Source organism: Osmerus mordax, chromosome 1 (assembly GCF_038355195.1).
Source record: "Osmerus mordax isolate fOsmMor3 chromosome 1, fOsmMor3.pri, whole genome shotgun sequence".
NCBI classification, from domain to species: Eukaryota; Metazoa; Chordata; class Actinopteri; order Osmeriformes; family Osmeridae; genus Osmerus; species Osmerus mordax.
In genome coordinates this window covers 21,103,782-21,174,522 of record NC_090050.1, presented here as the reverse complement: position 1 = coordinate 21,174,522, position 70,741 = coordinate 21,103,782, and the positions used below count along the sequence as shown (strand labels likewise).

At 46.1% G+C, this 70,741-nt stretch overlaps 4 protein-coding genes across 7 annotated transcripts in view; 3 read left to right on the top strand and 1 right to left on the bottom strand.

Annotated features, from left to right (window-relative positions):
* Positions 1 to 3,059, top strand: part of oser1 (oxidative stress responsive serine-rich 1) — a 3,156-nt gene extending 97 nt beyond the window's left edge. The window contains exons 1-4 of the mRNA XM_067237843.1: positions 1 to 256; positions 880 to 989; positions 1,334 to 1,450; positions 1,836 to 3,059. The exon at positions 1 to 256 is cut by the window's left edge and continues 97 nt beyond it. Of these exons, the coding sequence (XP_067093944.1) occupies positions 913 to 989; positions 1,334 to 1,450; positions 1,836 to 2,658 (1,017 nt within the window). The 5' untranslated portion in view covers positions 1 to 256; positions 880 to 912 and the 3' untranslated portion in view covers positions 2,659 to 3,059. The remainder of the gene's footprint in view (positions 257 to 879; positions 990 to 1,333; positions 1,451 to 1,835) is intronic.
* Positions 3,060 to 15,777: 12,718 nt separating this feature from the next.
* sdc4 (syndecan 4) lies at positions 15,778 to 27,710 on the bottom strand. Of its 3 annotated transcripts, none has more exons than XM_067243642.1 (5): positions 27,485 to 27,710; positions 18,550 to 18,790; positions 18,357 to 18,403; positions 18,055 to 18,256; positions 15,778 to 17,887 (listed from the first exon to the last, which is right to left on the bottom strand). In XM_067243642.1, the coding sequence occupies exons 1-5, from the start codon at positions 27,536 to 27,538 to the stop codon at positions 17,736 to 17,738; spliced, it is 696 nt and encodes a 231-aa protein (XP_067099743.1). In that variant the 5' UTR covers positions 27,539 to 27,710; the 3' UTR covers positions 15,778 to 17,735. The 3 variants fall into 3 exon arrangements, with proteins under 3 accessions (XP_067099743.1, XP_067099757.1, XP_067099752.1); XM_067243656.1 differs by having other exon boundaries at positions 15,778 to 17,884; XM_067243651.1 differs by having other exon boundaries at positions 18,550 to 18,787.
* A 1,215-nt stretch (positions 27,711 to 28,925) lies between these two features.
* Positions 28,926 to 40,179, top strand: gdf5 (growth differentiation factor 5). Of its 2 annotated transcripts, none has more exons than XR_010876593.1 (2): positions 28,926 to 29,172; positions 38,117 to 38,252. XR_010876593.1 is itself a non-coding variant. In XM_067235227.1 (2 exons), the coding sequence occupies exons 1-2, from the start codon at positions 35,786 to 35,788 to the stop codon at positions 39,004 to 39,006; spliced, it is 1,581 nt and encodes a 526-aa protein (XP_067091328.1). In that variant the 3' UTR covers positions 39,007 to 40,179. The 2 variants fall into 2 exon arrangements, 1 of the variants encoding a protein (XP_067091328.1); XM_067235227.1 differs by lacking the exon at positions 28,926 to 29,172 and adding an exon at positions 35,786 to 36,476 and having other exon boundaries at positions 38,117 to 40,179.
* A 21,670-nt stretch (positions 40,180 to 61,849) lies between these two features.
* Positions 61,850 to 70,236, top strand: uqcc1 (ubiquinol-cytochrome c reductase complex assembly factor 1). The gene is made up of 9 exons (XM_067237868.1): positions 61,850 to 62,026; positions 63,219 to 63,326; positions 64,014 to 64,121; positions 64,341 to 64,413; positions 65,120 to 65,177; positions 65,809 to 65,917; positions 68,879 to 68,956; positions 69,055 to 69,168; positions 69,584 to 70,236. The coding sequence occupies exons 1-9, from the start codon at positions 61,952 to 61,954 to the stop codon at positions 69,716 to 69,718; spliced, it is 858 nt and encodes a 285-aa protein (XP_067093969.1). The 5' UTR covers positions 61,850 to 61,951; the 3' UTR covers positions 69,719 to 70,236.
* The last annotated feature ends 505 nt before the right edge of the window (positions 70,237 to 70,741 follow it).

Here is a 70,741-nt window from a genome sequence, read left to right as displayed (position 1 = left end):
TAACCTTAATGTAAGTTTGTGGAAATACAGTTTTATTCTAAAAAGGCCATACATCTTGTTAGTCGTGTGGGTGGTCGTTGAGGAACGAGCGAGGCTAGGCAGATAGCTAAATTTAGCCATTTAGTCTGTCCGTTCTGTTAGCTTAGCCCAGCGGGCTAGCTGTATTAGAGGGCCCGTTCAACGCATCGCCCTGGTTGGAAGTCCTTGCATGTCAAGGCAGTCTTCACTCTGGACTGTGGGAAGGATCTCCTGAGCCGTGAGTAGTGGCCGCTATTTCTTCGAAATACACAACACGCGACCAATTTATAATCCCCAACCAGCCTGCTAGTGGGTTTTAAACCTGGTGTTCCAAACAGTGTGAGTTAGCTGCCACTGCTAACCAGCTACGGTAACACATTAGCATTTGGCTATGCTAGCTTTTTCAGACTGTTTTCGTAATCAATGTATAGTCTACAGGTCTATGCAAATTGATAGTTGCTGCCTAAACAACGTATGTTGGTGTCAGACATGCGTGCCTAATGCCAGAATCATCAGATTCAGATGTGGCAGGCTCACATTCAACCTGTCCAAACTAAAGCACCAGCTAAAGAAGTCAGCATCACGAGCTAGCTAGGTAGTAGCTCAAGTACTGTACCACTTGCCAGCTAGCTCTATTTAGCTTCTAATAGCAGAAGAAGTAAAGTATCAAGCTTCCGGTGAGTAGCAGCTCACCAGACATTTTTTTTTGTCATGATCCTGATAGTAGTTTATCAATGTTGCTAAATAGGTATTGTGTGATCGATTAGTGGCCAACAATACAAGTCGCAGCCCAGTACAAAAAAGCTGCATGCTACTGTGTTTGTGTTTTGAAGTGCGTGTGTGTGTGTGTGTGTGTTTTAGCTGGGTGGCTGGTCAGAACTACCTCCTCCCACCATGGAGAGAGGGGGGAAAGACTGCGAGGAGGACACCCTCCAGACGGCCTTCAAGAAGCTACGGGTGGATGCTGAAAGGTACGCGTTATTACCGTTCACATATGTAGTAACAAGTGAGATTCAAACAATCAACCTTCCTCATTAAAAGTTATTGTATATGTTTAAAGAGAGGGTAACAATGCTGTGGTTTTTCATGTCACTTATAATATAAACACCCTATGAATATCTTTCCTGACCGGTTGATCTTGTTGTCGACTTTGTCTACAGTGAACCCTGTTGATGGCATTGTCAGAATTGTATGCACATAGTCATTAAATGAGACTCTTAAAGCATGATCAAATTCCATGTGAACTAATGATCTCTGGTATTTAGCAACGTTGTGTGAGGTCTAATTGTGTGTGTTTGTGTGTGTGTGTGTCCAGCCTGCCTGCTGCTGTGTGTGTCTCAGAGGCCTTGAGTCCCAGAGCCGGGTCTCAGGTGTGTACAGAGATGGGCGGGGCCAGACCCAAGCTCAGCTGCCCTAAAGAGAACTGGCATGGGTAAGACTGTAGATAATAATGTCAATGATTGAAACATAACCACAAGTTAAAGCTCTGAAGTCTAAGATGGGCACTGCTCAATATTTAATGGCGACGGATTGCATGGCTTTCACAATCCTTAGCACACACTATAGTGTGATTGGTTGACTTTTTCAAATGCCATGTGTTGATTAAGAATATACACACATTCAGATAATCAAACATGTCTATGTAGTGTTGACACAGTCCACTGGCTTTACATTAGTTATATGTGTTGTTTACATAGATTGATTTAACACCCATAGCATTCCCTGATTATGTATTTTAGCATCCCATCCACTTCAGTAGGGAGGTAGTCTAACATTCCTACCCTGTGTGTGTGTGTGTGTGTGTGTGTGCGCCTCAGCTGTATGAGGAAGTCCTCCAGAGGAGTGGTGAGGAGCCAGAGGAGGAGAAGGTCCAAGTCTCCCATCCTCCACCCTCCAAAGTTCACCTACTGCAGCTCCAAGATGTCGCCCCCTTCTGGTCAACTCAAGCACCAGCGCCTGGCTGTGGACCTGGACACATGTAGCCCCTCCCCTCTCTGTGCTCCGCCCAGAAGGGAACAGCTGCTGTCATCCAGCCACACACCCTCTCCAGTGTTTGGAGCACCTGGGTATGAGCCCCTCCCCCATGCTTCTGCTGCCTCTCCGGAAGGTTCCACCTCCAACCATCTGGACGGCAGCCCCAGAAGGGCCCTGTCTGACGAGGAGAGCAACCCAGAGACAGGTGCTTGTGCTGGGGCAGACCCTGGCGTTGAGGCTGGGTCCGGGACAGGAGCCTCTGACTTCCAGGCCCTGTCTAAGCTCCACGACGGTGATGGCGGGGCTCCATGCCCCTGCCCTCATGACGAAGGAGAGGGATCATGCCGGTGTCACTGTCCTGGGTGGCAGGGTGTGGAGGTGTACTCCTTCACTGGCCTCCGCAATGTCATCTCCGAGTGCGAGAGGAACCTGACCAGTCCCGAGGACGCCTCCACCGCCCCTCCGCACCGCAGAACTCAGGCCGCAGGCTCCCCCTCTCCCAGCACCACAGCTGTGACGTCATCATCAGGCTCCCCACGCTCCTGCTCCGAACAGGCCCGGGCCTACGTTGATGACATCACTATAGAGGACCTTTCTGGATACATGGAGTATTATCTTTATATTCCCAAGAAGATGTCGCATATGGCAGAGATGATGTATACTTAAAATTAGATAAGGAAATTGATCAATATGGGGATGGAGTAAGAGAGGGTCAGGCATGGAGATGTAATTTAAATACTAAGGTCTAATAACAGCAGCTGAGTGCACCACTGCAGAATCTGTTATGTTCTCTTCTGTTTCAATCTACCCATACTAGCTTGTTATCGTCTCATTACTTCTCGACTTGATTCACTGTTTATCCTTTTTCTTTATGGATGATTGTTTTTATTTTTGGTTTACAAATGAAGTTGCCAAAGCTTTGACCCTTGTAGACCCCTGCAGCTGGGATATGTTGGTATGTGCAGGCTTGTAATACCATGCGTGATTGTCATTGAGACCACAAGAACATGGCCACACCCTCTGGAGATTCCAATTCACTCAATAAAATATTTTTTGTTGAAAACGGACCATTGTGTCCTCGTGTCTATGTTGAAAATGGATTGGAATGGTTCTCATCGATCATCTCAAAGAGAACCGTCGAGATGAGTGTTGGGTCAGGAGAGATGAGTGTTGGGTCAGGAGAGGAGAGTTTGGAGAGCCCTACAGAAAATGAATCTGCTAAGTGAAAATATCTAATTTTTCTCAGAGAATGCTGCTACACATCAAATACATAACAGCCAGGCAACTCAACAAAACAATTCCATAGTACTGAGCTTAAATTTCTTCAAAGAAATGTGTTCATTGGAAGATGAAAATAAATGAAAAGTAATTGCTTGTACGGTGTACTTGAAAGGCTGGCAGGTTTCATTGTGGGTTTCTGGTTCTTGCAGCATAGAAAGTCCCTCTTGGTTCAACAGGCCACTGAGAAAAGCTCAAGGTGCTGACTGTAGATGACACAGTGAATCTCCCCTGTGTTTCTCAGTACAGAGGAAGTCCCTGGCCACAGATACCGCTGACAGCAGTGGCTTGGAGGTCCCCACCTGCTGTGACAGACCAAAGTCAAGTAAAACTTTTTTTCTCAGTGTGGAGCTTTTGACCTTCTAGGAAGCCTTCAGATGACTTGACTACAGTTTTTTATCAGAAAATAATGCGGTGTCAACCACAATCTGCTGAAGTGGTAGGCAGGGCAGACCACAAACACTGTAGAATCTACATTGTTAGCTAGAAATTCACACAGCATACAAACACACATGTACATTGAACAGGGGATTTCCCTTTGAGGCAAGTCAGGGGATGTACACGAGGCAAGGTGAGAAAGAAAGACAAAACGAGCAGACTTTGCATCAAGTAGATATCTAAAGTTAACATGGATGATTCTATTTCATAAGAGTATATCCAAACAACTAGTATAGCGTATTTACAATCTCTGGGCTACATTTACATTTAGTCATTTAGCAGACGCTCTTATCCAGAGCAACTTACAGTAAATACAGGTACATTCCCCCCAAGGCAAGTAGGGTGAAGTGCCTTGCCCAAAGACACAACGTCATTTAGCACAGCCGGGAATCGAACTGGCAACCTTCAGCTTACTAGCCCGCTTCCCTAACCGCTCAGCCACCAGACTCCCTGGCTGCCACTAGAGAGCACCACAGATCTTTTCCGACTGTTGAAGAGGACGTGTTGTTTGATTCAAGAGAGAAGAAAAGGTTCGAAAGTTGACAAAAGCATGACCTAGAATGATTCACACGGGTGTGTCTCTCCCAGTGCACAGTGAGCTAGAGAACGAGAGTGATCATACTGTTTGTCCAGCAGCAGCCAGTGAAAGCACTAAGCAATCTGACAAATCTAACCAGTTCTGAGCCAGCCAGCCAAGCTGCACTGTACAAACACAACAGAAGCAAAAAGAAAAACGTACGTATGCTATTGAAAGCGTATTTGTTTACCCATATTTGCTCTTTCCTAATCCCTTACCACATGCTGAACTCTGAATCTTATACAAATCTGCCAGCCTGTTCCTACACGCTAAGGCCTTTGTAGTTATGTGTAGTGTTTGTTTGTTCTATACATAAAAAGGCCTCCATCTTGGTGGTGGTTTGTTAAACTATAAAGGATCACCTGGTTACCATGGTTGAATCAAAACACATTTACCTTCACATCGGTGAGCCAACATTGTCCTTGTAACTGTGTCATCTTGCTGTACGTGTCTTTCTATCTGACATTTACATTTATGCATTTAGCAGACGCTTTTATACAAAGCGACTTCCACGAGAGAGCTTTACAAAAGTGCATAGGTCACTGATCATAACAAAAAGGTAGCCCCAACATTGCAAGCAGCCAAAACATGAAGCATACATTGTGAAGAACCAAATAAGTGCCAAAGGGAAGAACAATAAGAGCATGTAGTTAGACAAGTTACAATTAAACAGCAAGAACCTCAAAAAGTGCAAGTGTACCTGTAGAAAAAATGATCTGAGAGGGAGCACTGCGAGATGAACCAACCATAGTTTTATATCTGACATCATTAGAAGTGCTCCTGTATCCTGTAGTCATCTATGGCCCTGTGGCCATCAGCTGATGGATTTCCGAACACCCTTTACCAAACCAGGACAGGCCAGTATTTACCCTGTAAATCAGCCAGCCTCATACTTGCACAGCCTCAGGGCTGGGGAGGAGGATGGCTAGTGATTGGGACATGGCTGCATTCCACAGGCTGTATACTCTTTGCAGGTACACACATGTATGTATGTACACACAGATACACACTGCATGTACATTACATGCTGACAAACACACACACAAACACACACACACACACACTCTCACACATACACATCACTGGAAAGCCATTACAGTGTCTCTAAATCACCTTCCGTTCAACTTGTATCACCAGTTCCACCACGTCACACTGCCCTGTAAATCAAATACAACATGCATGATAAGTGAATGTAAGCTAGTTCATTTTAATGATTCTCACTAGAACAAAAATTCCACCAGCAATGTGAACTGACTGTAGCGCATATCTGTGAGTGTATGGAGGATTTTCCACAGTGCTGCTTATGTCTTGTGTAAATGTTAGTGAGATACAGAGCCGATACAATGGCATCATTGGGCTTTCTGGATCTGTAGAAATTATCCATGAATTCTGTTGATGCCACTGATTCATTCAAAGTACAACAGAAAGGTCATTATTTGTTTTCAGTTATTTGAATTATTGTAACTTTTTTGGGGCTAAACTTCAGTTACCATGGGTTGCCGCCAACCCTCTCCCACCTGTCAAAACAGTGGACATCTGTCCGTCACACTTGAGGGAATAATGTCAGACTCTTATCATAAAACTTTCCATTCTCATGGCACTGTACAACATATTTCCTGTCTGTTTGCCGAGAAAGGGTTTTTTCCCCATGAGATCAAACCCCACACAAACCCACTGATAAGCAGACTGTAAACTTGGTCTAAGCTAGGTCTTCTAGTGGCTGTTTGTGTGGGTGAGCCCTCCCTGCCTCCACCCAGCAGTCCTCTAGTTCCTGTAACATGAGAGCTCAGGTCATGTCAAAGCTAGTTGGCTCACCTGCATCGCCTCCCTTTCTCCCCCTCTCCCCCTCTCCCCCTCTCCCCCTCTCCCTCTCTCCCCCTCTCCCCCTCTCCCTCTCTCCCTCTCTCCCTCTCTCCCTCTCTCCCTCTCTCCCTCTCCCCCTCCTCTCTTTGTGAGTAGGAATGCTGGCCCTTAGATCATGTTCCTGGTGGACCAGTGAGGTCCAGGAGGAGCCAGGAGAACGAGTCTTATTGTTCCCCCCAGCTTGCTCAGATAGATCTGGGGCTGGGAGGGGCTCACAGCTAACTAGGAGGGAGGTGTTGGCAGTGAGGGTGTGGGATATATACTTACATATACATTTAGATGATTTGGAATGTAAATTATTATCACTGTAACAGCATAGCTGGGTGTGGTAGGACTATTTTAGATGTGTTGTGTACATGTGTGAGAAAAAGAAAAAGAGGGACAGAAAGGGAGAAAGGAAGAAAGAATCAGAAAAAACTTAGAGAAAGGGAGACAAAGGGAAAAGAATGGCAGGTAGAGATTCTATGTAAGAGAGACAATCCCAGAGTACAGAGGAAAAGTGTCGTGTTTCACTACCTATGTGGGTACAGGGAAGTACAGAAACATGTGTTTCCTGTGTGTTTCCCAGGGTGTCCAGGTTCCTGGCATCCACAGTTCCTCCTCGACGGTCTTCTGTTTGGCAGGAGGTCTGGACTCTCTCTGGACACACCCTCTCATCCGTGACCCCTGACCCCTGGACCGGCCCGCTGGGATCACAGCTCTTACAGGGTGGCGTGGGGTTGACAGGGGACAGGGGTGGTTGGGGCCAATGGGGCTTAAATGCTTCCATATGATGGTGTGTGTGTGTGGCGGTGTGTGGGAACCAACGCTGGCACAGAGAGAAAAAGAAAAAGATAGAGAGAAAGACGAAGAGAGAGAAAGAGATAAAGAGATTGTACCTCTAACCATGGTATAATGTTCTGTGTGACATTTTTTTTTGTTTTCATTTATATGAAGCAAAGATTTCGAAAGATTTCTTTGAAAGACGTTACTTTGGGCCATGATAATGATTGTTTTATATCTTTAATAACGGGGGTGACAAGAAACCAGGTAAATGTCACATTTAAGAGGTCCATCATCAATCTTGTGTGCGAGTGTTCAGTGACAAGGTAAAGTGACTTGCTAGGCCATGTGATGTCTAGCCAAAGAGGAAGTCACTCATTATACAGAGGTTCTGGCCAATCAGGGGTCACTTCAAATCGTGTTTACAGAAACACGGCAAGAGTTTGTTTGCCTTTAAGAGGGACACACAGGATGCAGCTGAAACAGTTCACTTATGTTTTTCTTCTATGCATGGTACGGGCCGTTTAGGTTTTAATAACTCTAACATTGCAAAATGTTTAAGAAAAGGCTCCTACGATGCTATTAATATGACCTGTTGTTAGACATGTGTCTCCAATTTCACTTTCTTCATGTAATAACATTATGTGCTAGTGAATGACAGAATTTGATAACTTTGAAGACAGAGGGACCACAGAACTTAGCCCCCTGGGTGATGCGGGCGAGCTAGCAGCAGTTCTCAGGCTTATAAACCAGGCAGCTTTTCCCCATCTTCAAGAATTCGTCAAATTAAACGTTGATTCTACGCGTTGATTCTACACAGCTTCCTTTCAGTCTGGGTGGATTTTCCAGGCCGAGGAAAATATTTATGCGGACTAGAGGAGTGTGTTTGAAGAGGTGGGTTTGCGTGCTGCATCCATGTGGACATAAGAGTTCGGGCTTATCCAGCTCCTCTCATGGCCCCCTCCCTCTCTGCTCTCAGACCTCAGGCAGCAGAAGACACCTGGGTCTAAAAATGTCGACTCATACTAATAAAGACTTGAGGTGCTATCTTGTTTGGCACACCACAAGGATCCTGTTTACTTTGGTTGTGTCAGTTGGCACTAAATAGAACTAAATGAAGCGCATGTGAAGTAGTTCCATCTTGTTTTGTGCCCGTTCTGTGGAACGACAAACACAGGCTGTTCAGCTGACATCTGGTCAATACAGTAGGTATCCATGCTGGTCACATGTCTGTCCAGGTGTGGACACACATCACCCCATGCCAGCATGTGATGTGGTGGGAGGGCCAGTTTACGAGAAACATTTCAACATTTCTTCTGCATCTTATTAATTATTTTTTATTTCTTGTAGTTTATTCTAGCTATTTGTCTACATCCTGGTCACAGCATCACCAGTCAAAGCTTCTCGCTGTTCATGAAAGCATAATCTTTTGTTGCTATGGAAAGGTCAACCCCCTCCCCCATTAGCCCACAGTAACCCGACCCTTCCCTTATCACAGGCTGGTGTGTTATGGGTGCAAGAGGTGTATTGTGTCCCTAGAGCAATCTGAGAGGTAAACGATACATCAGAATACCTCAGAAAGTGCAAAGGGATCCCTCTACCCACGTCCAAAGCACAAAGAAGCCATAGCTGTGGATTTCAGAATCACACCAGGTCCTAAAAGCCCTCTCTTCACACAATGCCTGACTATTGACTATGGGCCTAACCTCTCCACACACACTCACATACAGACACACACATACTCATCGCCACCCCCAACCCTCCCACAAATACATTGTTTATCCAACACCTTAGTGCTCAAAACAAAACAGGGCAGGACAGGAAAAGGTAAAGCTTGGCAACAGCCATTTCCATGAATGACTGAGACCTACCTACCAACCAACCAACTCTACCTACCTACCTACCTACCTACCTACCAACCAACCAACTCTACCTGCCAACCAACCAATCAACTCTACCTACCTACCCACCTACCTCATACCTACCTACCAACCAACCAACTCTACCTACCAACCAACTCTACCAACCTACCAACCAACCAACTCTACCTACCTACCTACCTACCCACTTACTTACCTACCTACCCACTTCCTTACCTACCTACTTACCTACCTACCCACTTACTTACCTACCTACCTGCCTAACAACTTACTTTACCTACATGCCTACCTGCCTACCTACCTCCTCTGCCTACCTGCACTACCTTCATACCTACCTAACTTCCTGCCTACCATGTACCTTTTGTCCCTCAACTCTTAATCAGTGGTTATTTAACCTATGTCAGACATTTAGAAATCCTGTTTGTTGACTGAAGGATCGAGGAGATCAAAAGATATGATCCATTGTGTGATGTGATCTCATCAGAGTTAGTCAGTCACCAGTTGCCGTCAGCTTGGTCCGGTGTGTGAATCACTGACTTTCTGTTGCTCGGTAATGTAAATATTAACTATTCTATTATATTGTTCATGTATGTAATGTGTGTCCTTTCTATATAAGCCAGCAAAGATGGTCACTTCCTGTCCTGTGAAGGCCATCCAATGTTGCTGTTCAGGAAATTCCGGCCATTCCTTCGTAATTCCCCCTGACATTCCTCCCTCCGTCTCCCCAGTCGCTATGTTCCTCCCCTCCCCCCTCCCCTCCCCTCCCCCCTCCCCTCCCCCCCTCCCCCCTCCCCCACCCCCTCCTCCTCCCCCTCCCTCCCTCCCTCCCCCTCCCCTTCCTCTGCTCCCTCCTCTTCCCAGGACTGCTTATCAACACACACACACACTGTATTTCCTGCGCTCCCTCTCCCCCTGACCCTTGACCCCTGACCTGACCTACCCACAGGAAGTTATGGCGGCTGAGTCTCATCCCCCACTGAGTTCTGATCTGCTACCCTTCTGTCTGACATGTGCACTTGTTCTCCTCCCTTCAAGGGAGTAGAGGAGGACAGGACTAGATGACTTTAGCAGAGCTCTGACTCTTGTCCCCTGGGATCTGACTTGCATGTTTGTTCAGCAGGAGAGACGCACTCCCTGCTTGAGTGATTTAACGATGTGTGATGATAACGGATTGGATAGCCATTTATTCGGTTGTTTATCAGACTCAGAGTTTTGTACGTGTGTATGTGTTTCGACTGAGAACTTAGCTTTTTTGCAGTGACGTGTGTTTGTTTAGTTCCCAGGCACAACCCTGTGATAGGGCAGGGTTGGGGAACGGGTTAGGTAGTGCAAAGTTCAGGTACGTGGAGTTTATTCTCAGTCGCATGACTCAGTTTTGGGAAAAGAAAAAACTGGAAAAAAGAAAAACACAGGCAGAAAACAGAGCTGAAGAAATAGACAGAGAGAAAGAGAGATGCAAGATAGAAAGTAAGAGAGAGAGAGAGAGAGGCGAAATTTGAATAAGTGACAGGAAATGGTAAGACAGAGGTGGAGAGAGAGGAAAAGATAAAAAGATGATGCCAGTTTGAATGAGAAAGTCATGTGGTATTTAGGAGGGGGGGGGGGTTTGGGGAGATGTGCGTAGTGAGTGGAGATGGCAAAATTACACACATCCTTCACTCAAGTAGAAGTACAGATATTCATGCTTAAAAAGACTGATTATGAATAGCAGTTAAGTTAAGGTAAAGAACATGACATAATATACTTAAGTAAAAAATAGTGGTTACCACTACCTGTTTTAGTAGTGTAAAACGTTGTCAGTAAAATAGTGAAGAACTGATACCAGAAAACTCTACTGAAGTACAGTAACAAAGTATTTGTCCTCATCAAGTACTCATCAATGATGCAAACTTTTTTTAAACCTTTTTTCTCAAATATTTTTTCCATTTTCGAAACTTTTTTTTCCGAAACTTTATCCTGCAAATATTTTTTAAACCTTTGAAACTTTTTTTAAACCCTTTTTCCCAAAATATTTCTTAAACTTTCAAAACTTTTTTCCCCAAAACTTTTTTTGCAAATATTTTTTCAACCTTTAGAAACTTTTTTTCAAACATAACAAGCACAACATGACACAACAAAGTTCCTAGGTTTTGTAAACTGAAAAAAAAAATTACCTTTGGAAAAATGTTTTCCAAAAGTTGTTTGAAAAATGAATAGTGAAGTAAATTACTGATACCAGAAAAAACAGTAACAAAGTATTTGTACTTTGTTACTTCTCATTTCTGATAGTGATTCACTCAGGTAATAGTAGCAGTAGCACACACGCACTCACAGCACTGTACAGCTCTGTCTGTATGTCTCACTGAGACACAGTAATGACTATGCCCCCCCCCTAATCCTGCTTAAGCAGCTTTCTGGGGCTCAGAGTAACTGTCAAGGCATAACCCTGCTCTGCTCTGTGGCCCTCATGCTCCTCTTCCTCTCTGCACAAACAAACACTACTCTATATGTAACTAGACATTCTAAACCAACCAGCTCTACATTTTCAGATGTTCTTAATAGCTGTTGAGTCATTGTGTGTGTGTGTTATGCATGAGGTTACAGAGGCTATGATTTATATTCCCAAACATGATCATAGCATGTATTATTCACTATCTCTTTCTGGGAATGGGCCTGGTTCTGGACCAAAACATAATTGTTTTTCATCATGTTCCTTATTAGGTTTATGAAATATATATGTTTTGAAATGTAAATGTCCACTGTACATAAAATTATTTTTTATAGTTTTATATCTTAATAATATTTGAATACATCACTATGCATGATTGCACTCTCTCTTTCTCCAAGGTCTAGCTTTGTCTCTCTGCACCTGTGAAACTGCCTGAGCAGAATGACAGGTTTATACCTGTCCTGTCAGAGCTTCAAAAGACTCACCTCCACAAAGACTAGCAGCTCTGTCTTTGTAAGGGGCTGCCCAGGGCCAAGGCCAGGGGCTGGGAGCTGTTACAGGCTGCCTGTATTATATGAGTTTGTGTAGAGCTGGTAGGAATATCCTAGGAAAAGCAAACAGGTGGCTGCTGTCATATTACTGCCCTTCGTTCTGTGTGGTCCAATAAAGGGGTCCAATGTTCACTCTACACTTTAAAAGTTAGCTTTGGATTGGTTGGGTGAGTTGGAGAACAGTAGAGATAAACTAATTGCATTACGTTATGTCTCACATATCTCTTTATGTCTTCTCTTATCTACTATTTTCAGCATCAACAAGCCCCAAGGCTAAGGAAAACTACAATATCATATCCACCGATGAAGTCAGGTGCCTGCATGCATTTTTATGTCTCTGCCTTTGGCATGTGGGGGGAGTCAACATGCACACACACACACACATACTGCACACACACACACACACACACACACACACACACACACACACACACACACACACACACACACACACACACACGCACATGCACACTGAGCTGTACAAAAACGGACCCAAACCAGAGAAGAGATGATTAAATTCTCCATACAAGAAGTTCAAAAGCAATAAAAATGAAAAGAAAACACAGGCAGCATGCTACACAAAAGCCCTCATTGTTGCCTGGAAAGGAATGTGTGTCTGACTGTGTCAGAGGTTGGTAGGAATTTGGTTTTTGCATGGAGACAAAAGAGAGCCTGTGACTGACTGGGGGAGTACTCACTCGGCCTGCACCCAGGCAACTGGGCCCTGTGCTGGGTGAGGGAGTGGGGGGTGGGAGGTGTAGAGGGGGGAGGGTAGGAGGGAGAGGGGGGGGTGTGGATAGATAGTAGGAAGATGTAGATAAATGTTACAAAGAGAAAGACAGTGGGATGTGTTAAAAGAGAGAGTGAGGTAGAGTGAGTGAGGGAGAACAATATGGAGAGAGGGGGGGGTATAAAGAGAGAGAGATAAGGAGATTAGAGATGCTGTATTCACAAAAATGGGACATGTGTGTCTCTTCTTTTTAATTGCCATTAAAACACACACCCAGTGCTGTCCTGTCTCTTCCTGTTCATTGCTTCCATGAAAACGAACCCACCCTCCCTCATCCCCTGTCTCCGAGCTGTGGGTAGTAGCTGGTGTGGGCAATGCAGATCAATCAACAGAGTTACCATGGCGAGTTTTGGGGTGTGTGTCTCCATGTGTCCATTTGTGTGTGTGCATGCGCCTGTGTATTCTGTTCTGTCTGACTGAAGCCTCTGTTTTGTCCTTATCTGAGGCGAATAAAAGTAACCTTTTATTGGTGACTGTCGAAACACAATGGCACGATGGAAGGGGACTGGAGCCGTCTTTTGTCTTATTGTGAGGTTAGTGTTTCATTTATCCCAACCTTGGCCTCTCCGTTCTTTATTTCAACATCTCTAGTTAAAAAAAAAGATTCTGTACTTTGTTTTGTTGATATAGTGAGTGTATAACTGTTTATCAAGGAAGTGACTGACCTATGTGTGATTCAGTAACTAAACAGGATGTTTTGTCAGAACTCAGAACACATACTCTACTACATAAAATCTATAATTTCCAGGAATCTATCCACATTGGACCTCTGACGCCTGGTGGTGTGGACAGCCTTTATCCTTGACTTCCTTTGAGGGTCAGCCAGCAGGAGTTATCAGCATAAAACTTACTTGGCATTGTCTGGTCCGGTTTAAACTGGTCTGGTCAAGTCCAGCCTGGCTAGATCTGGTTTAACCTTGCCTGGTCTGTCTTCAGCTGGCCTGCTCTGGCTGGTTTGATCTGGTCTTGCCTGGTGGGCTGTGGCCTGATCTGGCCTGTTCTGCTATTCTAAAGCAATCAACAATAGATAACCCAACAGGACTGAGTGTCAGTGGTTATAGAATCATAACCAAGACAACTTTTATCATTATAATGTTTGCATTCTGGAACCTACAGCCGTGGCCCAAAGTATTGGGAGCGACAAATTTTGTGTTTGCAAAGCTTGCTGGGCCTTGGCATTAAATGACTGCTAACATAATTTCAGTAAGTCATATCATCAGCACAGGGGAAAGTGTGAACTAGTTCTAGCCAGGTGAAATCACTCTATCATTCCGATTGGATTTTAAGAGCAGATTGACTGCTGTAAAAGAGGGGACTATTTGCATATATTGAAAATCTTAGCCCCAAAAAAGATTGAAAAAATATGAAATGTGCCGTATTGTGATTCCAGTATTCTATAGAAACGTGGAGAAAAAAAATCTCAAATACTGAACCAGCAAACCAGCAAAACGCACACACATTTGTCATTGCCAAAACTTGACTGTAGATCTGCAAATGGCCTCTATGATATGTATCTATTGTAGAAACAACATGGCTGTAAAGGTTTGTTGGGATCATTTAGAAGGACAAGGACACTTTTTGAAAAGACAAATGCAAATGTAAAGAGATAGGAAAATAGTACACTTATTACTTCTGATAAGGAAGCTTCACATGAAACATACACACAAAGGTTATACAGTGACGTCAAATTCAACAGGTTTGAAAAAATCTTTTCACATAGATATGAGAGACGTCCCGTTCTGGAATCCTGGCTTGTCCAAGCCTGTCTCACTCTGGGATATAGGTTCAAAGTCCTGATAAAGATGTTGACATGAGGCTTATGCAATTATAACTCTTCTTATGGAGATGTTCAGTGGGTGAGACCTGATAGGATTGGATGTCATGCACCGATTGGCAGCATACACACTGGAAATTCCCCTAACTCATTTCTCTCCCTGCCTTGTGAATGTGGTGGTTTTCAAACTATCAAAACTGAAAATAACTGAAAGGTTGTGCAAGTTTTTGACAGATTTGTCTTGTATTGAAACTTTGTGACAGTATTCTGTATTTGACATTGTGTAATGCTGTGTTGGGAGGCTGTTAATTACATTTGTGAGGCTTTTCTGTATTGCTTTGGGTTCTGGGGTCAACATAATTGATGTATGTAAGGGTTACCATGTGTTAATAGTGTGTGTTATTAGTATGGACTTCCATGTGATTGTTGTGAGGCCTTCTGTAATTGTTGAGGTTATAGTATTTTTTTCAAAGCTGATTACATCAATGTAACTACTCAGGTCTAGATGGAACTTTGTGTGAGAATATTCCCTCCTTTGTGTTGTTGGTTGTTATGGTTACAGACGGGTTACTGGTGAGGGTATTTTGTGCTCGTATGTTGTTGACAGTAAGTCAGGAAGGGTGGGGCGGGGGGACATGCAGTTACCTGCCTTCGCTTCTGGGAAAAACAGTCTCATACAGGTGACGGTAAAATGTACTTTAGGGCTGAAAGCCTCACACAATAGGGTGGAGCTTACACCCTGCTATTCACTCCTTCCAGCCCAGCCCAAGTCCCAAATTCAGCCTCAGATCCAGCCCCAACCTATTCCCTCAACCCTTACTTGGCTTCAGTCCAGGTCAACTTCAAAAGAGCCAGTGTATTGGTAAAAATACTTCAACTTCCTTGTCCTCTATATTAGCTATACAGGAGTGTCAAGTATCACAGCAGACACTGTACTGCACCTGGACAATAGACACTCCATAAAATGGTGGGATATTGTGCACCAGGAAGCAAACATAACTACTTGGTTAGGTATCAGGTGTGTCGTCTAAATTGAACCTAAATATTTTATTTATTCCAAATGGTGATATACTGTAGCTTAGAAATCCAATATAGTCTAGAGCATGTACAGAGTACAGAATGTTGTGAACTGGAATGTTCAGAAAGATCTAAACAGCTATGGTGTTGCTTTGTTTAATAACTAAAGTCAGTCTTGGTTGATGTAATCATGCCTCTGCTTTGGGGCCCCAGGTGAGACATGACACAAAAGAAGGGAGGACAATCAGTCAAGTCTGGGAGCCTGGGAGTCTATGAGCCTGGAGCATCCTGGGGGACGAGCCTGATGCCACTAAATCAACCCTTCCATCCTACACACACACACACACACACACAACTTAAATTAAGCTCAACGTTTCACATCACACCCCACTAAAACCTTAAATGACAAAACTCCAAACCAAAGATATTAAAATGTTAATGTGCATAAAAATAGCTTTATTTCCAAATAAATCAGAACCTGCATGCAGAAGCCAATGATTCATTGACTTCTCCACTCGATCAATGATTCACATCATGTTGTGACAACAAGCAGCAGATTATTTCTCCATGCAAATGACACATGGTTCAACTCAAGTCCCCTGAACAACAACAGCAAATCCTTCTACAAAACATAAATATATACTGCTTCAAAAAAAGGTCTAAAAGATATATCAATTTAAAAAAAAATGTTTCAAACCTATTTGCTTCTGAAAACCTTGGAACTAGTGTATATAAAATGTATCACATATACAACAGCTTAAAGGGGGAAATGCCCCAACCTGAAAGGCAATAAAATATTTGACAGTTAAATTAATAAAATAAAATTAAAAAAAAGGAACAGGTGATCTATTAAAAACACTGAGAGCGGACACAGGAAGAGTTAGTACAAGCATTGGTAGTTTTAAAAACAAGCGTTTCCAACTAGGCTTCTTAGGCTTGAAGAAGGCCGTATCATTCCAAGTGTTTAACAGTAGATTGTGTTAAACTATGCGTTTTGGGGTGAAAGAAAGAAATAATTTGGCATTTAAATATTTGGTAAATAGAAATCTGCCAGGAAATGGCTAAGTACCAAGTTTAACATTTTATTCAAATGGATATTTACAGTTCCCTGGAAGCCCACAATCTGTGTGCAGTGACTACAGCCATCAAACTACAGTATGTTAATTATATAGCAATAACGGACAGGCAAAGGACCCATTACTTGCATTTACAGTCAACTAGATTCAGATTGAACCCATGACCTGTTCACCTCAGACAAGCCATGGACACCCTAATCTGTTAACGTGTGTCTTAACAAGAGTAGATCCCATAACCTGCTAACATAGCTTACCTGACAGGCACATACCCTGCAAATAAAGCATAGTCTCTAGTCTACAAGAAGACCTGATTATACTAGTAAGCAGAGTCTATTATATCACTGAGCCACATGTCCGTTTGTGGAATGTGGGTTTGTCTTCTTGCAACAGCATATTGGTTTGTGTCCAGTCCAAGTCATAACCTAGAAACACACCCTAGAGATAGATATATCCCAACCACATCTGTTTTGTTGAGGCTTTTAGCACTTTTGTACCGTAATATTGTCACTCAATCTTGGAATTCACTTCAAACATAACCTGATCTTAAAATGGATTTATTTTCCACAAAAATATTTTATTGAGAACTGAGCTTGAGATTTCACTGCACATGAACTCTTAAAATGTAAAACAACAATTTAAAACAAAACAAAAATTAAAATCTGTTGCCACAGTAACAGACTTCTGCAGCACCAGTACCTCTGCCAATACAAGGTTCAGAGAAGAGTGTGTGTGTGTGTGTCTGTGTAAGGGGATGGGGGAATGGTGGAGGGGGTTGGGGTGAATAAATAACAGGACTAATATCTGTAATGTGATTGGTCCCTCTGAGGGCGAGGAGGAGGTTGAGCTGTGTTAGTGTATTACAGGTGTGTTAGAGGAGGAGGAGGGGTAAAGAAGGGGGCGTGGAAGTTTGTACAGCACTGAATTCTCTACAATTCGCAATTGTCCAATTTTCACTTGGGCAGGACACAAAAATAAGTCAAAAAAGGAAACTGAAAAACAAAATAAAAACATGTACCGCACTGTTTTGGCAGCTGAAATGGTCCTGTCCCTTTCTCTCTCTCTCTGGTAGACAAGGGTGCAGCTTCAGACTTGTGAGAGAGAGTCTAAATGGATGACATCAGGACTAGAGGGAGAGCTGGATCCTGGTAGGCGTCAAGAGGAGAAGCAGTCTAGATATTCATGGTTTTTCTCCTGGGGTTGTTACTGGCAGAAAGACGCAAAGATGGGGGGGATTCTGATAGGCACTGCGGGGTAGGGGGGTTTATGGGTTCATGGTCCTAAAGGACGGGTTGGGGTGGGGCCTCGGTGTTCAGGCATAGATCTCTGTGGTGGGGGCCTTCTTGTAGATGGGCTTCTTCCCCAGGTCATAGCTGCCCTCGTCCTTCTTCCTCATGCGGTAGATGAGGAAGACTATGAGGAGAACGGCGCAGAGCAGCGTCACAGCTCCGCCCACAATCACTGCTGAAAACCAAAAGGCCTCAGGGTTAGCGTCGCACAGCACACACACCGGCACTTTCTTAAACAAAACTTTTCGTAGTGTTCGGCAAATGGTAGTGGCGATGGCGGGATTATTTTCCCCACTTTCCAACACAAATGCTGAGTAACGGACGCCACATGTCTGGACTCACCTGCTAGGATCTCCGTCTTGTTGAAGAGCCCCTCGCTGCCAGCGTGGGACATGAGGACGTTGGAGGGGTGTTCCTCCTGCTGCGGCGGCTCGGCTCTCACCAGGACCTCGTTGCGGTTCCGCACCAGATCGATGTCGTTGACGGTGGGCCTGGGCCTGAAGGGAACCTCCAGCTCTGGGATCTTGTTCTCATGAATGTTGGGCTGCAGGAGAACAAATACGAGAAGCGGAGGATTAGTCATCGTGTCACTTAACCTTTAAAAGAAAGCCCAGAAGGGGAGCAGGACAAGCACAAGTTCTTACGTTTGAAGATGGATGGGTGTTGTCGTTGTTGATGGTGACGGTGGGTACTGTGTACAAAAGAGGAGAAAAACGTTTAGACATTCACATTTCACTTCTGGTAACTGGTTCCATCTGTTTAAAAACACATTTGCCATGTCATCCTGCTTTCGTGAAAGCGATCTAAAGAAAAAGTTGAATACTAGCGAACACCAACCTCCGTCTCCAGAGCCAGACATCTCTTCATCCTCGTAGTCTTCATCGTCCTCGTCCTCAAAGAATTCCTCGCCGTACGTGTCGTAGTCTTCTTCATCTTCATCTTCGTTGTCATCGGTGAAGCCGAAGTCGTCAGAATGTCCGGCGGTGGTGGAGGCTCCGGACCCAGCGATGTCATCCTGCGTCACCTCTGCTGGCTGAGTAGTCTTCATGGGCATCCATGTCTCAGTCTCCCGCACCTGCTAGCACCAACACACGCCCGTTAGAGGCAGAGATACACTCTCTCCCCCCTCAACAAAGGTACACACACTCAAGACATCTAGGGAGACAGACACTAGTAGCAACAGAGGATATAGAAACACTTTGAAGCACCACAGGCTTTCCACCACAATGTCTTCGGTACGACCCCTGCCCAGCCCCCAGTCCCAATAATTACATTTACATTTATCCATTTAGCAGACGCTCTTATCCAGAGCGACTTACAGTAAGTACAGGGACATTCTCCCCGAGGCAAGTAGGGTGAAGTGCCTTGCCCAAGGACACAACGTCACTTGGCATGGCCGGGAATCGAACCAACAACCTTCTGATTAATAGCCCGACTCCATAACCACTGACCCATCTGACCCCTATGGCCCTAACCTAAGCTAATTACTAGGGGGCTTAACATCACTGAGACATCAACCTTCCCTAATCACATTAACACACCTAATTTCATTGACCATTTGTGCAAGCCCCGTGAACAAGATTAAACCGCAAGTCTATTGAATAGACCCATCTCATTAGCATTTCAGCAAATACAAAGGAAGCTAAATACAGGCCAGGGTGGAGCAGGGAAGAGTAGAGGGGATTAGACTTCAGAAATTGATTAAATCTGTTTACATTTAGGCAGAACTGAAAGAACAAGGACAGAGACATGCAGACTGCATGTAGTATGTATGCATGTCAATGTGTTCCTGAGACCTGTAGTCTTTCACTACATCACATACAAGAGACCAAGTGGTTGGACACTTTTCAAAAGACTTTGCTCATACACGGCAGGCTCTAACTACTGACCATGGAACAAGACCGCAGACATGGTACATATTGTCCAGCCAGAGAAGTGTTACCAAACAAGTGAGCCATGACTGTCTGTCATTAAAAGAGACAGTCATGCATTATTCATTGTCCAACAGTGAGTGAGGAAGAGAGAGAACTATGCTGGGGGAGTGAAGGAAGGAGGGTAAAAAAAAGAACAAAAAATAAGAAATTGTGAAGGAGCGATTAAAAGTTTTTTTTACACAGTTGGCTGAGCAGTTTCTCTCGAGTCTAAAACATTACAGCCGTCCATTGCGGAGAAGAAAAGAAAGTAGTTAAAGAAAGTGAAGGAAGCTGCAGTAAGAAGAAGTCATTAAGAGACAGAGCCCGGGCACTTCACCATCACACAAACCAGCCAACGACCTCATCAACCTCCCCCGCCATTGGGGGGGGGGGGCCCAATGGCTTCTGAGCTCTGGACTCTTCATGTCGAGAGATCTTGTTGCTACAGCAACACTGACCTGAGGGCAGGGCCCCAGGCTACTGCACTGGTGACTGGCCCTTGAAACACTTCGGTTTCGATCATGTGGCTAGAGGCTTATCCCCAAGCCCTTCCAGTTGTGTTTGACTAGAGGGAAGGGAAGGTAATGCCCATTGTTGCAACTGCTGCCAGGCAGGCAGCTACAGGCTTTAAGTGGACGGACATTTTCTAAGCTTCTGTTCGCACTAAGGTGCAGCTCTGCTGAACACCCCTGCTCTCAGCGCAGACCAGACAACCCCACATCTGTCTACCGCTGCGACTCTTCCCTCGAGCGCCCAGGGGTTAGGTCCCTCACAGACAGTCAGGTACTGCTGTGTGCTAAAGGCTAATCATCTTCTAAAATGGTGACTTGACTTCATTCCCCCCTGCCTTTCATATCAGACCTCAGCGCTACGTGCCAGGACAGGCCTTCTGACTCAGGCCTCAGTCACTTGGTTAAACAGCCCTTTTTTATTATCGGCATCCAGTCACTGCAACACTCATCCCCTCAGTAAGACTAGGTTAGTGCTTCACTGACTGGAACAGCTAAACATTCACTCACTGGTGAGTCATCCATTTCATGGCTTAAACACACACACCACACATTCATCTGAACTATTTGTGCTAGCTTCAAAACCTACACTGCCATAATTACATAATCTCCATAAAGTGAACATGTCTCTGGTCTACTGTTGATGAACTTGCAGATCTGGACATGCTGGACTGGCGCTGCCCAGGTGGTCACAGAACCACGTCCACTACAGCACACCATGTCAGCACTACTCCAGCTCTGCTCTCAAAACGAAACCGAGATCCTGGCCCTTGATTGGTTGATCTCGTCGTCTTGCTATCTGGCCTGATGAATGTCAGGCTTTATCAGATCTGGGGTATATTCCAACCCGACCTGACAGGTAGAAACCAGCCTCTCAACACATACTGGTTCTATCAGTGCTGGTCTTTACCCTCTACCGTCACCTCGTATTGCACAGGAGACCCTTCGAAATCTCCTCAGCACACACAGTCAACGTTCTTATCAAGCCTCCACAGGATTGCTGGCACAATGGCCAGGCCGTGGTCGGAAGCTAGGCCGTGGTCGGAAGCTAGGCCGCGGCCTGCTACAGGCACAGTGGAGCAGTGTGGGGCGTGTGGTTGAGGTTGGGTGACTAGGGCCTGGAGAGTAAACAAACGAGCCACTGTGAAAATGATCACGTTAAGTTTATTACCCATGGAGAGTTCTAAAACTAATTTGATAGTCAGCCTACTTTAAAATAGAAGACTGATGCCTTTACACCATGCCCGCCCCCCCCCGGTTGAGCGCTTAGAACATTGACTCAACTTGAAGCCAAGGGAACAGAACCGGACGCGTCTGCCATCTTAGGAGCCCTGATGACAAGACTGAAAACAAGTCAAAATGGCCGAGACTAGGAATTGCCGCCTGTTCTCCTTAATGTGCTGCAGCTGATCTTGAGAAACCAGACCACACTCTAGAAGCCACGCGCTGACGGACGGAAAAGTAGAAAAACAAACTTCTTTGTGGCCGCCCCTCCACAGCGTGTCAACAGTTCTGGGTCGTCTGCTCCCCTCTCCTCAGATGTGGAGACAGGAACCAGCCCAAGGCTGAAGGGGTCCGGGTTGGAACACCTGCTCTTCACATGGAAACACCCTGTCTGAAGGTTTTAGCAACAAGGCCTAACCCACCAACCCCTCCTTCTCTGCACAGCCAACCGACGAAAGGAAGACTGAAGGCAGCCTTATCCTTTCTGATGGTTTGTTCAAAGCTGATGTAGCATAGAGACAACTCTGGCTTGTTTACAAGGCTAGGCTATATTTCCTAGCTTTTCAAAGACGGATTTGAAGCCCACCCCCATCTCACCACCATCCAGGAGCCCTGCTACAGCCCCCACCCTCCCCCTCCCCAGCTAAAGGCAGTCAGTCAGTTCAGGGCTCTATAGAGGGGCAACAATGCCTCTGGGTGCTTGAAGAGCATATCAATTAACAAGGTAGCTAAGCCCTCCTCCACAGCCCCCCAATCCGTCCATCTGCCAGCCTTAGGAAGGCATCTGCTCCATTCACACACAAACCAGTACTTCAGTTTCGTACAAAATGAACCCATTGACATAACTATCCCACCCAGACCCTATTGGACTCATGACAACATGCCAATATGCCAACCACAAAATACAGACCTGAAAACTATCTGAAAAATATCAACCACACAAACCCAGTTTAACAATCCCACTTTTTATTTCCCCATACATTAAGAGGATAGTGTTCAAGGTTCCCAGCCTGCGTCTAGGGGGGAGAGTGGGGGGGGGGGGGGGGGGGGGGGGGGGGGGGGGGTCGATGGCATCTCTGCAGGTCATACCGAATTACAGTGTCACCTCCCTCTTCCTCTCGCTGCCAATTGGATTTGCGCCGCACATTGTGTCTGCGGCTCACCCCACGGGTTGCCCTCTTCACCTTGTCTGTGGTGGGGCCTACATGTTGCTCGTCATTGATGCAGCTCCACCAGGGCCCTCGGAAAAGTCTTGATAGCCATGAATAAGCTCCACCATAAGGACTGGGGTTGGGTACCAAAACCTGGTGCTAATATGGCACCGGTACCTATAAGACTGGTATGTACTGGACCGAATCAGAACGCAGATTTCAGTGCTCATTTTGGTGGCACTTAAAATGCCTGACAATTGAAACAACCATAATAAAAAAGGACCCCTTGCCATCAATGACTACCAAGCCGTGGAATAGCTCCACCGTGGTAACCATGAATGGCCAGGGATAAGCTGAGGGCCCCTTCCGTTACCTCGGTCGAGAGAGCTCCAGATGTCTTCCCCCTCCGCCCAGGCTATCTATAGCTCGGTGTTCCCACCTAGCCGCATGTGAGAGGCACAGTAGCGGCCCCACTCAGGAGACGCCAATGTCCCAGTCAGGCTCCAAGAGCCTGGGTGACACACCTAGGATCTACATGGGACTGAGCGCTCGGACTGGCTGTACTGCAGTCGTCACACAGCCGTCATCAACGTGACGCAGATGACGGCTGGTCACTGTCACAAACAGCAGGGCCACTCGCACGCCTTAGACAGACAGCCATGTTGATTCAATCTCTGGTAGTTAAGTGAATTTGATTAGGCCACATCCTGAGGGGGAAAAAAACTACCGTGTCTGATCTTATCAGATGCTTATTGGCTACTTCCTCCTTCGACGAGGCCAAGTGCAGGGTCAGCGGTTGTATGAGTCACAGCATTAGAATGTCCTGACCTATTGGATCAGTGAGTCAGACAGACCCTGACAGGGAACTACCATCTCAGGCCTTCTCAGCCCACTCACCGAGGGAAGCCACAAGCTTTACATGGGCACAGGCAGGTTACAGAGTAGTGATGCTGTTCAGAGCATGTGGAAACTTAAACAGTGGAAGCCATCACAGCATCAGAAGAGATCAATCTTAAAAAGTCCTTCTGGCATGACATCTTACTTTAAAGAATGTAGAATGCAGTGAAACAGGCCTAACCATGCAGTCCAACACATCTAGCTAAGCTATTCTGTGTGCGCTGGTGTTGTTATGGTTCAGGGCGTGAGGAATGCTGGACGTAGGCTAGTTAAGCAGCTCTATACAGGCAGGATCACATTCCTCAGGAGCTAGCTAGCTACTTAACTGTTCTGGTCAAGACCTGTATTCTTTAAGAATCTCTAGAGTGGAAGTGCTGTTCTTGAACAGGTCGAAGATTTTTTTTTAATCTGGTCTTAAGATTCACAGCAGTCCTGCTGGGAGATTGTGTGAATACTGGCCCTGTTCTGGAAAGGTCTGGTAACTAACCATACCTCACATATGTGGGCTTTATCCTGGTCCCACCCAACCCCGTTAGAAACCCTGTATATTGAGCAGGAGGCCCCAGAGGCTGAGTGATTAAGCCAGCAGTGGTCCATTTAAGAAGTGACTTAGACCCCCCCCCACGCAGACACTGCTAGAACAGTGAGTCTTTGATGTCAAAGGAGCATTTGTTGTCAGGCACCACTGACAGTGAAAAAACACTTCATCAGGCTACAGTCCTCGGTTCCCTTAGCGACATTGTATGAGAGAGCGAGCAAGCGAGAGAGACATACTGGAAAGAAAAAGACCACACCACAAGTGGGGATGTACTGTGCACTACTGCCTACATGAGTACATACTGCCTTCAACTCAAGGCCTGTGTGTTTATCTAACATTTGATGCTGCCTTCATTTACATTTACATTTATTCATTTAGCAGACGCTTTTATCCAAAGCGACTTCCAAGATAGAGCTTTACAAAGTGCATAGGTCACTGATCATAACAACGAGATAGCCACAAAACATTGCGAGTAGCCAAAACATGAAGCACAACCAAAGTAAGTGCCAAAGGGAAGAACCATAAGAGCATGTAGTTAAACAAGTTACAATAAAGTAAATTAAAAAAAATCAGTTGCGCATTTTTGCGTACTATGATGTGAACATGCTGGGAACTGATTGAAGATCAGCACCCCCCCCCCCCCCCCCCCCCCCCCCCCCCCATCTGTCAGACGGTACACAGCCAGGTGCTGCGCAGCAGATGTAAGCCAAGTCAGTCTGAATTCTCCAGGGCTTTATCCCCTAAAAATGGGCAAAATGCTGTTGTAAAAATGTCATGAGTTGTGTTCTATTGCTGATCTGTTTCTCTCAGCTGGCAGCATGTATCACATTTCTTGCAAAACTGCTCTATTTGGCCAAAAGAAAGTGTCTCCCTGCCTCAGGAGTAGGCCTGGAGCCTGGCAGGGATGGGGGGGAGACTGAGCTCTGAAAAACCAGAGCTCACATCAAACATCAACCCTGAGGCTGAATGATCCTCCACAAGCTCTACAGAAACAAAGCACATCTCAAGTTTCGTGTTCCGCCAACACCTCACGTGTTTAACCTCACATTTCCAGAAATCCACAAAATCATTCCTCTAAATCTGTTTGACACGGAGGCCTGTGCGAGACACAGCCTCTCATCATCCAACAAGCACTTCGAGCAGAGCAGGGAGGAGAACATCTGATTCTTAACTTCTCTGGCAACAAGCAATGGACAAATCCCTCCTCCCTCTGTGCTAACATTCTTTCTTCCAAAAGGGATTTTATAGGCCAGTGGACAGCAATGCACAAACCATTATTACATCCTGGCCAAACTATTTATCATGTTCTTCTATCCACAGCTTGCCTTTCATAGCTGGGGACATTCAATTCATCCCATCAAGCAAAAGAAAAGCAAAAAAAAAAAGAAAAAGACTATTTTCTTGTGCAAATGATCTCACGCTTAATTCAAAACCAGCATTCCAACAAGACGTAACAAATAGCTGAAGGCTTAACTAAGGCAACAAGCTATCAACAAGCTGCTATCTAAAGGAAGGCAAATCATGATTGGCTAATCTAAACACCGGGTATCAGGGAAATAACAAATAACTTTGTTCTTGAAATACAACCATTAAAACTGCACAAAGGCAGTTGGATCATAAATTCACAAGTCTCGTCAGTCTATGAAGTCATGGCTAGAGTAAGTCAACATACAATGCTGGAGAAAATATGTCCGCCTTGTCCTGCTACTGAACTTATAAATCTGAAGATTAGTCAGGTATCGGTTATGACTCCATGGTTCACTATATTTTCATGTTTCAGCTTTCAGTCATGGACTGCGGTCTATTGAGACAAAGATAGTCGTTCATTTCTCCCATCTCAGTAGGGACTTGGTTATTGTTGTTCCTCTTACTGTGGTCAAAGCAATGGAATGTATTGATTAGACTCAAGTCCTCAATATCGCATTCCACCACACACTTAAGAGAGGGGGGGTAAGAGAGGGAGAGCGAGCGAGAGGGGAAAGGTTGTCATAGCCGGGGCAAAGTAGCCATCACAGAACAGAGGATGAGAAGAAAAGAGGAGAGACGGGTGAATAAAGAAAAGCAGAGTCATACAATTGATCAGAGAGCAGATTTGGTGAGAAAGCAGAGGTGTGTTGTCCTGGTGTCTCTAAGCCAGTCTGGGGTCTGCGGGGGGGGGGGACACCAGTGAAAAGGAGCTGGTTCATTGAGAACCCTCCAAGTGTGCAAAATCCCCCGGAGGGCCGGCCAAGGTCGCAAGGGGTCACATTCCACAGGGGAAATGCAAAAAGGAGAGGGAGAGGGGGCAGGAAAGGCGAGGGGGCAGGACAGGCGAGGGGCAGCCTGCATGGCTCTGAGGAATGTAACAGATTCAAATGCTGCCTGGCTGGTTGAGATTAGTAAGGAGAGAGTGCAAGTGTGTGTTTGTGGGTGGAAACATCTCTGGAATTAATTGAATCTCCTATGAAAACACACCCTCTCCCAACTAATTGGGTACAGTGTTTATGTTAACAGCTCAGGGAGTCAGATGGCTGAGCGGTGAGGGAGTCGGGCTAGTAATCTGAAGGTTGCCAGTTCGATTCCCAGCCGCGCAAAATGATGTTGTGTCCTTGGGCAAGGCACTTCACCCTACTTGCCTCGGGGAGAATGTCCCTGTACTTACTCTAAGTCGCTCTGGATAAGAGCGTCTGCTAAATGACTAAATGTAAATGTAGCTCAGTGTGGGGTTTTTGAAGGTAGGCGATGTGACAAGCTGGACCTATGGGTGACCTATGAGTTAGTCCCACCTGGTACGGTAAACCATGAGTCTTCCAGTCTGGAATCATCCATAACCTAATAGAATCTGGGGTCTCCCTACATCACCACCTCCTTCATTCAATTAGGCAGCAGCAGGAAAGTCCTGCCCTACTCAGGTGTTTTGAAAACACTCAACTCAATACTGTAGTATAAGACCATGGCGTCCACATTAGCCATGGACGTAGTCCATAACGTCGTTAAAGCAAAATACATCTAGAATCCACACGTGACTGACATTGCAGAATTAAACATGTATTAGCCTACAACTTACTATGTCCTCCTCCAAGAAGATGTACTGGAAATAACTGCGTTCGTACTGTATTTAATTGGTCCAAAGAACTCAAGGGCGTACTGAACAGACGTTCCTGATAGCACAATGACAATTTAAACAAAGTGGCTTCTCCAACAAATCTAAGTAACTGGTCTGTGATAAGGCCATCGGAGAAGCCTGTTGTGAGGCCAGCTACCCCCACCCGGGGCCCCTCGGCGGATAATAGTAGCCAGCTTCTAACCCCCCTCCCTCCCACACAAAGATATTTTAATTAACTGGTCAATATAATAACCCAATAAAGTTTACATGTTTTGTTGACCAGGCTTCTGTAATCGCCCCCATTGCACTTCGCTCCTACAATTAATTGCCATTGAGTCCAGAATAGAATGGTCTGTTTAGCACGATCCATGTCAGGCAACCCAATTAAATGTAGACAAAACAATCTTAAAGTGTACCACAACTAAACACAATATAGCGTACGAAGCTCAACTTACCGACTCTGAATAGACTGAGGCAAACAAAACCAACACGAGACACACTTTGTACATGATTCTCCCACGGTTTAAAAAATGGATAACTCGAAACAAGTTTTGATAACTTTCAACTTGATAACGCCTGATACGTGAAACAAAATTTTCGTTTAAAAATCCTACAGTTATCCACAAACGTTTCACGTTATTCTTATCACTTGCGTCTTGTTTAAAGTCTCTCCTCCGTAGTAACTGATCAACTATCTGCAAGTTCAGATTGATTTCACTGTATTTTAGCCGATCACACTCCGCCCCGTTACGTCATTGACCAATGAGAGGCCACACACTCAACTCTCCCTTGCATCACAATTTACCGTAAATACCGTAACTACATTCAACAGGTTTTACATGGCCCGCCCCCTGGACATCCTGTGGTCAAATGTGGGATTTCGCCCCAGTCGACGTTACAATTAGTGTATTAGCAGTCAGTTTATAGCCTGTCATAACATTACAGATGTCGACTCTGTTATTATAGCATATCACAATTTATCTATAGCTTATCAAAAGTAGCCTATAATTTGAACCATATCGCTCCATAGAAAATATGTTTCCACGTTTTAGTTAGGCTAATGGTGATTCTGACATTATTCCTGTACACAATAATATATCTAGGATTTAACGTAGGCCAAGAAGCCTACTTATTTGATAAAGCAATATGTATTTTCTCCTACATGTCACTTTCCACTGCAAATGCAAAAATATATATTTTTATTTTACAGTGAACCGAAAAGTAGGCTAGTCCCAGTTTGTTTTTTTTGACTGACGTAATCGTCGGGAAGTCACGCAGCAAGTAACCTAGTTTTTCCCTGTATAAAACCCCAGGACAGATGTAATAAAAAAGTTTGAAAAGAAAGGTGTCCTTTCGTAACGTCAGATAGACAACGCCAGTCTCGTAATTTCGTTTTCATTTCAGTCTTTGAAATGAACCAGGGATTTCGACTAAAAGTCACTCAAGAATGAATGATGATCTCAGGGGACTTTCATTTTAGTTGTGATTTCCTCCTTATGAAACGTTGGAATATTGTTTACAATAAGAGAGAGGTAAAATAAGATGAAGGGTGATTATATTTATTACATACTGTTCACAAACCCTGGTAAGGAGGGAGGTCAATCACAAAAGGTATCATCAATTACAATATGTTCCTGCTGGCTGAGGAGTTTGTGAGTAGCAGAAAGTCCCACCAAGATTAAGCTGTACTGTCCACAACATCAGACAAGGTATAAATTTAGAACACAACAAAACAAAATTCAAATACAGAAGCTGACCTTTAGAGACAGGATATGGGAATTTCCCTATTTTACTTCCCTATGGCTGAACCTATTGACGCGGATCAGATCTCAGAGGAGAAACAGCCCGTTCAGAACAGAAAAGGGATGGGGAAGTGAGGGTTGGTGACGTAAGTGAATTTCCCTAGTCGGACCTGAGGAAAAGTGGGAAAGCAAACTGGGTCTAAGGGACAGTACCATGTTGGCCTGACATCATCAAAAAATAGTAATCTCATTAACATGTGGTAAAGCTGTTCTCAGTGGAATCCACAGAGAAGATAAACGCGACGGACACAAAGAGAGAAAGAGAGAGACAGAAAGTCACCGAACGACAAAGAGACAAACTGACTGATTGAAGGAGACACGGATAGAGACAGAGACGACAAGTAAGTAAGAGACTGAGTAAAAGAATGAGAATGTGTTTGACGGATGTTGAACCAGATAAGAGGAACTTCACTACGGACGTGTAGGATGTATCCATAGGATATATGTACTTCTCTCTCTGCATTGAATCCCAGGCAACGGCTACAGTAATGCTCCACCCACAGTGACGGCTATATGGAAACATCCCGCGTCATGTCCCTTGAAAGATAAATGTAGTATTTGTATGTCAGAGTGACATTACAGCTGCCATGATGGTGAAAGAAAACATGAAGTGACCAAGAGTACATGAACAGGGGCAGCAGTTTCTCTATTCCAGGGAAACATGAGTCTCGTAATTATTAACCTCAGAATGAATCAGGACCTGGTAGGAAACCAGAACCTAGTTGAAATATAATTACTGTCAAATGGCTGGGCAGTACTCGATTACAGTAAATGTGTCCTGTAAAATATCCAATTGATCGGTTTTAAACATGCAGATACTAAGAATAAAGAAGCATATAAAATGCCCTGTAAATAATGTGACCCACGTCTGACTGAAGGCCATTATATATCGGATCTCAGCTCAGTAAGGGTTGACAGATAAGCATAGAGCAATTACGACCTCTAATATTTTTGTTTGGTGCTTGGAGGCCCCCTTTTGACCAAATAATGATTTGACAACTGGTGATCAGAGTATGTCATATCACATTTGTCCACAAGGTGGTACTCATTATCCAGACTTACTTTCTGAGACGGCAATTGTCATGATGGTATACAGACCAACGACACACTCTTTTCAGTGTTGTTATTTAACTGCAAAGGATGTCAGTATAAGTGCTTAACTATCAACAAAAACATAACAAAATAACTCAGGTCAAAAAACCAATTATCCAAATTGCATTCAATTGTATAAAAAACTTCAACTGTGTTTAAATCAGCTGGACACAGCCTTATAACGTTTAGAGCTTGTGTGTCAAAGGATAGACAGAGCTATTAGGACTGTGTGTATGTGTTTGTGTATGTATGCGTGTGTGTGTGTATGTATGCGTGTGTGTGTGTGTGCATGTGTGTGCGCGCAAGCAGGAGAGCTTGTGCATGCTCTGTGTGTGAAAGGTAGGCCTTGATTGGCTTCAGGCAGCAACAGCAGCAAAAGGGGGAAATGAGTGTGAATGAATGTTGCTTTGAAATCAAAGAGTGGAAGACAGATGAAGGGGTGCAAGTCAGCTGGACAAGCAGGCAGTTGGACTCATTATTAGTGATTGAGCTCAGCCTGTTTCATTAGCAGACTCTCCTCACACAGTCGCAGCTCTGTTACACCGTGCCAGCGCCCAGCGCTCAGGTTTATTTTATCATCTTAAATCTTAACAGTTAATACCTGTATGTTTCCAGCATAATATTGTCTCTGGCAGAGAATGCTAGAAAATGTATCCTCGCGAAAATAAACGTCTACATCCCTAGCTCAGGTGGTGCGAGGGCCATGTGCTGCTAGGAAGGGGCGGGGCCGGGGAGGAGGGGACGGGGTGGAGGGGAGAGAGAGAGATGGAGGAAAGGAAATGCACAAGGGGAGCAACAGAGACGGAGGGAGAGAGGGGGAGGAGGGAATGAAAGGGAGAGACTGGGGGAAGAAGGCAGACAGGAAAGAGGGAGCAGATGATTGAGTCTAAGAGGCTGATGACGGACTCGAGAAATGACAGTTGTAAAGTGAAGCGGACAGGGAGAAGGCGAAAAAGGAGGAGGGGAGAGAAGAGAGGGATAAGAGCATAGAAGGATGCGGATGCGTTGGAGCGACTCTTCTTTGGCTCAACACTTGATCGGTTATTTATTAGGGCCTTGTACAGGCAGGCAGCACTGGGCAGCAGTGAGAGTAAAGTAAATGTTTCCATGCCAGAGGTAAATGACCACTCAGAAGCCCAGGCACGAAACACAAACACCTGCTGCTCAGGTGGAAAAGCAGGGCCCCAGAGCCAGGTACAGAGACCTCTTTCTTCTAGCCAGTCAGGTAGGCAGGTAGCAGGGCTGGGGAGACAGATGGAGAGGGGGGGGGTGGGGGCAGACTGGCAGGGAGGGGAGGGGAGAGGAGGAAGGAGATGCAGAGGCAAGGGCAGGCTGAGATGGGGAGGGAGGGAGTGGGAGAGGAGGAGAAATATGGAAAGAGATAGGCAATGAGGCAGCAAGGCATGGTAGGGAGACAGGCAAGGAGTCAAGGAGGGAGAGGCACACAAGCTGAGAGGGAGGGAAGGAAGGATGGGGAGAGACAGGCAAGCTGGGAGGAACATAGGTAGGGTAGGCAGGGAGGTGAGAGAGAGAGAGAGAGAGGGAGAGAGAGAAGGAGAGAGAGAGAGAGAGAGAGAGAGAGAGAGAGGCTGACAGGCAGCCAGGGTAGGAGGGAAGCCAGCAGTGATGGAAGCAGACAGCTGCATTTGATACAAGTTTTGTTTACTTTTGCCTGTAAACAAGCAAAACAGAACACAGCTTGTAAATATGTTTGCTACTTACTACACCCAGATGAACAGTGAGTCAATCCAAGCCTCCACATCCCTGACTGTGAACTACGTTCAACCCCCAACCCAGCCCCACCCTCAGCTTACCTAAACACTGTGACGCTTGATTGCCTGTCACAATTACGAACTGTGCCTTTAAACCAGCTGTGTCCATTACCTATGCGAGGGCGTGGGCAAACCTCACCAGTCTCTTGCTGGATGGTTGCCAGGGGACAACGCCAGGCCATAATATATGATCACTCAGGGTAACCAAATAAATCCTCCCAGGGGGAGGGAACATGACAGGCTCGAGGCTGAGTGAGGAGGGGGGAGGAAGGGGTGGGTAGGGGTGAGGAGGGATTGAGGAGGGGGGTGGAGTGGGGTTGAGGAGGGGGTGAGGAGAGGGGTGGGGTGGGGGGTGGGGAGGGGAGGGGGGTTGGTTAACCCAGACATTTCTCTGTGTAAAGAAAAAACATTTTCCAAAAGGAACACTTAGTGTAAAAAGGGTCATTGTATTCCCCCGAAGGTCAAGTCCAATTTTCTAGAAAGGAAGTATACTGTACTACTATTTAGGGCTGTCATGATTTCCAGTCTCAGTATTCTACAGACATTTATTTTCATTTTGGGTCCTGTGGGAATAGAACGCTTGATAAAACTTCCCACCCATACACCCCCCCCCCCCACCACCCGTAAACACCCGACCCCCACACTCATCTGGGGATGGTTCCTGGCCTGCGTGCTTCTAATAAACTGTGTTTACCAGTGATCCATGTTATATTGTTTAGCCCACCTGGATCCGGTCAGAACCCTGCATGGATTCGATGGTTTCAATTGGTTACACCAGGAGACAGAACATAGCCTAGAGGGGGCACTGGTGTATATGTTTAGACCTGGACCCACTCAGGGCCAGCGTCACTGTGCTGTCAATTATCAGCTCGCCCACAAGCCTGGGATCAAACCCCCAGTTTAACCAGGCCCAGATGGGGTACGGGCGGACCGGCTTGGGCCTGGGGACCGGGACAATGAGGCCTGTGTTGGGCTGGTGGTGAGGTGGATCTGTTAGATGCGTACCTGGAGGGAGGGAGTCAAGGGGTTAGGAAAACACGATCACCTGGACACCCTCCAACTTAGCCAGCTACCTACTGCAGCCACTCACACTGCTGTGTGTGTGCTACAGTAGCTGGTGCACCATCATGTGAGAGGTATATACAGGAATCCTGTAGGAGTCGTATGTGGTAAATGGGTTGTTTCATGTGGCTCTTTCGCGACATGAAGTCTTTACTATGAAAGTGGCTCCTTTGAATATAGAGTATAAGACATAAAGTCTGTCAAATGTGTGTGAGATTGAACATGTTTTTGATGTATTATGTTAAATATCCTGTATGATTCATGGTTGCCTCTCCATACATATACGATATCTTGTAAGTATCTGTGTCTGTTATTAGTTTAATGTGGAATGTACAGATATATTTTGCAGACTTGATGTATCTTTAATTTAGGATGGCTCCATAGGTCTTCATCTCAGACACAGGAAGTCAAGCGGGGAAGGACAGGAAGTCAAGAGGAGAATAAGGAAGCGATTGTAGAGTTTTCCAACCCATGGAAGTGAAAGGCCCTGGGGCAGCAAAGCAGAAATGTCACCCCAGTATTAATGTGGAATAATTCAGTTTCAGTTTCATCTACTGTAATTCATTCCTTTTAGTTTTTGATTTATGTTGGGTGACTGAACCAAAGCAGACAATCTCAACATTAATCATGTATTTGTTTCTCAGGCCTTGACCCCTGAACGTAGAGTTCTCACTGTAAAGCTGACTAATATTTCTGTACAAGGAGAGAGTTATAATGTTTTGCTTAGCTTAGAGACCTGTCCAGCCTCCACCATGGAGTCAAGGTGGTTGGTTGGTAACGAATTGACTCTTTATTTTATTGGGCTGCGTTTATGGCAAGGCCTTTCTCCTTCTGTGGTTTCTGCTCTGAAAGTCATGCCGTCTCAATGGCAGCCATGTACACACTTACCCCCGCAAAGTTATTATTACCCACCCGTCGCATGGCAATACCTGGAGGGAGCACAGTGGCACATTCACACAAAGGCAATGTTCTTGTACCTGCATGCCAGCGAAGCGCAGGCTAAACCACATTTCCTCTGGGCTTTTCCAAACATCCTGAGAACAGAGTACTACCCACTACACCACGGACAGCTGGCCCCTGAATGTGCTGTGCTCACCTTTCTAAAAGAGCACGGGCAAGGCAAGTGCTGAGGTTTTATACCACAGAGTGTGTTTATATGTGTGTGTCTGTCCAGGGTGTGTATCTCTGTACAGAGTGTGTGTGTGTGTTTTCATGGTGTGTGTTTGACCAGTGTGAATGTGTATAGTATATATGTGTGTGTGTGTGTGTGTGTGACGGGCGTGATTGTGTGGATATGCGTGTGTCCAACATGAGTATACGTTTACGTGGATGTGTGTGTCCAGCCAAATGAATGTGTGTTTATCTGTGTGTCTGTGTCCTGAACTTCACCCTGAGGATAAACAGAGAATACACATCGTAGGTTCCTTAGATACTGTACTCTACACACTCACACCACTTACTACTGGGTTGAGTAAAACCTAAGACTGTGCGTGTCTGTGTGTCTGTGTGAGCGGGATGACTTAACTTACCGAAAACATACTTATTTAACTGACCTGTACAATCTCATTCTGTGTTCGCTACTGTGTCTGTCTGTGCAGTCCACTGCTGTCCTCTTCTACCAGGTTCCAACTATTTCAGGTAGACCTGGGTGAACAGACGGGGTCATGGAGACTTTATGTCCAGACTGTGGCAGGCTCACTTCATCCCCCATGTTAATTCATCATCTCTGTCTCGACTGGCCTGGGAGAACCTAAGCTGCAGCAGGTAGAGGGGAGAAAATACTGAAACATAGAAAAACACTGACTCCTATTTCATGCCTCCAGAGACCAGCCTGCCTGCCAAATTTCAAAAGTTAACCCTGGTTTTGGCATCTAATTATTCCTACAGCACAGTCTTAGCTAAATTTATGACACCAGAGAAGTTGGCTTGTCCTGTGCCATTATAAATTAGACGGGCAAAGGACTTTAGAGTCAGAGCTCATTCTGGACTATGGAGACGTATTCAATCAAACAAGATGTGCAACTTGATCAAATTAATCAGAGCAGGGCTAAAGTCGATGAAGTTGCACATTTGAAGATCTTTTTTTCTTCTGAGAATCACATGCATTTCCATGTATTGATGGAACATGTCTGATGTTTCTAAAGTCTGTGTCTGGCTGTCAGACCTCAAAGACAACCGAAGCTTAGGCTTATGACTAGCCTACCATGTGTTGCACACCTACAGTAAGACTAGCAAATTGAATCCCAATGATGAAATTGTTTAAATGAGTTAGGTAGTAAGGGGTTATTATGGCCCACCATTTTATTTCAGAGTTTTACACACCACTCTGGGCATCTAGTAACTGTGCCCTTTTCACCTCCATGTTGTGAGTGTTAATATAGGGAGCTAGAGCAAACTCTCTCTTCAAATGATCTAATGCAAAGCTCTGGCTTTGAGTGTGGCTTTATGTGGCATATGAGTCACTGGTGGAAAGAGCAAGGAAGATTTGAAAAGAAATATCGCACTTAAATTAGTTTAGACAGCATGACATCAGAAGCTAATTAAGCAGCTTTGCGCTGGAATTCCGTTTCCAATTCCTCAGTTCAGGTTCGAGGAGGGTTTTCTGAGCACCTGCAGGTTTGTGTGTGTGTGAAATATTTTCACTGGACGGCGTTCAAACTTTGAAGGGGAAAAAAAACTGCGGCAGCATTACGCCATTCTTCCCTCTTGGAAAAAGTGGGATTTAAACAGCTCTCTTACAAGATATCCAGCAGAATAGTTGGAGTTTAAGGGAAGTCAAGTTTCTCTTGTCCATGCTAAGCATTTTCTCGCACTACTCTGGAAAGCGGGACCTGCGGCATGAGATTCGCTTCACTATGGTTCTGGATAGCGGATCTGAGAGTAACGGTTTGCATGGTCGCTTTTACTCTAGAATACTTAATTCTAGTCCACATCTCCACTTCTCCAAACTCGTTCATGTTTACCTCTTTCAAACGGGAAAAGCCTGCGCGCATTTCTCCCTGGGAACTTTACAGAGGTAGATCAGAGGATGAAAGTTCTGAAACGTCTCCCTCTTTTACTGGGGTGCTGGACTCTCGTATACCTGGACCTCATCCTAGCGTCACTGAGCCATACCGGGGCGGCACAGCGTGCGCCCAACAGCCGTGGCGAGGAGCATACAGGCGGAGCAGGTGACCGCACTCAACTGGGAACCGGTTGGAAGTCTCCTAATTCTGCGAGGATCACGCGGATTCGGACAGGACCCCCGTTAATCAAGGGCGAGGTGGCCAAGGGGAAACCTGTGGCATTCGCGCCAGCATCTCGCGTGGTAACGGGCAGCCGCGCTCGCGGGGCTATCAATTTAGGGCGCAAGGAGGCTGCGCGCTCTTGGGTAGCCGGGGATACTCCAGTGGCTCTGAACGTGCACCTGGTCAAAACCAGCGGCATTGGCACACCCGGGAAAAACACTGGAAAACCTGCAGCAAGGGCGGCAACACCAGTACGCAACGGACCGAACAGAGCTGTCGTTACGCAAAAGCTTAGTGCTCCGGCAGCCCTGAGGAGTGCCAAATTAACGGGCAAGCCTAGCGACAGAGACTCCACCAAGCACCCTCTGGTGACACCGCACGACTACATGCTGTCACTGTACTGGTCGCTGTCTACCGGGGAGGTGAACACAAGTGTACTACATGAGGCGGGCTTGGCCAACACGATTACGAGCTTCGTAGATAAAGGACAAGGTAACAGCGTTATGAGCCCGGTTATCCAAAACGATCTGAATTATTTATTTCTGAAGTAAATCTTATTTTAGTGATATACGATTAATTCAAATAAACACAAATATGTTATCAGTGGTTTATCGTTACTAAAAGGATCAATTCGAAATGTTAAATGTTTTCAAGTTTTACTTGCTTACAGGTGTGCAGTCCCATTGACCTCTGTGATATTAGAGTTATATTTCAATATCAACAGTAAAGCAAACTTAGGAGCTTCTTATAAGTGGGCATCAAAGAAGTAGCCAGTGGATTTTCATGCATCAGGGACTTAGTCACCAAACTCTTCAACTGTAAGAGAGCTTCAGGTCTATTCAATTTCCTACTACACCCATAACCTAAATGCCCCTTGTTGGACAGTTTCCAGGGTCAGAAAACATGCATCCCAATTTATTTTAATTTTTAATTTCCACACTCCGTTTTGTATTTAATTTATCTCTGCGCACATTTGGAACTGCTCTGTTGGTGTCTTTCTATGTGGGGGAACTTAATCAAGTGCACCCCAAGTGCTTGACAGTATTTGCGAACAGTTGAGTCAAGTATGCTGGCCCCTTGGTAGTTTGATGTAATGGTTCTGAACCTGGGTCTCTTGGTTCTGTCAGGGTGTCAGTAGCCATCTGGAGCCACACCAGCCATGTGATTTACAGCCTCCAGATAGTAAATAAACATGGCTCCCTGCCTCAAGTAGGTGGCCCCTGTGTAATGTTATCTTTACCGTGTAAAACTGTTTAAAATGATGTTTAAACGACGTGGGTTTAATATTTCTAGCTGCTAAAGGTTTACATTTCAAGCACTTAATGTACTTTTAATTCACACGTTATTTGTCTAGCGCGTCCTCAGCAAATTGTTCCTGACCCTTGTGGCCTAGCGGGGCTGTGGAGGACGTAACTGATGCCCAAGCAGACGTCACTGTCCCCCTCATTCCTGGAACTGAACTCTCCTTTTACTGCATCCCCTCCATCGCTTCCCTTTTTCGTCCCTCTAGTTTTCTGCTAATTCAAAATTATTTCTTTCTTTCTTCTTCCTTTTCCTCTTCATCTTCTTCTGACTCTTTTTATCTCTGGTTTGGCTCAATGAGCCACAAGTCCCTCGACACAGACATTGTCGATTCTCCACCCTCTCCACGGGTAGAGGCCGGTCTATTCAGGTGGTTTGTGCTCCCTTTCTAGCAGATGTCATATGACGTGCTGGTGGGTCTAGTGGTAAATAGCTGCAGGTCCATAATAATGGTCTGTTTACAGTTCAATGTGGTCTGCAGTTTGCAAATGTCTGGTTTTAATGTACTTTTGAACGCACACTGTGCCTGAGCCTGGATGGAAACGATGGCTTTCATTTGTAACATGGGCTTCACTTGCTGCTGCTTTCCCTCACTGAAAACAAAGAAAAACATTGCACACCGCACCGCTCCACTGTGTGTGTGTACATGCTTGCGTGCGGGATTGTGCGTATGTGTCCACTTGTGTGATTGCATCGTGTGTCTGTGTGTGTTAAAGCGTGTGTGTGCGTTAAGAGAGAGGCCACATTAGCACAAATAGCGGGAACGTGTCAATATTAGTGTTATCCTTGCCCTTGACTCTTTGTCCGCCTGTCCTGTTCCTGTGTTCCAGATGAGCGGCAGCCGCAGCTGAGAAGGCAGAAGTACTTCTTCAACATCAGCTCCCTGGAGAAGGAGGGGCTCCTGGGGGCCGAGCTCCGCATTCTCAGGAAGCGCCCGGCGTCCGACCCCCGCAAAGCCCTCCCGGCCGGTGGAGGCTCGGGCCCTGGCTCTCTGAGCCTGAAGCTGTTCACCTGCGCCTCAGGTAAACAGAGGCCCACGCTGCTCCACACACGCACCGTGGAGGACCACGGCACGCCCAGGTGGGAGGTGTTTGACATCTGGAAACTGTTCCGGAGCTTCAGGAACTCCCCCCAGCTTTGTCTGGAACTGGAGGCCCAGGAGAGGGGGCCGGGGGGGCGGCCGGTGGACCTTAGGACCCTGGGGTTCGGCCGCCTTGGCAGGCAGACCAAGGAGAAAGCCTTCTTCCTCGTCTTCGGTCGTACCAAGAAACGCGACCTTTTCTACAACGAGATCAAGGCACGGTCGGGCCACGACAACAAGACGGTCTACGAGTACCTGTTCACACAGAGGCGCATGCGCCGCGCCCCAGCCACCAGGGTCGGGAAGAAGCTGCCCCAGACCAAGCCCCGGTGTCACCGGCGCCAGCTGCACGTCAACTTCAAAGAGATGGGCTGGGACGACTGGATCATCGCTCCTCTGGAATACGAAGCATTCCACTGCGACGGCGTGTGCGACTTCCCCATTCGCTCGCACCTGGAACCCACCAATCACGCGATCATACAGACCCTCATGAACTCCATGGACCCCGATTCCACCCCGCCCACTTGTTGCGTGCCAACGCGCCTCAGTCCAATTAGCATCCTCTACATTGACTCAGCCAACAATGTGGTGTACAAACAGTATGAGGATATGGTGGTGGAGTCGTGTGGGTGCAGGTAGCGGTGAAGAAACTAGAGAGAGAGAGAGTGAGAGAGAGACAGAGAAAGAAACCTATACAAAAGAAGTTAGAGAGAGACACACACAAAGAGAGAGAACCATAGAACCATAGTTTTGTGTGTCAATTCATACAACAGAGATAGAGAGAGACATGGAACACACTCAAGTGAACACTCAGCAAGGTGGTGGAATTATATACAGTATATTTGAAGGATCAGATTATGGGGATATTATCTGTCAGGGAGCCATACAGTCAAATATACACCTTAGAGGGTATGTACAAGACACAGAGGAGACTTTGGAAAATCTAGATGATATATGGTGTATATCCACTGGCCTGAGTCAGAAGCTATAAGGATGACCAAACAACAACTTTCAAGCATTTCACTACAATACTAAGGCATGCCCGAGGATTTTTTGCAGCTCAGTAATTCACTGCTGCATGTTGAATTAAACAGGGGGGAAACCATATCATATTAGGATTATTGATTATCATGGTTAAAGCCACAGTCTGTAAAACTGAATGCCCCGAGTTTAACCAAATGTTTAAACTAAATGACAAAGTCTTTCTGGATGATAGTAGGAATAAAAACCATTACGGTATTTATAAATCATAATCTGGTACATTTCATCATTGAACAATTCTGGAATTAGCACAGACGGTGGCTTTAACCTCTAAGCGTTTCAGCTGCAGTTCCATTTGTCACCACTAAGGATTCGTCTGCTCGCCCCACCTGAGTCCATGCCCCTCGCACAGCCTCTCCGTCACAGATGTGTGAAGGCATGTCCGAATGTCCTGTTCCTCCTAGAACCATGTGATGTAAGCATTTCCTTTAATCAAAGCATGTGCATGCCATAGGTATTGCCAGCTCAGACTCAACCGTTGAGGCCTGAAAGAGGAGAGAAGAGGAGGGTGATGGCGGAAGACTGGAAAGGCAAGATTTATGAGAACACAAGTTTGGAAGCCACTTGATAAGATTTATTATCAAGCTAAGATGTTATGAATTATGAGGCATCCATTGATTTCTCCACTGAGTAGTTTCTGTTCCAGTAAAAAAAAAAAGAAGAAAAAAAAAGAAGAAAAACTATTCATTAATACAGTTATTGAGAGTATTACTTTTAAGATGTATACTTCAAATATGTGTTCTTTATGTGTATCATGGCTTTGAATTAAAGTGAACCTATATTTGTTAAAGATCATGTTTCTTCTGTGAATTAATTTATTGTAATTTCAAATAACCAGAAACCCAGACAAAAGTCCAGACATTGAAAAATAAGGTTCCCTTCAGATTGGCACCTGGTCTTAATTATGACACATTTCCACACATTAGTCTGTGTGAGTTCAAGAGCGATTAGGAAAGCGGCTGATCTGAATCATATTTAAGGACTGTTCCTATGATTTATAACAACACAGAGCGCATTAGAAGTTGACAGGAAATGAAACATAACGAACAATTGACTTTACGATACACTCTGTTTCCTTGAACTCCCTGGTTTGACCTGAAAAATACCGTGGATTTAGATTTTATTATAGGCAGCAAAAGTGAAGTTTGATGTACAGTCTAATATGCCTGCATAACATTCCCCTACAGTCATCATCCTAATCAGATTACTCTCTGTGAAGCAGGCTAAAACTACTCAAGACCGAAAGTCAATGTAAAGTAGAAACATAGATTGTTTACCCTATCAAGTTCCCCTGTCACTGTTTGCGGGCACGAGATTGTGGCAAATTGTCAAACTGAATCCAATTGTACAGGATCACGTCTTTATTGAAGAGAAAGGGAAGGAGAGGGAGAGAGAGAGAGGGCTATTGTGTTTCCACAGATAAGCAGAAACACATGTGCCGTCCTCATTCAAAGGGTTTTCCAGAGTAACTTCATTGAACGCTAGCTTTAATGACCGAACCATTACACCAGTTCACAATGATATTTCGGGAGAGCTTACAAAAGCCTGTCTGTGTGTTTGCCCCAACAGTGGGGCTGCCCCGGAAGGCCCTCTCCTTGGAGGGTAAAGTTTATAGACCTCTGTGGCTTTGTCCAGAGTTAGTGTTCCACGTCCTCCCGCACACTGCAGCTTTTCTACAGCTTTGCATTTTTGTTGGTTTTACTATCAGATCTGGCTTGGCCAGTCCGCCCCATGTTTAACATTGAGTAAATGCAGTCTTGAATTTCCTTGACAGATGTAGGGAGGAATTTGATCACGCGGCGGAGCCAATAGCGTCTAGAAGAAAAGCAGAGCGGTTGTATCTGGCAGAGAGTGTGACACCTACGTTCACAGCTGAGCCTGTCTTCCCCACTCCCTGGCCCTGGCTCCTAAGTGGCACCCTGGATGTACAGGGCTCTTAAACACACAGACCGTGTTACTGTCTAAATGTCCAGGCTGGGGGGGGATATTTTCTCTAGGAGTTTGGGATCTCTTTGTTCTTGACAACCCCCCCCCCCCTGCAGCCCCGCCCCCCGCGCCCACCCCCACACACTGCCCCCCCCCCCCCTCCTGGTCTGAACCTGAGGGGCTACACTCATCCCACAGTTACACAACGTCTTACCTTCAGCACGCACGCACACACAAGCACGCACCTACCTCGCACGCTCTCTTTCTCGCTGACTCTCTCTATCACACACACACAGACACACAGAATCGAGCACACAGGCATGCACACATACACAAACCTAACCCGCGTGAACACTTTCTCCCCCGACTCTTTCTCTCACACACACATACTCACTCTCTCCCTGTGGAATCATATTGGGATTGACTCGTTCTGAGAACAATTATCATTAACAGGTGTTGAGGCAGAGAGATGATAAGATAAGTGATTACACATCCAAAGCTGGAAAACCCACACGCAACCCCCTCCGACCCCCACATCCCATCCCACCTCCTCGAACACACACACACACACACACACTAAAGCTAGCGTTATCTTTTCCATCTTCCATCATGAGTAAACGTGCGTGTATGTGGAAAAGGTTTTTGAAATTAGACTTCTTGTAGCCATTTATTTTAACTGGTTATCACTGAGGTGTCATAGTCTCTAAGCTAAAAATGATGTTACTAGCTTATTAAACTCAACCTGTTTTCATTAGGTTACCAGAGAACCAGTTGCTGTAAATGAGACCTAAGCATCAATGGTATGCATAGTTTCTAGTCTCCAGTTTCTGAGTTTGGCCGACAGTTTCTTGCATCAAGACATTCCTTGTGAGACAGATAATTTGTCTGTTTCCTTCTATTAGCATTCTCCAGTACAAGGCAACAGACTAGCGCTGCCTGCTTCACAGCCAGACATATTAATGGAGATGTTTCAGCCTTGGTTATAAATCTAGCCTTCCCATCTGTGTGGGGGAGAAGGGTAAGGGTGTGTGTGTGCGTATGTGCGCACACTTGTGTGTGTGTGTGGGCTTGCGTAATGCGTATGTGTGTGTGTGTGTATGTGTGTGTCTAGAAGTGATATTGGGTGGGATGTGATTTGGGTCTGTGCATGTGTGTGTGTGCGTGCGTGTCTGTGAGTTTGAGTGTGTGGGAGGGAAGGATATTTAAGCTGCATTACTCAGCGCACTCTGCCAAGTACCTGTCTCCCTGACCTTGCTTTCTCTCTCCATCTTGGTCTCCAATGTGGCCAGCACCTGCAGAAACACACCCCCATCTCCAATTGTCACTGAAACCAGACTCCTTCATATCTACAGGCCACCCGGGGGGAGGGGGTATTTATCTGGTCATTTATATCATTTTATAGTGTTTATTGCAAAATGTGAGTTGTGTTTTTGCATTAGGGAGTACAAACGTTGAATTAGGGGTTTGAGGTTTTTATTTTAAACATTGATAACTTGGGATTGAACGCCAGCCAGGATCCTCCTACACTGTGTATAAACTAAGAGGAACCGGTCTTGGCCATTTGATCTGGCCACACGCTCCGATGAACTACCCAAACACGGACAAAGTAAGAAATAAATTGTTGTAATAGGCTCACCGGCCCACTCTCCAGATGGCTGAATAATGGTGCATATAGTCTGGATTTATGTGTGTGATTATCTCCTGTTATTTGAATGAGCAGTGTGTTACCTTTTCATAAAGGGGGGATCAGTCCTCCATAATGACTCCAGAATAGACTAAGGTAGTCAGGTTCAAACCCTGAAACATCACTGATTGCCTGGAGAACTTGGACAACACAAATTTCTCAGACTACGATGAACCTTGCCAATCTTTGAAAAGTGAACATTCTTTGTTTTCATATCAAACCACAAGAATATTACAGAATCGTTTTTTTCCACGTGAAGTCTGAAAGGCTGACCTCAAACTGAAATGTTGAACTGAACTGTGACGTTGCTCCTGTTTCTCAAACAGCAAGTCAGCTTTTTAGTATTTTCCAACGTGGGTCCTTTCTTATTCTTGCGTAGAGACTGTATACTTGGATTATGATTCATGTTTCAGCACCGGGAGATGCCCCGTGTATGTGGGGGGTGGTCTGCGTAAATAAGGATACAGCAACAACCGATGTTACCGGTCACTGATTAACAGTATTACACAGTTGCCAGTTTCCTAATCATCTATCTTTCATGCAATATGGCAGCATCACAGCCAGCTGTTGATGAAATAATAATAAGGTCTGAAGCCTGCATTTGGGCTGGTCTCAAACATATCTCAGATAGGGCACAGGCTCATCATCCCGGAAATATAACACAATTAACAATTACCTTCATTTGGTATCACCTCACCAAAGCAACATACAGTCTATGTTGTACTATTGTTTGATGTACGAGCAACCATATTTCAAATGGAAGGACATTACCTATGTTATTTAACCTCTGTGACATCATAGTAACGTCCATGGCGCTCAACTGTGGTTGTCAGTATCAGTTCCTTATTGTCAACAGGGAGGAGTAAAAAAAACTCATCAGGGATAGCCTGGCTCAGTATCAACTGTCAAATGAACTCCAGTGGAACTCATATTGGGATTTAAATAGAATACAGGTATGTTTTGTTACATTTTATTGCATTTGGCCAAGGTATGAAACCTAAGCCTGGTGAGTAAATAGAGAGTAATGCCATTTTCAACAATGCTCGCCCGTTAGTTGTTGAATAACTGCCCAAAGCCCATGTACACAATTATGTCATTTCCTGCATAAAATGTGTGTATGTGCCCTGTTACCCCCCCACCCCCACACCGTACAAGTTCAACTGAGTCAATGAAATATTGATATTGAACATAAGCTTTACTCTAACAGACAGATTATTAAAAGCAGGCCAACAATGTCTCAGAACATTTTTACCTGATTGTGGTTATGTTTATACCAACGCCCTTTGGCTAAGAGGACGGAGTTGAAATTTAAGTACAGAGATATGGAAAAGAGATTTTCACACCTCCCGAAGAGAATGGGCGTTGTAAACCTGGATCCTGCGAATGATTCTGTAATATGATGAGAAGGCCAGACTCTGGTCCAAGATGAACCTGGTCACCTGGGTCCGTCATCCATACCACTGTGTGTGTGACACCACAACACTGACTGAAGTACTGAAAACCTAACCTCTGTTGACTTAGCTGTAAATGACACAAAATGGACTCTTTATTATCCTTGATGCCTCTTTGATTGGATTAGTGCTTAGTCATGCAGTGGCATGGCAGTCTCAGATTATGTGAGACGAAAAAGAGAACACAGGAAACGACTTAGTTTACTCTAGTGAGTAGGCCTTTACAAGACCTTTATTTACTTCTACCCTCTCCTTCCCTTCCCCCTTCCTACTTCCTTCCTTCCTACCGCCCTTCCCTGACCCAACCTCTCTTCTCCTACTCCCTTCCTCTCCCATCCCTCCCTCCTTCTCCTCCTTCCTCCCTTCTTCTCCCCCTCTCCTTTTCTCTCCTCTTTCGCCTCTTGCATCTGTTCAAATACCTGAAATCCTTCTCTTTAGTAGGAGCTGCTCCCTCTCTCCGCACAAACATCCTCACCCTGCACTGCTGTGGTTAGCCTTCAACACACACACTAACACTCACAAATTGATAGCATAACAATTACAGAAGTTACAGAAACAGTTTTTGTGCTCACAACGAAAACACCTCTTTCACTCTCTCGCTAACTCTTACTCACACACAAACAGACACGCAAACACAAACACACCCAGTCATAGAAAATACCATTTAATCTCATCTCACTCTACAGCAGGGTGCTTATGAGGCTGTGACTGCACAACTTGACAAATTCCCTTGAAGGCTTGTGTGTGTGTGTGAGTGTTCGTGTATGTCTAAGCAGGCAGTAATTGCAGTAAATCAGTGGTGAGTTACTGCAGTATGTAATGTTGATGGAGAGGCAGCAGTGCTGTGTGAGTTTCAGAACATTGTGTTGCATGAAAGCAAGTTACCACAAACGTGATCTTAGTTTGGCTTGGCTTCTCTCCTGCCTAAGTTAACTACTCTAAATACAAACCAGTCAGTCAGCTAGCCTCCCAGCCTCACAGCTAGCCAGCCCACCTCAAGCCCAGAATACATTTTAGGATAGCAGCACAAAATGCAGGAAATGTATTGCACAGGTAATGGTGTAAATTTTTTTAATTGATTAATAGTTAATTTGAGGACAGTGGGTAAAAATGCTGAACTGATTGAGAAGAAGGGGGGGGTTAAGACTTTACCATGTTGAAGAAAGTGGGGGTTAGGACTTAACCATAGAAAAGAAAGGGGGGTTAGGACTTTACCATGTAGAAAAAAGGGGGGGTTAAGACTTTACCATGTAGAAGAAAGGGAGGGTTAGGACTTTATCATGGAGAAGAAAGGGGGGTTAGGACTTTATCATGGAGAAGAAAGGGAGGGTTAGGACTTTACCATGGAGAAGAAAGGGGGGTTAGGACTTTACCATGGAGAAGAAAGGGAGGGTTAGGACTTTACCATGGAGAAGAAAGGGGGGTTAGGACTTTACCATGGAGAAGAAAGGGAGGGTTAGGACTTTACCAAGGAGAAGAAAGGGGGGTTAGAACTTTACCATGGAGAAGAAAGGGGGGTTAGGACTTTACCATGGAGAAGAAAGGGGGGTTAGGACTTTACCATGTATAAGAAGGGGGGGTTAAGACTACCATGGAGAAGAAAGGGGGGGTTAGGACTTTACCATGGAGAAGAAAGGGGGGTTAGGACTTTACCATGGTAAATACTTAGTGCTAACCTAACTTAGCCTATACTGAACCAACTTCTTGTGTCAGTGACTCCTTGACCTCCCCTTGAGGCCCTCAGTGTGGTCTGGCCACTCAGAAAGAACCAGACATCTATGTCATGCTGGAAGGTAAGTGCCTCTAAATTGTGTTTTTATCGGTTCATCTGCGTCCCAAGAGGTCTTGGTCAAATGAGCCTGCTTTTTTTCCTCAAAGACTATGATGCTAATGCTAGTAACCCTTCTGCTGGCTAAGGCTGAGAAGAGTTGCTAACTTTGACTGACTGATTCATGGTGAGATTTCGCATTCGTATCTTGTGTATAAAAGCACCATAATAATATATGGATTGAACGACTTCATCAGAAACAACTCCTGGTGAGATTGCCATACCTGTCCACGTGGTACAAACAGGGCCATATGGCTCTGGTGGTGGGTACAAAGATTACGGGAGATGGGGGTTCTGGTGATGTTTCTGATTGGCTGTTAGTGTTTAATTCGAGATAACTATCAACATGGCAGAAAACTTCATATGCCTGCGCCTCGTCCATTAATTGTACATAGCAGGGCAATTTATCAATTAAACCTCAGCGTGAGGAATACAAGGTGTTGCGTGAGAGCGTGACAGATGGTTTAAAATGCGTGAGTCTCACAGCGAATGCGTGAGACTTGAGAGCCATGCTACCCATTCAGGCTAACTAAGCTAACTCACTAGTGCCCCACCCATTCAGCCTAACTAAGCTAACTCACTAGTGCCCCACCCATTCAGGCTAGCTAAGCTAACTCACAGTTGCCCGAACCCATTCAGGCTTGATGTCCTTTTAGCTACTCACCCAGTCAGTTTAGCAAACGTCTAGCAGCCCTCACTCAAGCTAGCTGAATTAACCCCCTGGTGCCCCACCCATTCAGGCAAGCTTAATGGCACTTCTCAGTTCCAGCCAGACTAGCTAACTTGCTAAGGGTCCTGCATTGGGCCTGCAGTGTAAACGACTCAGGGACGGGGCCTCTTGGCTACATGATCTTGCTGACATTTTCACCCATTACTCGTCATTAAGAAAACACCGTTTCTCTCTCTGCAAGGTGCTAGGCAAACACAACGCCGCCAAATAAGAAAATATGTGCTCTCTCTAAAGCAATTTCCTCCAGCACAGCTTCTCTCTTGAAGGGGAGCACTGGAACATATGAAAAAGAAGACGGTTTTCTAGAATGCTTTGAGAGAGTAGGGCAAGTTTGATTGGCACGTTATTTAAAAATATTGTTGGTGAGCCTGTGTGTCTGTATGTGCAAACGAGAGATACTGAAAGAGAGACTGTGTTTGTGTGTGTCATTGTGTGTGCATGTATTAGAGAAGTCATCTTTTTCTGAAAGTGTGTTTGTGTCCACATAGAACATATGCGATGCCTCTCTGACTATTGTTAAAGTCATCTCATAAAAAATCCCACTTGAAATAAACAGACACATTAGCCACTTCACTATGGAACACAAACAAAGAAAACAGAACACTGATTCTGGCCGTTTGGGATTCTCAGCATTCTGCTGTAAGAGCTTTTTTCCAGGACAAAGGCTAAATCCAATGCTGTTATCCCCAACTAATGGTTCAGATAAGAATGTACATTGAATTGTTAGGTGGGAGGTATAGGGTTTGGGTTGGAGTTAGAGTTTAAGTTAAGATTTCGTTTTGGCACGCTAAAGGCATGTTGTGATCAAATGGCTCTCTCAACTGTCTGTTCACTTTGGTAAATGACCTTTAACCACCTTGCTCTCACAGAGAATCCTGCGGGCTTCCTCTGGCTATTTCAGGTTATTTTGGGCGAGGATCTGAGAGATTCATCTATTAGCTCTTCTCTCTCACCCCCACCTCCCCCTCCCCCCTGCAGGTGCGACAGATGTCGAGATCTGAAGCTTCTCTTGGACTCCCAGGATGCCTGGTCTTCCATAACCACAGCCCCAATGCATAGCAACATTGTAAATCGTAATGGTAACCTGCTTCACCTTCACACAAACAAACAACAAGGGCAGTGAATTTATCCAGGTCTAAGCGAACACTTCCCCCCCACCCCTCCCCCACTCCCCCCTCCCAGAGGGAACAATTAGGGTAGGCTATAAAATCAAGATTTTCTGTTTCTCTCTCTGTTGCTCTCCATCTTTTTTTAATTTAATCTTTCACTGTCTATTTCTCTTTTAGTTTTTCTTCTCTCACTGTCTCTTTTTTGTCTCTTTTGATCAATCTTTCTGTCTCCTCTATATCTCTATGTTGCTCTCTTTTTCTTGCAATCATCCTCTCTCTCCTTCTGCCCAGGGGCTGTTGAGACTCCCTCTTTGGGTCTGACTGGACCATATCCAAGGTCTCCATACTCTCTCTCTCTCTCTTCTGCAGCAATAGAAACCAGATGGCCACCAGCACAAAGCGTGATAGCCAGGGAGATGGAGAGAGATACAGAGAGATAGATATAGAAGACAGAGGGTTAAAAAGGGAAAGGAAGATGGACATAAGGGGTTAGAGTTAGTGGGAGAGAGTCTAAGGGAGGAAGGTGAGCGGGAAGAGGAAAAGAAAGGCATGAGAGCGGAGAGGTTTGGGTAAGTGAGATGGAGGAGGGGGAGGAAATAGGAGGTAGAGGAGGAAAGGAAAAGGTGAGAAGGAGGAGGCGAGGGGCTTATAGCTGTGGCAGCAACACTTCAGAGGCAGGCTTTGTTTGGTTTGTGGACCTGCAGGAGCCCCCTGCAATCGGAGGTGTTTAGTGAAGGTGGCAGGAAGGAGGCATAAAGAAAGGAGCTCTTTCAGGGCTGGTGACTGGCTACTCAGAGCTGCTGCAGCTGCCAAGGGAGAAGAGGAGCAGGGGCGGGAGATGGTTTTATAGAGTACTGGAGGTGACTTAACTAAGTGTAAAGTAAGGGCTGGAGTTCAAACCTAATTCAAACTCTTATCTTCTCCTGTCCTCTCCTCTCCCCTGTCTTCCCCTTCACTCCCATCCCCTCCTCTCATCTGGAGATGGATTTACAAAGTAAGGGACTAGAGGTGTCTTAAATGTATGTAGATTAAGCCACTGTAGCTCAGTGTGTTAACACGCTCTCGCAGTAGATTGACCCTAATTCAAACCCAGCCATGGTAGATCCTGTGTGTGTATGTGTCGACAGGCATACTGAAAGACTCGCTCAGGCATCAGAATCAAAACCAGAGGTTTCTCCTCTCCTCCACTTTCCTCGTCTGCTCTCTCTCCTCTCTTTTCTTGACTTCTCCTCTCCTTCTTTGTTCTTTTCTCCTCTGTTTTGCCCTCTTTCACTCCTCCACTCCTCTCCTCTTCTTCTTGCTGATCTTTCCCTTCATATTCCAGCCAGTAAACCGTTCCAGCTGGATTGCCAGTGTGGCTGTTTCCTGATCAGGTTATGGTCATTATGAGCTTAGATCAGATCTTATAAACAAACACTGTGTTCCAATCACTCACGTCCACTAAGTCCTTCCTGCACAGGTTTACAGAGTTGAGAGAGGGGCTACAGCAGGATCGACTAGATCAGATCCGGATGGTAACATACACACATAGGCACACACATACACAAGTGCACACACACTCACACATTATATTACACTCATACACTCTCTTTTTCTCTCTCTCTCTTTTTCTGTCTCTCTTTCTCTCTCTCTCTCTTTTTCTCTCTCTCTCTCTTTTTCTCTCTCTCTCTCTCTGTCTCTCTCTCTCTCATACACACATTCCTCATATGCGAACATCTCTCTGCAGTATTTGTTTATTTATTCCTCCTGGGAGTGCCTGTGTGCCTCTCTCTCTCTTTCTCTCTCAACTCCATGTTCCTACGGCCTCTCTGTAAGATGCCCCGTGTGAGTCGGAGACGTTAAACACTCAAATAAACACTGCAGTGTCACTGGGTTTGCCAAACTCCAGCAGCCAGCCAGCTTTACTGCTGTGGTCACAGACAGCCCTCCCCCTCACCTCATCACTGTGTGTGCAGTCACTGTTGCTGGAGACAGCCAGGCAGACCACCAGGCTCTGAGTGGTCATGGAGACCATGGGTCAATTGCAAACATCCATTGTACTTCAATTACTTTAGCAAGTAATTGAAGTCCATTTGAGTGGTGTCAAAGCTTTTCGGGTGAGATCATTCAAGCACGTTCGGGTATTTGGTTGTGTATTTATAAAGTTTGACCCAGGTCTGCTCCTGTGTAATGATTTCTGGTGCAGGTCTCCGTGGGTGCTGTATGTATGCCATCGGAGCTTAGATACAGACCACATGCTGCACACACAGCCCAGTGGACACTAGGCGTGGCGTTTGGTGTGCTAACTGATGACTAGTTAACATGGGAGGTCTACTTCTCATATGTGTGCAACAACAGGTGGGATCTGAACCACAAACCTTCTGTCCAAACCTAAACATCTACCCTAAGTGACCACTAGTGTGAGGAGACAGGAGAGGCCTGTTTGGGACCAGGCCACACTGCAGTGTGTGTGTGTGGTTCTGACCCTGGTGTTTATATCTGTGCCAGGTCTCTCTCCAGACCCTAGAGTGAGTTGTCTTCAGCCTGAGCGAAGTTCTGGGAGCTCCTGTCAGCGATACTAGGCCCTCCGTCCAATGTTTTGCCGTAGGTGTCACATGTGATAAAGACGGGTGGGCTCTGAGAAAGAGGGCCGAGACCTCTAATCTAGCCCTCCTGTCAAACACCGTTTAGAGTTGTACTGACAGGAGGAGGTAGAGGAGGCTGAGTTGTGCTGGTGTGGGAGCAGGTAATTAGTTCAAGACAGTTCTCCTCCAGTGAAACAAACAGGCTGTCCGAACCCGCTGTGGTCCTGACAGGGACATGCTGCTTGGCTGAGAGGGGACGGAGAAATAAAAACAGAGACTGTCAGAGACAGGCCTGGAACAAGGTTTTGTCTATTGGTGCGCCACACGCACATGAGGACAGACACACACACACACACACACCCATACACACACACACTAGCACATGTAAGAGGGAAACACAAATCCACACCCACACGATTTCACAAGAAACTGTGTTTTTTGATGTAGCAGAGTAGGTTTGAGGTCTGAGGGGAAATCTGAGCCTGCATCTCTTCAATCAGCTGCAGATTTACAGTTTACAACATATGTAGAACTTTTTTCAATTATAGTAGTAGAATTCTACAGTACCAAACTCAACTAATGGTCCTGCATACTAGGTTACCAGATACAATACCATAATAAAGGTAAGAATTCTCTACTAAAATACTATTTAGATATCTGCTATCTTCAGGGCCGAGCCCAGATCTGTAATGCTATGTGAACCATTTTCTTTGTAAACATTCAAGGAATATAAAGTGCTGTCCTCCTTTGCCCTCTTGTCAATGTGTCTATAATGTCAATGTGTGTTTAAAAAGAGAAGCCAAAAGCATATCCCAGAATTTATGGTCAGAGTGGGCCAGTAGGGGCCAGCTACACTAACTGGTACCAGTTGTGTTGAGTGTTAATATGAACCCAGTGCTGACAGCTAGCAGACCAATATTACTCACTATTAGCAGGACAATCTGTAGGGGTTCGCATCCCAAACCAATAAACTAGGCTATCTTCTCACCATAACCCCCCCCCATTCCTCCATCATGCCTTCCTCACCCCCTTTTCCCCCTAGTATCCTTGTTCCCTCATCCCCTTCTCCCCTTCTCCCCTTTCCATTTCACCTTCCTCCCCTCCCTGCCCATACGATGGCAGATACACCCTGTTCTCTATCCATCCCTCATTTGCTTTTTCAGTTGAGCTAAATGAGTCTGTCCGCGAATGAATTAGGGTAAACTTTCACTCCGCCGAGGAAAAACAAGGAAAAGAACACTGCTGCTATGATGTCACTGTCCCCAAACTCAGCTTAAGTTATCAGGGGCTGTTTAACGGTAGGCCAGGGCCCGCCAGGGACCTCCCAGCCTAATAAATCCTGACAGGGCCTTGTGCTAGAACCATGGAGGGCTGTTTTCTCCTGTTTACTTACCCTCTTTACTTCACAACATATTATTCCTGCCACCTACTGTTCCTCAACTGCTAGAAACAGGAGAAGCAGAGTTTTTGAGAGGAGAGTCTGGGGAGGAGTAGGGGAGAGAAGAGGGGGGAGAGACGAGGGCGAAGGAGGGGTTCGGAGGCTGAATAAGGGGGAGGAAGAGAGGAGAGGAAAGGAAGTGAGGGTGATGGGGTGAGGAGGACGGGGGCTAGGGTGAGGGAGACTGGAGAGGAGAAGCTATATATATATATATATAGAAGCTATATATATATATAGAACATATTGAACGGTGCATTCGAATTCACTCACCCTTTACTTAACCAGGTCAGCTGATTGACGTTAAACCTAAACTATGTTTCTCAGTACAAAACAACCCTACTGCTTCTCTACAGCTACTATAATCGATTTAACCTTTTGTTAATATTATCATTCAAATTATGAAATAAAAGTAAAAGCCAGAAAAAAACTCTCCTGACACCAACATTATTTAATGCTACTGGTTAAAAAGGATCATTCTACAAATGCTTGGAAACGTCTTGACCCCTTGACCGGCGTCATGGTAACCCGATCAACAGCATTATGGTGTCCACAGGGGTCAGAGGAGACCTGTTAGGAGCACGGTCGCTAGTGAGAGCAGCAGACAGGCAAGGGTTTCCACTGCACTGCACTATGGGAAATAACATGACACCTTAAAAAATTAGACCATTACTCCAACTTAACACCCTCAGTAGTAAATCAGGTGTGTGTATGTGTGCAGGTCTTGGTGTATGTGTGACTCTCTGAGTGTGTGTGCACAAGCATGCGTGTTTGTGTGTATGCGTACGTTTTACTCTCTGTGTGTGTGCTAGCATGTGTGTGTGTGTGTGCTAGCACGTGTGTGTGTGCTAGCACGAGGGTGTAGTCGTGCGAGTGTGTGTGTGCTGGAACCTGTCTGTGTGTGTTAGCATGTGCGTGTGCTAGCATGTGTGTGTGTGTGCTAGCATGTGTGTGTGGACGTGGGAGTGTGTGAGCGTAATGGGATGTTTCCCGCTGAGTAGGGACTCCATTAAACTGTGGAAAGTATGAGAGTAACTAGTGTCAGATGACAGGCAGTTTAACCTCTACTGGAAGATTAGAACTCCAATAATGGACCAAGTTTGACCTCCACTGGATGACTACAAGACTAGGATACGTAGGCTTCCACCTTAACTTAGACTAGACCACTGAGAGAGTGTTTAGTCTCACTGGAGATATGGACTGCACAGCAGTCTAAAATTGGAACATGTTTTCAAACACACAAGTTGTCAAGTTGACCCAGCGGTCCGGGGAGCTGTGAAGATATACTGTGTGTCAGAGTGCTTGTGAGGAAGCAGGAGAGGATGGGGGAGGAGAGCTGTCTTTCTAATATCTTTGATCCTAGATCCTGACAGTTCTGCGAAGAAAGATACCAGTGAGCTCACATCCATGAACAGTCCCACCCTGTCCTCTCTGTCTTCCTTTCCTCTCTTCCCCAATCTTTCTTTTCTTTCTCCTTCTCTCCTTGTCACTCTTTCTCCTCTGTATCTTATTGCTCTCTTTCCACTCTCTCTCTGCGCCCCTTCTAATCCCGAGCTCTCCTCCGGACTACCCTCATGTTGGGACATATACTGGTTAACCAAAGAGAACATCTTCACAGTGTCAGGAGCGTTCAACCTCTTCCACGGGCCTGCCTGCCTCTAGACGCACCTTGGTCCTCCTCGCTCACTCCCCGCAAAACAGAGGACCAGGGAGGACAGGAAGAGACAGGAAGACATATTCTTCACCCTGTGTCCTCCTCACTCACTCACCCCCCCCCCCACCCCAATACTACCAACTCCCGCCCACTCCTCCTCCCTCTCCTCCTCCTTCGCCCCCTCCAGCGCTGCCCTGCCGTGTTGTTGTTGCAAAGGTTAATTTACGGGCAGAGTGGTCCTTTTACCGGGTGTGCTGACATCACTCAGCGCTGGCCGTTTTACGACACCTCAGCCTTGTTTACATGACCAGGACCTCCTCGTCTTCTCCTGGAGGTTTGGATAGGAGGAAGTACCTGGCCATGTCAACAAGGCCTGGGAGAGGAGACGAGGAGGAGGAGGAGGAGGTGGAGGGGATGTAGGAGGAGGGGATGGAGAAACAGATAGGGGAGAAAAGGAGGAGTACTAAAAAATGACTGGTATTGAGCAGGGGCCTATAGCAGGCTCCACTGATGGGGTGGGATGTAGAGAGGATGAGAGGAACCGCATATGTGGGTGAGGAGGGAGTGGTTTAGGACTAAACTCCCACAGTCACATGTACTACAACTTAGGTTATGCATTGGTCAACAAGCCAAGTCATATCAGATATCATTGGAGAACTCTCCTTTTGTGTACACATTGCTCGGTAAAAACATCAACATGAAAAAAAACGTTCTCTTCATCTTTCATTCTGTCACATCCCATTCTCGTCCAGGCACCCACAACATACAGTATGAGTTAGCATCAAGCTGATGTTATTCTGTTAGCTGTGACTGTAAAGAGTCAGATGGGATGTTCAATGAAAACCAGGCTGTGGCAATAAAGCAGCAGCTTAAACAAGGAGCCAGTGAGCACCACAGCCCCCCTACGGAGGCCCCGCGTGGCCCCAGCGCTGCCCAGACACCCCGCGTGGCCCCAGCATTGCCGTGCCCCAGCATTGCCGTGCCGCTCAGAGCAGCACACACAGAGGAACACAACGGACATCAACCTCACTGTAAACAGAAATGAAAACACCATTGTTTTACAGTAGCCAGTCCTCTCTTGCGAGCAGGACATAACAAGCTGCCTCTGCTGGCTCTGCCGGAGAGAGAGGGGTGGGGGAGGTAGAGAGGGAGGACAAGAGAGAGAGGAAAGGTGAGAAAAAAAAAAAGAAGAGCATCAGGACAGGAAGGGGGGGTCATGAAGAGAAGGAGAAAGAGAGATAGTTAGAGAGATGGTGAGGCCAGAGGAAGGATATGACCCCACTCAACCAATCAACAGTAAGCAGGAACCTGGGCAACAGCACCACTTACTGTTCCAAATCAAACACAGCAAAAATGCAGAGGGCACGCTAATGCACTGATGTCGTGGGGACCACAGGACATGGGAAACACACACATAACCGTCAAACATGCAGCACAGTGTTTTTGAATCCCATTCACAGTGTTCACAACTCATGGTTTGCACACAAGCAGACCAGGATCAGTTTGCAGCACAGCCTACACACTAGGTCAACGGTTCCAGACTATGGGCGGTGCTCAGGTGAGGGTTTCAGTAACAGTTTAAGTGGGTTGTTATGGAGGGTAATTAGCAGGGAGCCAGTGTTTCAGCCCTGGAGGTGTGTGTTGCCAGGTCCACAGGCCTCTCGGAGCCCGTTAAAGCCGGCCCCAGCATTCAGGGGTGATTATATGTTAGCACAAACTTTACAGATATGAGGTCACCGCTCAGCGTCGCGAGCCAGGCCGGGCCGTGGAGCCGTCGCCTTGCCAACTAAAACACTGGCCTGGCCCGTCCACTCCCAACGCCCGCCGCTTCTCTCTTTTCTCCTTTCTCCCCTCCCCTCTCCCATCTCCCCTCTCTCTTCTCTGGTCTCTCCCATCTCCCATTTCTCCTCTCTCCCAATTCCCTTGTCTTCTCCTTTCCTCTCTCCCATCTCTCTTCTCCTCTCTTCTGCCCTCTCTCCCTGCTGTTTATCACATTGTTTTCAGATACTTTGTGATCACGTGCGGGACTGGAAGACTGGTTGACTGTAGTTTGCTGGTTGACTGGTAGACGGAGTGCATGGCTTGATGGTTGACCAGCTGAAGGGATGGTTGGCTGTTCGACTGGCTGGATGACCTCTGAAACTATGGGCTTTCAAACACTTCCTGTCCCATCTTCCACTGCATCCTTTAAAAATGACCTGGTCCTGCCTGGAAACACAACTTTTGAAATGTTCCTATCCTTTCTTCCAATGCACCGTTGAAACAGTGCCGTCTTCTCCGCCAATGCGCCTTTGAGACGCCATCGTCCTTTCTACCAATGCGCTTTTGAGACGTCAAAGTCCTTTCAACCAACACAGGGCCGACACTCTGGTTTCCAGTGTATCCTTCGTTTGACCATGCCCCACTCTTTAACATGTTCCCATGAGTCTGTAGGCCCTATGTAGTGCCCAACAGTAGCGTGGTCCCATGTGTGTGTGTGTGTGTGTGTTTCTGTGCATGAGCGTGTGTGCATGTGTGTGTCTACCCGGGCAGTGTTTCTGTTGGCAGGGATCCCGTGGTGCTTATTATCACGGGCGTCTCTGACATGTCACAGTTTCCCCACCTAGGCATGACCTGCCCTCGGCCAGGAAACACTGAACAAATGCAGCAGGACGTGTGTGTGAAAGTTTGGGTGTGTGTGTACGTTTATGCATGTCTGTGTTTATAAGTGTGTGTGTAACTCTGAGTGCATGGGGGAGTGTAAGTGTGTATTTGTGCAAGTTTATGTGTGTGTTTGTGTGTGTTTATGGCACCAGTAGGCATGGCCTCTTGTGAATGACTCATATTTTCTCCCAGTAGTTCCCTTGGCCCCTCGCTGCCTGCCTAACCGGACAGCAATCTGTCACCCTGCAGTTGTGCAGCCAAACAGCATCTCTCGCTCTCTCACAGCCTCTTCACCTCCACATCTGCCAGAGCAAACACAGCAGTGAATAACCACTTTTCAATATTTCTAGTATAATGTGTGTAATAGAATCTCATAATTTTTGTATTCTTCAAATGTTGAACCAGTCACCTTCACAAGGTCACCTAAACAGCCAGCTAGGGGCATTTGCTTCATGCCTTTTTACAGCCTAGGTTTAACTACACCCTCCACCCACCTTTGTAGTACGAAACAGGAACGTTAAATCTCATCTGATACCTTCGTCTTCTACCACTCAACCCCCCCAAACCCTCCAAGCACCCAGGGGCCCTGCTAGCTGCACTGGGCCCCACAGACCCTGGGCCCCACAGACCCTGGGCCCCACAGACCCTGGGCCCCACAGACCCTGGGTCCCCACAGAACCTGGTCTTCAGTCCTGCAACACTTACCCCCCATCCACCCGCAGTGCTGCAAGCTCCAGTCTATATCATGGCACTAAACCCCCTGTGTCATTCACAACCTCCTGCTCCTCCAGCCTCCAGTCCCCCTCCAGCCTCCAGTCCCCCTCCAGCCTCCAGTCCCCCTCCAGCCTCAAGTCCCCCTTCAGCCTCCAGTCCCCCTCCAGCCTCCAGTCCTCCTCCAGCCTCCAACCCCCCTCCAGCCTCAAACCCCCCTCCAGCCTCCAGTCCCCCTCAAGCCTCCAGTTCCCCTCCAGCCTCCAACCCCCTGCAGCCTCCAACCCTCTCCAGCCTCAAACCCCCCTCCAGCCTCCAGTCCCCCTCCAGCCTCCAGTCCCCCTCCAGCCTCCAACCCCCCTCCAGCCTCCAACCCCCCTCCAGCCTCCAGTCCTCCTCCGGCCTCCAGTCCCCCTCCAGCCTCCAGTCCCCCTCCAGCCTCCAGTCCCCCTCCAGCCTCCAGTCCCCCTCCAGCCTCCAACCCCCCTCCAGCCTCCAGTCCTCCTCCGGCCTCCAGTCCCCCTCCAGCCTCCAGTCCCCCTCCAGCCTCCAGTCCCCCTCCAGCCTCAAACCCCCCTCCAGCCTCCAGTTCCCCTCCAGCCTCCAGTCCCCCTCCAGCCTCCAGTCCCCCTCCAGCCTCCAACCCCCCTCCAGCCTCCAACCCCCCTCCAGCCTCCAGTCCTCCTCCAGCCTCCAGTCCTCCTCCAGCCTCCAGTCCCCCTCCAGCCTCCAACCCCCCTCCAGCCTCCAGTCCTCCTCCAGCCTCCAGTGTCACTTTCCCCATGTCTGAGTTATTGTCTGTGCAGAACTGTTCTGCATGTGTGCGGGCGTCCCTCCATAACTTTAATAACAAACTTACAGCAGTTTAGCCTATGCAATGACCGAGAACCGTGTGCCCTGTCAGGCTGGCAAAGTAGGGCGGATCACGTTGCATGTGTTGTTCGGCAGCAAGGCTGCGGTTAGGTCATCAGTTTGTACAGGAGCCTGGTGACCTGCGTCCGGAGGTGTTAGTGGTAACATCAGCCAGCTGAGCTAAGGTGCAGCAGGGCCCTAACCTCTTAGGCTCTGTCAGCACTAGTGTTGTTTCAGCCCCACGTTACGCTCAGGAAATTACCCTCTCTCTCTCTCTCTCACCCTCTTTCTCTTTCTCTCTCACCCTCTCTCTCTCCCTCTCTCACACTCTCTCTCTCTCTCTCTCTGGGACACGGCACCTCAATCACCTCAACGCTCCTCTCCACCCTCCTCTCCATCCTCCTCTCCACCCTCCTCTCCACCGTCCTCTCCACCCTCCTCTCCATCCTCCTCTCCATCCTCCTCTCCACCCTCCTCTCCACCCTCCTCTCCATCCTCCTCTCCATCCTCCTCTCCACCCTCCTCTCCACCCTCCTCTCCACCCTCCTCTCCACCTTCCTCTCCACCCTCCTCTCTCCATCCTCCTCTCCACCCTCCTTTCCACCCTCCTCTCTCCATCCTCCTCTCCACCATCCTCTCCACCCTCCTCTCTCCACCCTCTTCTCCACCTCCTCTCCACCCTCCTCTCCACCCTCCTCTCTCCATCCTCTTGTCCAACCTCCTCTCCACCCTCCTCTCCACCCTCCTCTCTCCATCCTCCACCATTGTCTGCATTCCATCCACCTCTATTCCACGACTTCTGTCCATCTTCCTCCACTTCCCTTCTCTCGGTCCTCACCCTCCTCTCTGAAGATTCCTCATCCCTACAGTACCTCGACCCTTTCCCACTCCTTTCTTCTCTGATACAGAATTCTCGACTTGTCTCTCGGCCCTGATCTGTCCCTCTCCTATCTTTGCCATCCTCTCACATGCAGAGAAAAAGGTCTGTGGTGATAATCTGAGCCCCTGTGTAAAACTAAAACCCCACCAGTCAGTCTACACCCATCCATACAGTCAAAGTCAACCCATCCACACACTTAGTATCAAACCATCAATACAGTTACCCTCTGTTTCAGCTGTGATCGAAATCGATGCTGAACCTAATCCCAGACTGTGTTCATCTGTTTCTGCTGTTTTAATGGCATTGGTAATGGCTTTCTTACTGCCTCTAACACAGCAGGACTGTTCCCCATGCAGAGCAGATTGAAATAAAGCACTAAGCTACTTTAGTAAGACATTAATGGTCTTTATACCCTGTGGCTGTAGGAGATGATAAAAGTCTGAGGCTTTATAATGTGTCTTTGAGGAGTGACAGAGCCACCATTCTCTTTCTGTGTGTGTGTATGTGTGTGTGTGTGTGTGTGTGTATGACCTCTGTTTACTTTGCACACAGTCCAATAAGATGCTGCCAGACAGGGTGACGAGGACACAATCTCTCTCTCCCACACACACACACACACACACACAGTGACGCCCACTCTGCAGCATTCCTAGGCAGAATGGTGGGTCCACCAGGCCGTGACAAACATTATTTATGGTTGCTTTCTTTGCAGAGGTTTCTCACAGGAACAGGAGCAGAGCAGGAATCCAACGTTTCCTCTTGTGTCCCCATTAATCACCCTTTATTAATCCAAACACTCTGAAACTCGGGGCAGAGGCTGCAGTCCTACTCTTAGTTTTCTGCGGGAGTGGGGCGCAGTGGTGGTGGGGGCACGGTGGGGGGTGGGGGAGTCGGTTCAAGTATTGAGTCATCAAGTAAAGTTTTGAAGCAGCCATAGCTCATTCATGAATGAATCCGGGTTAGAATGGTGAGAGACATGCTGCACGATCCCAGCACTGCGGAGCCCCAACTGTGTTGCTCACAATGTCAAACACCACGCACTGTGATGAAGCACTCTGTAAAAATGAAGCTGATGAGAAATGCCTTGAACATATCATCAGCATTCCGATGTCTGAATCGGGACCCTAGTGCTTTCCCACAATGCATTGCCATCTATGAGATCAGAGGAGTTGTTCCCCCAGATGTGACCAGTGAGCAAGACTGCAACTATGCCGTCTTCAGTTCCAGTAATGTCTGCACAAACACATTAGCATAACTTGTCTAGTTCGCAAGAAGTGAGATGGGTTAGTTTACCTAAAAAACATAGAAAATTGTGTTGTCTAGAGTTAGCATACTTGTGTGACAAGTAGTCACCAAGCACAGAAAGGCAGTTGTTTGGCAGAATAGCCCTCCCCTGTCTGGGTGCTTGGCTGAATCCAGGTGTTGGATAAACACTACAGCTCCCAGAAGTCTTTGTGGTTAACCTCACACGATAATCACCCTCTTTCCCACTTACTAGGAATCACAAAGTGCGCTACAGCTACACACAAACAATATTTGGACAATGCAGTGTAAGGGCTCATTCTGACGTCATGCAGTAATGCTGGACAGATTTCGCAGTGGCGCAAACAAGACAGCGTTAAGAGTAAGAGTAATATGTCACTAGTAATGATCGTGACACACTCCTTCCTGAGTCCAAAACACACCAACATGAGAGAGAAACCTTGCGCTGGAGGGGGGAAAGTTCTCACCTAGCATCAACACACGTCACAGAGACAACTAAAACATTACCTCACTCTAACTCATTTCCCACTGTGAAATCATCCACACTTTAAAAGTACCCAGCCAGGCAAGCTGTGTTTTTTGTCGTGTTAGAATTTTGTTATAGCACACAGTATAAGTGTATTTGTGTGTGTGCATGTGAGAAAGAGAGTGCATGTGTGACTGTACATATGTTCACTTGAGTGTGTGTGTGCGTGTGTGCTTGACTGTTTGTGACTGCATGTTTACATTTGTGTACTCAGTATGTGTGTGTTTGCTCTTGAGTGTGTGTGTGTGTGTGTGTGTGTGTGTGTGTGTGTGTGTGTGTGTGTGTGTGTGTGGCTTGGGGTGATTTGGGGTGGGGAGGGGGGGGGGGGTTATGGGTTCATGCATTATTTTTCTCTATCCTTCATGCAGAAGTGCCCAATTCCATATTGTGTATGTTTTGGACTACAGCAGGACAGGAAGGTTCCTAAGCTTGGTTGCCTTTGAACAATCTGCAGATGCAGCGATGCATGGCTGTGCTTACTCTGGGGTCTGGGAGCCGAGGAGCCTGGTCCTGCTCCATTCACCCCCTCCATCCCAAACAGAGGTCTGGTAACGTAGGTGGTGGTGGAAGGGACAACATCTGGTTCATTTACATAGAAAATCACCTGGTTACACAAAGCCTGGGACATACCGCTATGATCTTGGTCAGAAGTATTGATCAGTTTGTTGTTCTAAATGTTTATATAGGATAATATTTGTATCTGCCTGTTGTACTACTAGAGCACTGGCCTTACCCTACACCAGGACATGGTATCTTAATTTGTTTATACAAGATGAAGGTCACCACCTCACTTGACTAGTTGGCCCATGGTTCATTAAATACAATTCATAGAAATTGATTCTGTTACCATACATTAGGAAGATATGTAGCTACACCATCGCCTTTTCAATGAGATTTCCACTCTCTAGTGGACAACAGTGGAGATTACATTCTCCCAAGTCTGCCAGGCTATTGCCCAATAATTAAAATCAAGACGTTTTCATGAATGTGCAATATATATCACAATAAGCTAGTTGTTGACAAATAAATTGTATCCTACATATTTCAAATAACATACGGACCCGCTCACACAGACACTCACACAGACACTATAACGGTTTAACGAAAGACGGAAAGTTTAGAGAGTAGCATTTTCAGTACGGGCAACATTGACTGTGGGACAGATTCCTATGACATTGCTGGGGAGTAGGAGGGACAATATCAAGTGTTATAAAACGTGAAGAAAACAATTCACTGATTCCCGCTTCGCGGTTGCAATATTTGATTATTGTAACTTCTGGCGGAGTCATGTATCGGCGACCGTTGCAGTCTGCCGTGAGGAACATTATAAATGTGTCAGCGTCCAGGTCTTCCTTCGGAAAGGTAATTTTTCCAGGCTACTAGCTAATATAGCAAGGTAGCAAATAGCTTTAGCCACGTAACATTACTAGTAGATGTCATGTCTCTGCCCCTTTTGCTAAATGAAACAACCGCTTACAATCCTCTAATCGGCTAAATCACTCTCCCTTCGGAAGTGTTTGTACTTGACTGCAAGGCCCCATATTCAAATGTTTTCCTGTACTGCACTGTAGCTATCGAATGCTACCCAATGTTAAGTGGCAAATTTGGCGTTTGCAGTGGTATATTTTCATCCTTTATTTAATGCTGTCCCCAACATAAATGAACTATATTCACTGGATTATCTTGCAGCTACTGTACATATATATCAATATTCTCGTTTGCTGTTGTTATCAACGTAGTTTCAAACCTAAAACCTAACACACCCCTTTCTCAAATAGGTCACTTTGTTCCTTACTTGACATGTTAGAATTTGTTTTCATATTATTTCATTCCCTACTGATTGTCTGATAGACAGTCGACCTTGCTAAATCGCATGGACGAATTCATACCTACGTATATTATGATTGGTGGGTAAAAAGGCAACGTCAAAGTTAATGTGACAGTCATACTCTCATTACAGTTACCGTCATCACAATTACTCTCATCAGACACTTATGCAGACAACCTATGCATTGTCAGGCAGGTTTATAGGAAACACTAATGGCAAATGCCACAATCCTGGGGCAACTCAACACTACAGCTGTTGGTGTGGAGTATCCAGTGTGTATGTGTAATCAGGATGTAGTCCCATGGAGAATAGCCATGCACAGTATGTGTCAAGTAGGTGAGTGGTTTCTCTGGGAATATCTTCTGTCTCCCTGGCTTCCTACTTAAATATGCATGTGAGGAAAGGACCCAGAGGAGGAACTTTCCTCCTGTTCATTTGGAAGTAAAGATTACAGGATGTTAGAAGGATCACCGGAAATGTGGCTAGTAATCCGAAGGTTGCCAGTTCGATTCCCGGTCATGCCAATTGACGTTGTGTCCTTGGGCAAGGCACTTCACCCTACTTGCCTCGGGGGAATGTCCCTGTACTTGCTGTAAGTCGCTCTGGATAAGAGCGTCTGCTAAATGACTAAATGTAAATGTAGAATTTGAACTCCTAGCTTCAAGTCTCTTTCTTACTCTTCTCTCCCCCCCCCCCCTTTCTGTCTTTCTTTCCTTGTTTCTTCAGGCATTTGAGCAGGAGGCTTGTCTTGCCAGAACTTTAGTAGCTTGCCAGTTGGCCAGCACCCCCTTTCCCTCCCAGACACAATGTCGGACACTGCACAGCACTTCACCGGTAAGACGTGGACACACACACACACACACACACACACACACACAAATACAGACGTACAGTTGCATGTTGTTTGTTTGTTTGTAAAAAAATATATATATATATATATTTATATCGTTCATGGTTCTGCAAGTCTATTTCATGGAAAGGTTTGATGGATAAAGGACTTCAGGTTGGTTTGTCCTGAGTGGCTGCGTTCCAAGTCTAATTTCCAATCAGAAACAGAGATTAGAAAGCCTTTTTTAGAGGCCACCATAGAATTAGTTTAAATCCCACCTCCAGACACATGTAGGCCTGCTGGGTTAAAGTGATCCATCACTAGCCAGTAGCCATTGACTGAGCTGACCCACACAACCCTAATCCTGAGGCAGACCAGTTTGGCAGCTGCTGGGATATTTACACTGGTGAAAAAGTAGGGTACCTCAGGACATGTCAGGGTGGCATGAACACCTGGTCTGCACTGGGTCAGAAACACGTATCTAAATATAGATGAGCCTGTTATGATATAGGACAGCTGCCCTTGTTTGCAGCAGCGTTCCACAGTGCTGCAGATGTTTGCCGTAAAAAGGTGTGTGTGTACACCGTATGTATTCCTAGAGCAATGTGCCCTTGAGTTGTTTTGATGGAGTCAGTGAGATGGATATCAGTGTTGTTTTATCTCTCCCCCACATGCCCCACCCCTCCCTCCAGCTATTGAATGTGAAAGAGACTCCCCAGGCCACAGAAGAGGAGGTGGGGGCCTTCACCAAACTCATCGAGGCCATGGGTTTCACAGGACCCCTCAAATACAACAAATGGGTGAGTGGTACCTGTCCCCTACGGTGTCTCCTTGGCGTCTGATAGTGTTCTCCACAGTCCTATCCTTATCTATAACCTCTGCCATCCTCTGCTTATCGCTACACAGTTTACCCTTCCCAACATGTTAGCACTGATGACTGTTGTAATGCCTAGCTATGCACAGGATGCATTTTGTCCTAATGTGAAGAATCATCGATTTCTCTTATTTATTTTATACAGAAAATAAAGATTGCAGCCCTGCGTATGTACACGTGCTGTGTAGAGAGGATCAACTACGATGAGTTCTTTGAAAGTGAGTATGGGAATATGTAATGATTCAAAACACTTGGTCTCAGCCTTAAAGCCGGGAACTTCACCTTACACCTCCACAGTTCATGTGGATTACCAGTGGTATAGGTGCCAGAACTACCAATGGTAAAGGTGGAACTATGTGACACTTCCTACATGCTGAGTCAGCCAGGAAGTGATGATCAGGCTCCCTGGTTGCTTCTGACACTGGTGGTCTAGGTTTACCCAGCAATAGGTCCAGCCCAGTCCCACTGTGCAAGCTCCACAGTGGGCTAGGGGTGTTGACAACAGGCTTGATCTGGACTACACAGAGCTCAGCTCATAGCTGGATAACAACCAGAACAGTCCAGTGCAGAGTTTTAGTGGTGGGTTTTGTCTGTGTTTGTTAGCGTGTGAGCTTGTGTTGCTTCGCAGTATTAGTGTTCTGGTCCAGACCCACACTGAGCCAGGCCCCCCCTCCTGCCTCCAGCGCTGGGCCGCTCTGACTTGTTCTTCTGATAGGCCCACTGGGACCTTCTCACCACCTGACTGATTTATACCACACGTTACCAGCTGATTTATATGACATTTTACTGGCTGCTTCTGACTAGCTAGGCTGGGCTCTAGAACCTGGCTAGAGTAGGTGGTGGTAATGTAGTTGGGATTTAGAGCAGGTTTTTGTGTGTGTGTTCATGTGTTGGCTGAAACCTCTCCTACTTTCTGTGTTCCAGAATGCTCCCTCCCTGACACGCTCAACTCCTGGTTCCTTGTGGCACAGCTGCATGTGTGGTGAGAACCATCTCAGTCCACACACACGCAAAATATTTCGTGCATATTCCTTAACCGATTGTTGGAACACGTTAACAATCAGTGATCGATGAATCGTTAAGGACTGAAATACAAAATGCACAACAACAATTGAAAAGAACAGCCGGAGTACTTAGTGCCATAGATATATCCATGCTTAGTGCTACTGTAGCTAGCTAACGTTAGTGCTAGCTAATATCCTATCCTCTGCCCTGTTTGTCATTGCCTGAGCAAAAAGTGCTTTGCTGATTTCGCGCTGTTGTTTATTTGGTTGTCATGACTTTGCGAGTGACTGACGTCCTTTCACGGTTCCAGTTGCTCATCCTCTCAAGTGGAGAGAGAACAGAAGACCGTTCGTTTGAGTTCGGACAGCTCCGCAGTCGTAAAGTCGCAACTTCATGACATTTCATAGAATTCTGAAGCAGCGGCGGTAATGATGAATATAGCGGGAACACTGGGACGCAATTACTGCCATTTCTAGACACAATGGAGACGGCAAACGTTAGCCGCTTAATACATTTGTAATCGGTTAAATTCTTAACGGAAATGAATCGATGAATGATTAATCATGAACATCCAAAGTGTGTGCTGAGCGGTGTGGTCTGTCCTGCAGGATGTGTTTGGTGCGGATGCGTCAAGAGGGTCGCGAGGGGAAGTACATGTGTCGCTACATCGTCCACTCCATGTGGGAGGACGTAGAACAGAGGAGCAAGATCATGGGGGTGAGACACGCACACACTACATAGAGTACACATATATACATACACACGCACTTATAAACACGCACACACAACGCACATAGACAGTACACACACTATACATAGAGTACACAAACATACATTAGACACATGCATACACACACAAACATATACGCACATACACGCGCACACACACACATGCATACAGACAGTACACACACTACACATCCATCCATACATGCACGCAATATGTTTCACACACTCATTCACTTGCTGAATGTACACTCACACACACACACACCCTAACTCGGTCTGTTTCACATATGTAACCACTCCAGTACTGAGCCGTGTGCACAGCTGCTGTGGACAGAGCTGAGATTGAGGCTGGGATTGGTAGACCTCCTCCATGTTCCAGCCAATCACTTCATGACAAAGGCCTTCCACACAGCTGTGAAAACACCTGCAGTGACCCCCCTCATACACACACGCACACACACCCCACCCTCCTCAAGGGTGATCTCACAAACAGAGCCCTCTCATTCCTCCGAGTTGACCTGCTTATGTCATCCAAGACCTTGACACCATACCCAACCCTTTACTAGTTCGACAGAAAAGTACCATCTAGGGATGTCAGTTCCAGTTAATTTAGCTTTCAAATAGACTGACACTCATTAACCGGTAAGTAAGCGGTTAATTTGGAAAAAGCGCTTTCGTTTGTGAAAGCTGTCCAGCAGTTGGTTGTCAGAGATAGCTTGTTCTTAATGTGGTACCGCATAGTGCTAATACTGCTACTAAACCATCACACTAGCTACATTTGGACTGTTGCTTTTCTGGACGAAATGTTCTAGCATCAAGTCTACCGCCGTTTTTATTTTTTTACGTCAGAGCACTAGCTAGCGATATCGTTAGCGGACTGTTTGCAAATTAGCCAATAGACGTACAGGCGTAAGCGTTCAGAAATATTCCTGGTAGTTAACAGATAACATCGAACCGTTGACATCACTAGTACCATCATACAGTTTAATCTAGATAGCAAGGCAACAACCTTGACTGTGTGCGCGTTTCTTGAAAGTCTAGAAGGACAGATGTCGGCTACCGATCGCAGCCAACTTTCCGGTTGCTGCTTCACCTTCAAGCTTACATCGTACTCAGCTGGCCAAGCTTGTCAGACAGGCAATTTTAGGTAGTAATACCATACTGATGATGATGATGATGATGATGATGATATGGTGCTGTCTGTCCAGGGTTTGGTGGACGTGTGTGTTAAAACTCTGGTCCCAAGCAGTTATGTAAGCATTAGAACCAGTGCAGACCAGCTTGGCCTGTCAGGTCATGTCAACATGTACACACTTGGACCTCAGCCAGCACATTACGGGCTCTCGCACCAGCCATACAGTACCCTGCCTGGCCAACCCTGATCCCATCACAGAATCTGGACTGCCACCATAGTTACCTCCTCCTGAGCTGCGAAGCTCCTCTGATCTGCAGACTCACTGACTAGCTCCAACTTGGATCAGTCAACACTTACACACATTCTCTGCTCAGATCAACACAGCTTCCCCTTCACACTTCACCTATTTCAAATATAAGATCAATTAACAAGTGTGTGTGTGTTGAACTAAAAACTATGCCCTTTCGGCCAGGTTGTAACCCCCAATGTGCTTTTAACATGGTGTATACATTCTCCGACCATCACTCTCTCTCCCTCTCTCTCTCTCTTTGTAGACTGAAGATCTCTGTAGATTTATAGTGATCGTTGAGGGAGCTGGCTGGCAAGGTTTCAGCATCTGTGTACTGTAGCTTCTTTCTCTCTCTCCCTCTTTCTCTCTGACTCTCTCATACACACACACACTGAAACACAGACGGAGAGAAGAGAGAAGCAGGTAACTGAGTCGGAACAGGAGGACAGGAAGAGAAAAAGAGATGGCTTTATATTCACACACATTCCATGAACATGGAATAACAGACATCTGCAGTCCTTCATGCAGTTCTACTAGTGTGCACTGGCCCATTCACACAGTAGAAGTACATGTTACACAATTACAAGCTGGGGCAGAGTGGATGCCTGTTAACTACATGAATGTACTGTATAGTATCTTTCAGAGAATTCAGACTTTGCCCAGTTATGTAAGTGTGTTCTCCAGTTCAGAACAGAGAGGAGCTTCAAAGGCTACTTGCAGTAGTTATACTTTAACTGAGCTGTGTGTGTGTGTGTGTGTGTTTGTGAGTTTGTGTTGGAGAGGGCAAGCATTAATAATCACATCATACTCCATGTATGTTACTGCCTAAACACACACACACACACACAATAACATTCACTCATTGAAACAACACTCACTCAGTAACACACACACAGGCTCAGCCAGGGGTTTCAGGTCTCATGTTACCTGCTAATTGAGCGGCAGAGAAGTCAAAACACTTGTCATTCGCTCCACGGTGAAAATACCATAGGTGCCAGCCAAACCCCTTCACCCCCCTCCATCCTCCCCCCTGTTCCTTCTCCACTCACCTCCTCTCACCCTACCTCCACCCCCTCTCCCTCAATCCACCTCCTTTCCATTTCTCCCTCTATCCCTCTCCCTTCCTCCATCCCTTTATCCCAACCTATGTGGCTGAATGTGTGCAGGTCTCTTTATTATGCACAGGTGCCTCCTCCCCAGCTCTCTCCAGGCAGAACTTGTGGTGTCCCCCAGAGTAGAGCTGCCCAGCAAGCTAGAGGCAGGCTGGCCTCTGTAGCTATTCTGTGCTGCTCTTTGAGGTTATAACTTCCTTGAGGGGATCTATCACGTTGCATGCTGTCCTGATGCTTCGTTCCCCGGGTGCTCAGCTTGGTCAGACGTCCCCTGCGCCCCTGCGTGTGGAAAATGTGAACACACCACAGGAAGTGAAGCAGAGCAGGAGTCTGGGGACTGTTTATCCTGCGGAGTGTGGTATAATTACCACCTGCCTCTCACCCTCTCTGTCTACTTCTCTGTCTCCCTCCAGATTGATGCCATCCACAGGAAGGAGAGTATGAGAGCCATGACAGAGACCTTTTATGCTGCTATATTTGGATATGATGAGGTATGAGTGTGTGTGGGTAGGTCCCCTAGCAGTCCACACAGTCAATTCAATTATTCATATGATATCCAGGCCAGAAATGCCTATTTGTGTGTGTGTAGGGAGTGCTGTCGGATGACAGGGTTCTTGCAGCGGCCCTGTGGAGGAACATTTTTAACCGCCAGTGTGACGAACCCAGGCAGCTGGAGTTGATGGTGGAGTACGTACGCAAACAGGTGAGAGGGCACACACCCCTAAACACACACACCCCTACACACACACTCTCAGACACACACAGTACAGAGTAGTCCTTCCTCTCCTCTCTTCAAATGATCCTCTCCCACAGAAAGCGAGGGTTATTAAAAGCACTCCTTCAGAAACACCTGCAGGCTGACCCCGCTGTGGCCTCCACTAATCTTGGCCTCTCTTTCTCACTCCACTTATCTTGGCCTCTCTGTCTGTTTTTGATATTACACATGTGTATGTGATGACTGACTGGGATGCTTGCATGTGTTAGGTGTGCTAGTGTGTGGGAGGTTGATGACCATGGTTTGTGTGTGCGTGTTCAATGATTATGACCTTGGGGTATATATGTGCGTGTGTGTGTGTGTGTGTGTGTGTGTGTGTGTGTGTGTGTGTGTGTACCTGCAGATGCAGTTCATCGATGCTCTGGATGGGGATGATCTGCTGCTGACTGGAGAGGTCAAGTGGCGCCCCCTGGTGGAGGATAATGCGCAGAGCATCCTGAAAGTGGCCTCCCCCACCTATAACGACACCGGTCTCTGAGACCCCCTCCCCTCTCGTCCCCGTGACTACAATACCCACAATCCTTTCTGTCCAGACGTGCTGTAGGCAGGATAGCCAACCAGGAACTTTTGCATCTGATCCAAGAAATTTACTACAAACATTCACATGCATACACACCACATTTATTTCCCAACCTGGCATTCTCATCAACCAATCAATGGTCAGAAAATGCCACAAATCATTGCAACCTATGCGTTCTGAGAGCGAGAAGGCCACGCCTCTTACTCTGGATGTCTGCACTCCTTTCCTGTTTGAAAATAAGAAAGAGAAACTAAAAACAATCTCTGTATTTATATTTGTTTATCTTTTCTGATGCCATAATGGATATTTATAAGAGTTCTTCAAAGCATGGGTTCCTCACTGTCTGTCTGAGTGCAGTCCTCTTCCTCTCTCAGAACGTCACATGACAGATACTGTTGCCTCGACCGTCAGCCATCATCACTGTATAAACATGAGGCTTTTGTTTTAAAAACTCAAATAAAAATGTTATTACTCTTTGCTCTGTTCTGTGTGTCTGCTTTGCTGAAAGGACGATCCTTCTCTGAACCTAGTATACCTGGGTGGTAGGCAGGGCTCGAAATTAACGGTGTCGCGTCGTTGATGAAAAAGTTGTCTGGGACAGTTCAACAGACTTTGGGAGATTTTTCTAACCATTTTGTAGATAATTGTTTTAGAAGCTTTTTTCCAAAACCTTTTTCAAACCTTTAGAAACTAAAAAAAAAAAAAAGATTCGAAGCATTTAATCGAAATAATGTTTTCCAAAACTTTTTTCAAACCTTTAGAATTGTATTTTTCTAAACATTTCTTTGCACAAACATTTTTTCAACCGCAACAAACTTTTTCTAAACTTTTGTTTTTTTACACACAGTAAAAGGAGAGGAGAGAGGATGAGAGGGAAGAGGAGAGCAGAGTAGAGAAAAGCAGAGTAGAGCAGAGCACAGTAGAGTACTTGAGTCCTCATCAAGTAGTCATCAATGAAATCTATTTTTGAAAAGAAATCGC

Excerpts from the sequence above, each read along its gene's own strand:
- sdc4 (XM_067243642.1), bottom strand. The coding sequence starts at position 27,538 with ATGTACAAAGTGTGTCTCGTGTTGGTTTTGTTTGCCTCAGTCTATTCA. Across the intron at positions 18,404-18,549 it reads GTCTGGCTCTGGAGACGGAG|TACCCACCGTCACCATCAAC; the intron begins GTTGGTGTTCGC and ends TTTTGTACACAG. Across the intron at positions 17,888-18,054 it reads CAAGACGGAGATCCTAGCAG|CAGTGATTGTGGGCGGAGCT; the intron begins GTGAGTCCAGAC and ends TTTGGTTTTCAG.
- gdf5 (XM_067235227.1), top strand. The coding sequence starts at position 35,786 with ATGAAAGTTCTGAAACGTCTCCCTCTTTTACTGGGGTGCTGGACTCTC. Across the intron at positions 36,477-38,116 it reads CTTCGTAGATAAAGGACAAG|ATGAGCGGCAGCCGCAGCTG; the intron begins GTAACAGCGTTA and ends CCTGTGTTCCAG.
- uqcc1 (XM_067237868.1), top strand. The coding sequence starts at position 61,952 with ATGTATCGGCGACCGTTGCAGTCTGCCGTGAGGAACATTATAAATGTG. Across the intron at positions 64,122-64,340 it reads CCCTCAAATACAACAAATGG|AAAATAAAGATTGCAGCCCT; the intron begins GTGAGTGGTACC and ends TATTTTATACAG. Across the intron at positions 68,957-69,054 it reads CTATATTTGGATATGATGAG|GGAGTGCTGTCGGATGACAG; the intron begins GTATGAGTGTGT and ends GTGTGTGTGTAG.